Genomic DNA, 69902 nt, shown 5'->3' on the forward strand with positions numbered 1-69902 from the left:
AACTCGCACAACTCCTCGTAAAATTATGTTTACGGTTCGCTCTCAAAACATGCTCCGGCAATCTCAACGTGTATTTGTCATCGTCATTCTTTCCCTCGTCAACCCCCTCCCTTCTAATCATAACTATGGAGTGCCCGGTGGAATGAGACCGTACAAACATTTGTTCCTCGTGTGCATCAACAACCTCATGTTCCTGTCCTAAACCACGACTACGTCCAGGTTCAGTTTGTTCCTACTGTTGTTGTTGATCTTGATTGTTATCACAAACATGTTCACGACCACACTCAAGGCCATCTTCTTCTCTCACATCAACGCATATCTCGCCGCTGGCTGAGGAAACAATGACGTCACCGGGTTTGAGAGGTTGGTCGTCTGGGGGAGAGTCAAGGTCTCGGCGATAAACGGGGTAGGTTTTGTGAGAGCAGAGCCAGAGGTCGATGCAGTCCTGGTGGAAAACATGGGAAATCGATGAAAATAAAAAACAACTTTTTATGCCCTAAAATCATAGTCAATAGATGAAAATACCTATTTAACACAAAACAAATTAAACCTTTACCTCCAAATAAAACATCAACAACATCAATTAATTAGACTCAGATAATGACCCCATACCTCACCTCAGTACGAAGTTCCACCTGCACCTTCAAGGAATTAACAATACAATGAATAGAAACCACCACTTTCAAAACAGCGAAAACCTAGAAATTGGCGTAATTAGATAAGGGTAAGGGTTTTTTACTTTAACCTCTTTTATGTCATTTTTTAATTTTATCTTAAGTATTTACATATTTAAATGACATCACAGAGCCACGTAAGTTTCGTTTTAAACAACTCATCAACGTTTGGCCATGCTAGCATCTGTACCGTTATAATTTTAACGTCATCTGCCAAAAGAACGATATTGAAAATTTTTAATGAAATATGAAACCTTAATGAATTTTGTTTAAAAATAAGATTATTTTGAATCAAACCTCCAATAAAAAAGAACGAAATTATGTATTAAACCTATTTTAAAATAAGACAACCTTTTAAACCGGATTTTAATATTAGGTTTGCTTCTTGACAATTCAAAATGCAATCTAAATGAAAAAAACTTAAACAAACACATATACTCGATGTCAGACCTAGAAGATGAACCAACCACCTTACACCACCCCCAGAACTCAGCACAAAGGAATCGCGAATAAAACCAGAGGGACCAAAGGAGAAACAGAACTTGTGTAGAATGCAACGAATACATAACAATAAAATGAAATAACATTCATTGAGTAATAATTAAATTTTACCTATATTTTTTATTTTATTATTTACTAGAAAGATATACCCGTCTCCTTGAATTTGTCGGGAGAAACCCTTTCTGTGTAAATATAATTTCTTGAATGCGAAAATGTAGATTTCAAAGTCTACTTATTCATAATTACCTACCCATACTTGTATTTTTCTTTATAAATACATTTATTCTGAAAATTTTGTTTTTTACAAAATTACATCAAAATAGAAAAAAACTCAAGAAGACAGTTTAGGCACTAACAATGTAAAGTAAATTCATATAAATATTTGACCCACAAAATATTAAAATTTTGCTGGTAGTTACGATAATTACTTTGAAAGGAACGACAACCTTTTTTTACTAACTTTTTTTTATTAATTTATTCTAAAACATTTTCGTCAAGTACGCGTCATTAAGCTCTTAAATCAATGAAATTGTTGAACGGTTTAATATTATTTTAATACGTATACATGCCAGATTTTAGGCAAATAAGATACAAGTAATATGTTCTTATGTTTACCATTTTTCTGTATTAAAAAAATGTTAACAAAATTCAATATATGAAAAACATTAATGTTAACAAAATTTCAAACGAGCCAAACACAGTCTTCATATTTTTTTTTTTACATTTATTTTATTGAAAATCATAGGATTATAAGAAAAAAAGACATTAAACAAAAACTTCAAATCCTTCAATTGTAATGATTTTAAGAACTTCACTTAATGAAATAAAATGTGTCAAAAAGTGTGTTTAGTTAATTTAAAATATATAATTTCAGTTTGATTTACATTATTAATGAAGGGTATTTAATATAAGAAGTGTAGTAATTTATAAATTAATATTATCCATATTTATTTGAGATATTACTTATATTTAAATTAACTTGATTTATCTTAAGAAATGGTGAAATAAAGTAAAATAAAACTAGTTAAAATTTATTTATTATAATTTTATGACATCCATTATTTTATTACATTATATTTTTGGGCCTCTCATTCCACTCCAAGCCCACAATCGCAGCGAAGCAAGATCGAAGGCGAATAAACGAAACAGGCACTGAAATTAACAAAATTGTGGACACGCGCACAAGTTAGGGTTTCGGCCTGAAAATCAAACACAGTTACACTTCCCCGCGTGTTCACCGTTAGATTCAAACTTCGCCGGTAACAGCACTCGCCCAAGCTCGATGGAAATGGAGAACGAGCAGAAGGAATCACCGTCGTTGGGAAAGCGAAGAGAACCCGAACTACCAGTTACAGTCCCAGACACGGCATCGAAGCCGAAACGAGCTCGCAGCGCTGAGCGCACTTGCGTGCACGAGGTCGCCGTTCCGAGCGGTTATGTCTCAAGCAAGGACTCCGAGCTGCACGGAACTCTCTCGAATCCTCTCCACAAGGGTCCCATGGCGAAGTCGTATCCCTTCACACTCGACCCCTTCCAACAGGTCTCCATCGCGTGTTTGGAGCGCAACGAGTCCGTTCTCGTCTCCGCCCACACCTCTGCTGGCAAAACCGCCGTCGCCGAATACGCCATTGCCATGTCCTTCCGCGACCGGCAGCGTGTCATCTACACGTCTCCGCTCAAGGCCCTCAGCAACCAGAAGTATCGTGAGCTCAGCCAGGAGTTCACCGACGTCGGCCTCATGACTGGCGACGTCACGCTCTCACCGAACGCCACTTGTCTCGTCATGACCACCGAGATTCTCCGTGGTATGCTCTACCGAGGTTCCGAAGTCCTGAAAGAAGTGGCGTGGGTTATATTCGATGAAATTCACTACATGAAGGATCGAGAACGAGGCGTTGTATGGGAAGAGAGTATAATTTTTCTGCCTCCGGCGATTAAGATGGTGTTTCTTTCCGCAACCATGTCTAATGCAACCGAATTTGCGGAGTGGATTTGTAATATCCACAAGCAGCCTTGTCACGTTGTGTACACTGATTTTAGGCCTACGCCGTTGCAACACTATGCGTTTCCCATCGGAGGGAGTGGGCTGTACTTGGTTGTAGATGAAAATGAGCAGTTCAGGGAGGACAATTTTCTGAAGCTGCATGATACTTTCGGGAAGCAGAATTCAGCTGATGGGAGGAGAGGTGGGAAAAGCGGTGGAAGAGGTGGGAGAGGTGGCAATACTTCTGGTGGTTCTGACATTTACAAAATTGTTAAGGTTAGTTTGACACTATTGTTTGTTGTTGTTCTTGATCAAATGATATGTTGTTCACAGCATGACAATTTTATTAACCATAAATGAGTATATCTGCATGTTAAGTATTGGTATCCTCTATTTTGTTTTCATAGTTTTTTCTTTTTTTTAATTTTTTTTTATTTACGTCGACTTTGGAGTGGTCATTTACGACTTATTTGGGTTTGTTGAAAGTCCCATGACTAGAGATTAGACTTATTTATAATATATAAATAGATGTATGGTAGGGTTGAGTTAGGCTTAAAGTCTTTTTATCATAATATCAGAGTCCATCATTAGAGTTTATTGTAGCGATATGTATATAATTCCATTCGCTATCGGGTCACCCGTTAGTGTCTAATCTCACATTTGAGATGTATATACCTTGGCATGAACATGAACAGGTGTGGTGGAAGTCCTTTATCAACTATGGATAAAGTCAGTTTAGAGTATATAATTAGGTATAAACCTCACCTTACAAAGTAATTTCGTGTGGTTGAGTTAGACTAACGGAAGGGAGGAGAGGGATTTTGACCAGAAATTATGTTTGGTTGAGTGGAGGATAGGGATATTAAGTAGGCATTTGCTTGTTTGGTTCTCAAAACGAGGGTAGGAGATTTAAAAAATAATTTGCTTCTCTATATGTACAATTTTACATTGAAAACATAAGTAGGGATTTTTCTCCCATCCATTTCCCTCTCCTTTTACAAGTTGGACTTGTTACAAAAGTTTTAAAAAATCCTTTCCCTCCCTTCTATTTCCCTCCAATGAAACACTATGTAATTTAAATCAATTATATTAAAAATAAAATGTGAAAGCCTCTATAACGTGTTATGCATAAGCTTATTTAACCCGTGAGAAATATTGATTCGTTTTATCTTCTTATTTTCTTTTCTTGTGCTTATTTTCTTCATCAAAATAGGGCTAAAGTGTTTGGAAGAATTTAAAAAAATAACCAGCATATGTTTATGAACTTATTTTAATTCATTTCTGAGTTGTCATGTATAGTGTATGAAAACAACTAACGGGTCAGTTTAATTTGCAAAAATGTAAGGCACACCACAAAACTTGTTGTTAGCTGTTTGATTTCAGAACTGGTTATGGAACTGGACAAAGAAATGCTACAAGGCAGCAAAAATACTCAAACTAGCTACAAAAAATAATGAACAACTTTTTATCCCACGTACATTACGGTTGATAAAAAAAATATCCAATCCTTACCTAGTCACTGGATTTGAATTGAAAATACACAGATCAGATGGTTAGTTTATCAAGTTAGATAAAAAAAAATCAGTTTCTTACAGATAAATTTGCCTATTTTTCTTGTCTCAATAAACTACTCAATTAAAGGAACTAGTGCTTGGTCTTTATTTGAGCTAGTGTGTTTCTTTATTTTCCAGATGATAATGGAACGGAAATTCCAACCTGTTATCATCTTTAGCTTCAGTAGAAGAGAGTGTGAACAGCATGCAATGTCTATGTCCAAGCTTGACTTCAACACCCCAGAAGAAAAGGAAACAGTGGAGCAAGTTTTTCGAAATGCAATGCTATGTTTGAATGAGGAAGACAGGTGCTTACCTGCTATTGAGCTGATGTTGCCTCTTCTTCAGCGAGGGATTGCTGTCCATCATTCTGGACTTCTTCCTGTTATCAAAGAATTGGTTGAGCTTCTTTTCCAGGAAGGTCTTGTAAAAGCCCTATTTGCTACTGAAACTGTAAGATTTTATCCAGCTTCTGATTTCTTTCTTTCTTTTTCTGTTACTACTAGAATGAGCCTCTTGCATTTTTTTTTCAGTTTGCCATGGGTTTGAATATGCCAGCAAAAACAGTAGTATTCACTGCTGTTAAGAAGTGGGACGGTGATAGTCACCGATATATTGGATCTGGTGAATATATACAGGTGAGAGATGATATATTTTTGAGTGATGGTTGTTGTTAATATATTCATTCTGGTGCCCACGTTATTATTATTAGTGATTTGTTCCTTCAGATGAGTGGAAGGGCTGGGCGTCGAGGCAAAGATGAGCGGGGAATCTGTATCATAATGATTGATGAACAGGTGAGTATTTTGGTGGTCAAATTTGTTTTCTGTTACCTAAATTGGAGAGCTTTTGCATGAGATTCCACTATTAGATCTCTTTCTTTTTGTTGCTGTTTTGAATCCTTCCTTCTTTTTCTTAGCCTTGTGGTGTGGTGTTCTATCACCTAGTTTGGGATAAGGCTTGTGTTGTTGGTTTCCTAACAAAAAAAAAATAAAATAGTGTAGTTCCTACTCCACCAACATCTGAAATCATACACATCTATCCTCTTATGTCCAACACAAGTTGGCTTATTTCAAGTCTATTCTTGAAAGCCATCGTCCTTTCTTTTGTTGTCTAGGAGAAGGTTTAGAAAATAATGATGTTATGTAATAGGAAAAGGTTTAGAAAATAATGACATTGTGTAGGATTACGTTGATTGACTCACCTCTCAACTAGGTAATGTGTCCAGTCAATGTTTTAAAACCCAGATAGCCACCTCCTCACATATTCGAGCTATATCTTCTCTCAAAAGCCTCCTGCAATCCTAGACATAGTACTGCAGAGTGGTTGTGTGCCACCAAAGATGGCCACAAACTCACCACCATAGGTGTCCGGAAGAGATTAGTTTGAGAGATGCATCAAATGAGTCAATGGGTGACACATTTTCAGGATAAGGTGCTCTCTTGGCTGCTACAACTGGCCACTACAGTTGCAACCGTGGGACTGCTACGGAAGCTCTCATCACAATGAGTGCGGGCATCTCTCTGCCATGGTGCATCGTCAACCTGGTACTAGTTCTTGGTGTGTTCTTGTAGCAGTTTGTTTTTGCATATGAATTGTGAAACTCTGGAACTGGACGCACATTTAGATAATTGGATTCATGACTTGGAGAGGAAGATACCGCATCTATGCAGCTGTTGCCTTGGTCATAAAATCTGGTGAAAAAAGATAAGACTTAATCTGAATTAAAACCCTAGCAATATGGCTTATAGTTCTTATTGAGTTTTGGGTAGTGGGAGCAGTTTGAGGGTAGTTTCTGTTTTTGGTCCAATTAAATTCATTCCCAAGTATATGTAAGTTACAACTGGTTTGTATATTACTGAGTGCAATAGCCAATAGTTTCGAACTGCTGTAACAGTAAAGTAAATTAAAAGCCGAGGGAAACTACACCCTAATAGCTCTTAACAAAAGTTTCTCTTGTAATGGGAGGCGACAAAAAATCCGTTAGATTCATTTTGTTCCATTACTGGACTGATCCAATCCATCATTACAAGAGCAAATAATTGGATTGGAATTTAATCCAAATGCATATTTTCTAAAATAAATCAATTTTGAATTTTTTTAGATCTAACTTCAAACAAATAAATGGACCGGAATCCACATCCATATTTTCTAAAAGAAATTATTTGAAAACTCTTACTTTTCCAAATTTTATCCAAAATAATTTAAAATAAAAGATAAGTAAATATTAAGTATATTACACATCAAATATGGGAAAACGCGCAGAAAGTTTAGTGGACTCCAAATTCTATTTAACATAAGAATAGGTAATATGATATAATAAAAGAAAGTAATGGTATTCAGTGTGGAACATCTTTAAATGAAACTCATGTATAGGTGAATAAAAGTCATTTGTTTAAATGAAGATTAGTTAAAAATTTATGAAGACATTGGCAGAATATGCTCTCTATGTAGATTTCATATAATTCAATTTCATTATTATTAGCACTTTGAAGTAGATACCAATAATAGTATGTGTGTCTATACATTTATATGTCGTTTAAGTATTGTACGCACTTTTTTACATAATATTACGTTTTGTATGTCTTTTGAGAATAAAGAAAATAAAATGAAATTATGCACACCATTGAATGTCTTTCTTGCCACTAGAATAGGATTTTTTATAATTGGGAACATGGTAAAAAATAAGATTTGTTTAAACATTATCGCAAAATTAATGCAATTTTTTTTTTATATTCAAAATGAGAATGTGAGTTTGACTAAGTATCTTCTAGTGGTTTTATATATTCATTATTCATTACATTTAAATCCGGAATTAAGTTAACTTTTTTTTTTTTAATTTGTATTAAGTATTAAGACTTTACAATAGTACACTGTGTCTACCCCTACATATAGCACATCGGACAGAGTAATGTACTGTGTACCCATAGCTGTATAAAAAAAAATTGCACACCGGGCAAACTATTAAATGACCCAATGCATTTCATTTAGAAAATACCCTTTTTATTACAAATGCATATGCAGGAAGGTAAAAAATTCTATCTATTAAGTTGGTCTGGTGTAGATTCAATGCATAAGCTTGAATTCGTTTTGAACCAGCTTTCAATTGATTGTTTAAAGCAAAAATGCGATTAAATTGTTAAATGTGAAAGAGTTCTTCACAGAAACTAATTAGCTAGTAAAGTATTTTGAATACATCAAGCCATTGGTTTTGTTTTGTTTTTTTTTTTTTTTTGTTTTTTTAAGGAAGTCATTTAATCTAATTTAAGTCAAGTAGTTTATTTAATGTTATTCTTTTGAGATAGAACATGGTACTATTTAGTTGTGTTATTTGTCACCTTATGAACGAGGAAGTTACTGGGTTGGTTAGTTGTGACATGTATATATTTGCTTCTGTTCTATTTTCCCTTCATACATTTATGAAAACAGAATCTGTTTATTTTTGGTGTGAAAATCGATTAGTGTAATTTGTGTTCTGTTTTGTTTATAACTCACTCACGTGGCATGCCAATGAGACTCTAAGTTTGTTGCTGTATATCTTGTTCAGTTTTTTAATATCTGTTATCTATACAACAGTTCCTTATTTGATAACTAATTAGTTTTACGTTGACAACTTACATTTTTATATGATTATTTTATGTAGATGGAAATGAATAACCTCAAAGACATGGTTTTGGGTAAACCTGCTCCTTTAGTTAGTACTTTCAGGCTTAGCTATTACTCAATTTTAAATTTGATGAGCCGTGCTGAGGGTCAGTTCACTGCTGAACACGTAATACGAAATTCATTTCACCAATTTCAGTATGAAAAGGTTTATACTGAACCATTTCCTTCAAAATCTTATTAGTATTTATTGCACTGAGATCTATATCTTACTAGCATATTCTTATTCTTGTTCAGGCCTTACCAGATATAAAGAAAAGGGTGTCAAAGCTGGAGCAGGAGGTAAACTTGCTTGATGCTTCAGGGGAGGTAATTTCTGTTCCTTGGCATTTAGTTTAGTTTTCTTAATTATGTGTGGTTTTCTATTGATATTGGTATTTTGTTTTATTATGATTTGTGTAGGCTGAAGTGTCTGAGTATCATAAGCTAAAATTGGAAATAGCACAGTTGGAGAAGAAGATGATGGCAAAAATAATTAGGCCAGAAATAATCCTTTATTTTCTGGTCCCTGGTCGATTGGTATGTCATATTGTATTATAATGCATCAGCATGGAAATATTTTGAATTATTTTATGCTTCTACAGTTTTTCTTTAGCAACAGTGTAAATATTGGTTTGTAGATATATTATATATTATATATCTGTTTTATTTTATTTTTTTGCACCCCTTTACTGTCTTTGCCTACAATTTGTCATTTTTTATGTTCTTGTTTACTTTGTCTTGTAATCCTTTTCCTTATCTTATGCTTTACTGAGTTAGAATGCACTTTTTAACCTTTTAGGTCAAAATCAGAGAAGGTGGAACTGATTGGGGTTGGGGTGTTGTAGTCAATGTTGTTAAAAAACCTTCCGGTGGTGGTTATATAGTCGATACTTTACTTCATTGTTCACCTTGTTCAACTGAAAACAATTCACGGCCAAAACCATGTCCACCTCGCCCTGGAGAGAAAGGTGAAATGCATGTGGTAAGTTGCTATTTCAAACTGTTACATGATTTTTTAGTGTCTTATCTAACTTTTCTTTTATCTGAAAAACTTGTTATTTTTTTCTTGGCTGCTCCTTTTGTAATAGGTCCCTGTTCAATTACCATTAATATCCACTCTTGGTAAACTGAGGGTATCTATACCTTCTGATCTTCGACCCTTGGAAGCAAGGCAGAGTGTACTGCTTGCTGTACAGGAGCTTGTCAATCGTTTTCCAGGAGGTCTTCCAAAGCTTAACCCTGTAAAGGTATTTATTTTCCACACACAGACGTTGCTAGTTGATTGTATGTTATTTTGTTTTTTTAATAAGAGTTAGAATGGTTAAGTTATTCAGCAATGATCTTCAAAATTGTTCACTTGGTACTAGAATCATGCTATTTGCGTGAACTATGTCAGAGAAGCTTTTATTAATGTCAACTATAGGGAAGAGAGAGACATTAAGCTGAAACAATATGTTTATGAGACAATAGAAATGCTTGATTTGTATTGGGAAAAAGAATCAATATAATAAATAGAGAGTTTGATATCCTAAAATAGCAAAGATATGATACTGAAATAAATAAAAAAGTGTGCTTAATAATAATACATATATATTTTAGATAATCGTGATTATATGGGATTTGCTATTTTTTTCCTATAATTATAACAATCCCCATCTGGCTGGAGTCTAGTAGAATGAACTTAGCTTGATGCAAATATGATTGATCCTTGGTCTCTTGGAGACTTGATGAACACGATAGCCAATTTTTCACAAGCTTTGACAAATCTAATGGTGATGTCTCTAGACTTCAGCTTTTTTCTTATGAAATGACAAGCTATCTCAATATGTTGTTTGGTCATCTTATGGAAGAAATAATTGGAGGCAATGTGAGCTTGTTTTTGTAGTTGATCTTGCCACAGAATAGCTAAGTACATGCTCTAAGAGTCTCCTTTATTGCATTTACCTTGTAACCTCTCTATTTCATTCTCCTTCTGAGTGGTTAAAATTCTTTAACCTCATGATTACTACTAAAATAAAATATAATCTTTTTTTAATATCTAGTCAAAGGTTTGATGGGTGCATCATTTTCCAATTATTATAGAGAGCAAGTCAGAGCCGTTAAGCTTCAGTGGTCTTTAACTCTACTGAATCAAATATTATTTATGTTGTTTCTTTAAAATAATATTTTTAGGACATGGACGTACGTGACTCGGAGATAGTTGAACTAGTTAATCAAATAGAGGAAATTGAGAAGAAAATGTTTGCTCATCCTATGCATAAGGTTTGCTAATGAACTCCATTTTCACTATCCTTTTTGTTATAAATATGATTTGCCTTTCCTTTGATTTTAATGTTACCTTAATGCTGTTACGAGTAGCGCCAAGATGTGGATCAAATTAAATGCTTTGAGAGGAAAGCAGAAGTGAATCATGAAATTCAGCAACTGAGGACAAAAATGCGGGATTCTCAGGTATGACTTTGCGAAAGTGTCTTTCTTTGCTAGATTTACTTATTAATCCAGAACACATATTAGAAGTTTGGAACCGAATGTGAATTTACTCGATTGTGTCTGCCATCCATTTTTGTGCGTCCAGTATCCATGAAGCTTCATGCAGATTAACAACTTATCAGTTGGTGGATTGTTAATGAGGAGATTTTATTGATGACAAATTGAGTGGACTATTACTGATAACTACAGTCCATTTAATTTTTTGAATAACCGTTTGCATGATTTAGTTGTTGTTTTGATCGGTTCAATGTTTATAGAAATAAAATTGCTAAAATTTTCAGCTACAAAAATTTCGTGAAGAATTAAAGAATCGCTCCCGAGTCTTAAAGAAGCTTGGTCATATTGATGGTGATGGTGTAGTTCAGTTGAAGGGACGGGCAGCCTGCTTGGTTGACACGGGGGATGAACTCCTTGTTACTGAATTGATGTTTAATGGTGAATTAATAGTTGTTTCCTCATTCTGCTTTCTGTATAATTTGTAGTTCATTATGTTTGTAATGCGTTTTTCTTCTTTTCCCCCATTAGGTACTTTTAATGACCTTGACCACCATCAAGTTGCTGCTCTTGCAAGTTGTTTCATCCCGGGAGATAAATCAAATGAGCAGATACAACTAAGAACAGAGCTTGCAAGGCCCTTGCAACAACTTCAAGATAGTGCAAGAAGGATAGCAGAAGTAGGTGTTTAGTCACTTAAATCTTTCGGGAGTTCTGAATTAAAATATAAATGAGATTACCATTTGTCACAGATTCAACATGAATGCAAATTGGATATAAATGTGGATGAGTATGTTGAATCAACAGTAAGGCCATACTTGATGGATGTAATATACTCGTGGTCAAAGGTTAGTTATAACATTTTTTTTGGCTTGAATGTTTGCCTACTTTTAAGTCATTTACTTGGCACCAAAGCCTCTTATGGTTTAAGTGGAAGTTTGATCCTGGATGCCCCCTTCCTCTAGTGAAAAATAGTTTAATTTCAACACCAAATTGGTGGTTGTGTGCATTTTCCGTGTTTCAAAACCAAAGGTTTCCTGCATTTGGATCATTGGTCTACTACTAGTCACCTTAGTGAAATACTTAGTATCTACAACATGAGCTGATCTGCATATATTGTGGCTCTAAAGTTCATTTATACAGCACGACATGCATACACATCTCAGCTTAGTAAAAATAATGGTGGGTATGTGCTCTCTTGTATTAGTGGGAGAAACAAAAATGAAAGATTCACTTGTTTTGGGCATATTAATAATAATTTCGCTGGTATTTCCTTTCAAAATTTTCTCCCAGGGAGTAAATTTTGCCGATATTATACAAATGACTGACATCTTTGAGGGAAGTATCATTCGGAGTGCTAGAAGACTTGATGAGTTTTTGAACCAGGTAAACAAATGTCCAGCTAGAAATTACCTCTTGAATATTTAGCAGTCTTTTTAAATTCTTTCACTATTTATAGCCTGGGACACTATTATGTATGTATTTGGGACAGAGGAAGTCATAGTGCCCTGACGCACTTCTTTAACTGTTTCAAAATATTCAAATTTTATCTTCATGGGCTTATAGAATATATAATTGGTATGCTGGATTATTCTCTAAGGTATCTGAACATATTTTTAGTCATTCATCAAATTTGGAAATTAAAGATAATACAGTTGCCTGACGAATTATGAGTTCTGATTGTCTTGCTTCTTTCCAGTTGCGTGCTGCTGCAAATGCAGTTGGAGAGGCTGACTTGGAGAAGAAATTTGCTGCTGCAAGTGAAAGCCTTCGAAGAGGCATTATGTTTGCAAATTCTCTGTATTTATGACGTCGTTTTCCTTTAGGCCATTCGTTCTATTCATCGTTATTCCAGCTGGCAGAAGGTTTACTTTCAAATTCAACCTTTGGGGGTGTATCCACTTTCTCTTGTAAGCCTTTTTGTGTAAATATTTCATTCAACTTTTAGGGCATGTTGTAAGGTTAGATTGTGACCAATAGTGAAGGTAGTCAATAGGTTTGCTATGGTATGACAAAAATTTGGTCCATTTTTTTCATAGTATTGCCTTCAGAACCCCTTGCCTGCCTTTGGGCTTGGGGAGTGAGGTGCTGAAGATATTTACCTGTAATTGCGGATTTTTTTCAATATAAATTTTGATCGACAGTTCATTATTTTACGTTTACTCAAGCTTCTCAGACGAGTGAATGTGTAGTAATTTCTTTTACGGAAACGCACCCCTGGTCCTTGTGACTGTTCTGTTCGAGCACAGTGTGTTTTAGTATATAAATGAGTCTGTCAAGAGATTAAAAGGAATTTGATAACTTAATTGCATTTGAGGTATTTCTAGCTTGGATGGTCAGAATTCGTGACTCTCTTTTAGCTGGATCAGTCTCAACTTTTGCACTTCAACTGGGGATTGACATGTGAAATTATTTTAAAATATAATAAATGAAAATGTATTTTAAATTAGGTTAAATGTTTTTTTTATATTTAAACTATTGACTAAAATTGTATTTTGTACTTATATTTTATGAAAGGAAAATGTCTTCAAGATAGTAAATGTAAAATAGAGAGTTTTCATTTAAAGGAAATATGTAAATATTTACATATCCATATCCGTTTTCGTATATAATTTTAAAAGTTAAATATTATTCTAATATTCACACTCAATCAATACACAATTTTTCTATCAACATAAAATTAAATTCAATCAATAACGAAATTCATAAACATACCATTCCTTATCATACAAAATACATAAACATACCATTCCTTAACATATCACAAATCCTTAAATACAGGAAAATACTTACGTTATTAGGAAATAATGATTTGTAGACAGTTTGACTATTGATTAGATGTTGGATAAAGGGTGCAGATTAAAAATAGCAGGGAAATTGGCTTTTCTTAAGGGAACATTATTAAATCTATTGCTTAATTTTCGTGTTTGGTGGGGAAATTTGTTGTGCTGGAATTGCACTGATACAAGATATCAATAAGAAAAAAAGTACAAATAACAATAATATAAATATTTGTATACGACTGTAATGTTATATGACTACATTTTTTTTTAATTAACTTATCTTTCCATTTTAATGATTTTTTTTATTACGGTATGTGAGAGTAATTCATTACTAACTTCTAATACAAGTAATGAAGATATAAATATTTTATATAACTATACACTTATTTATTTTTTAGTTTAAATAACTCAAACTCTAGTTTTGTGTCATGATAAGTTAAACTCATTTCTATAATACAGAAACTAATTTTTACTCTAACAAATTGAACATAAACAGGCTTGAAGGCAGAAAGAGACCCAATTATTGTGGGCCACGTAGCAGTCCATTTTTGTAGAATGATAAAAGTTGAATGAAGGGTTGAGATGCAAGAAGTTGAACACTCTTACCTTCCAACTGCCAAAGTCCAACTAAACCAGCTTTTGCATTTAGATTTAGATTTAGGCGGAGCTTTCAATTTGGCACCTCCCTCGTTTCCATCGCCATCGGCATCAAAATTCACTCCCATCACAACACAACACAAATAACACATTCTCTCTTACACTCTCACCATTGCTATCATCTCAAATAGGTAAACCATTACTCGCTCCATTCACCACCTCTTCACAACCATTGTGTATAAATATTTCACTCACACGGACATTCGCCACTGCCTTTCTCTGTTTCTTTTTACAGGAAATGGAAGTCACACTCTCCGCATGCAAGTCCGTTAGCTCGCCTTCTCTTCCCATCTCAGTAAGCACTCTCTCGTTTTCTTCCATTTCCCTCGCAAAATTACAATTCCTAATCTCGCAGTAACAATGTCCGTTGATTAATTTGTTCCTTTAATATTGTTCCGTTGCTCTAAATCTGAATTTCAATCTGATCTGAATGGAAAACAACGAACCTAGGGTTTATCTGGGAGGAAGGGAGGGATTAAGAGTTCGCAATGCAGTTTCATATCAGGAACGAACGGAGTGAGGTTTCCTAGACAAGTAAGTCAGGTTACTCACCTTCGCAAACAGCGCCAAACGCGTCACTGTGGTGCTCTCCACGCGACTTGTAGCGGTGAGAAGATCCTGATCGCGAACAGAGGCGAGATTGCGGTTCGAGTGATTCGAACCGCTCGTGAAATGGGGATTCCTTGCGTAGCTGTGTACTCCATCATTGATAAGGACGCGCTTCATGTCAAATTGGCTGATGAAGCTGTTTGCATTGGCGAAGCGCCGAGTAACCAATCGTATGTTAGGCAGCTTTTTTATTTTTTTAGTTTCGGTTGCTTGTTTTGTGTTTTCCTATCTGCGTGTGGTTAATGTAATTTTTGTTGTTCTTTCTGTTCAGGTACTTGCTGATTCCGAATGTTCTGTCTGCTGCTATTAGCCGCAAATGCACGATGTTGCATCCCGGCTATGGTTTTCTTGCGGAGAATGCCGTGTTTGTTGAAATGTGCTGGGAACATGGAATCAACTTTATTGGGCCTAAAGTGAGTAGACCATGCAGCGTGTAGAAGCGTGTAGAATACATGTTTGTATGCTTTTTGTCTTGAGATTTTCCTAATTTAGAGTTTTACGATTGACTCACCTGGTTTGAATGAGGCCTATACGATCTATCCTATAAATCTTAAAACTTGCTTCTGTTTAAACTATCTTGAAGCCTGTAATTTGATTTCTAATTACTATAAATACACTGAGTCATAAAAATATTTGAAGTATTAGAATATATAGAAACAGTGAACTAGTGAGCTATGCTTGCTGAAAGCATTACATGGCTAAAATAATAGTAGTTTTAACCTGTATGCAAAATGTGCTTGCAGAGTGTGCTTGAAGAGTTCAGATTTTAAGCATTTTAATAGTTTAGGCCAAGCCAAGGGTGGCTTGCAAGTTATATATTGTCCCAAATTTTATTTTATTTGAATGGATTGATCTTAATTTTTAATGTTTTCTCTGTTGAGTATATTTAGATAATTTATTTCATACTGCTGTAAAACAAAAAATGATTTTATTATTTCCCTTTCAAGTTATATGGTAATGCTGAATATTTAGTTTAAACTTTCAGCCTGATAGTATTCGGGTTATGGGTGACAAATCAACTGCCAGAGAAACAATGAAGAAAGCAGGTGTTCCCACTGTTCCAGGAAGCGAGGGTCTTTTACAGGTATATTATTAGAGGCTTGTTAATAAGTAGCTTCAATGTTAAATTTGGAGGCCAATACCAGATTCTGTGACATCAATTTGATGAATTAAATTTATGGAACAGAGCACAGAAGAAGCTATCAGGCTGGCAAATGAGATTGGTTACCCTGTGATGATCAAGGTAGATTGCTTTATTATTTTGTATTTATAGTTTCGTGCCTATTTGAATAATTCGAATGTTTTGGATTGACGTAGATCATTGAACACTTGCATTATGCATCAAAATAATCTCATGTGTGAATCATAAAAGTAATATGTCTGAGTTAGAGGTATCTACTATGTTGGCACACTTTCATTTGTGTTTGAGTTTCTTGTATTTTTCCAACAGTGACAATGAGAAAAGTTATTTTCATCTCCAAGTATAACCCTCCATTTCTAGGCCTTAATTTAAGTGGTTATGGTTATGAGAGGTTAGGCAAAAGTGAACATGTCTGAGTTTCCTTTTCTTTACTCTGCCTTCCTTAAAATAATTTCGAATTTGAAAAGTTATAACCATAATAGGGTGAGACTATATTGTAAAAATGGAAAAAAAAAAGACTTTCTTCTGCAGACTTTTGTAATTACAGCCTACAGGCTGAAATAACATATTGCATCCGTTTTGGAACTCTACTACTTTTCTTGAAGTTCTTCTATATAGGGTTTCATGTACATATATTCAACTTTTTAGGCATATACTTGTGTACATATCCCATTTTCAGGGAAGTTTAAATAGGAGAGTTTATGATTCAGGAATATTTCTTTCAAAGTAATGATTGCCAATTTCAGTTGCTTAACTGTGTTATTTACTCCTTGCAGTGTCTCTAAAAGTAAGTTGACCATTGTTATGGTCGAGTCTTTCTTTGTCAAGTATACACTTGGTGTTGGGTTATAGTTGACTCAATTAGACTGGCAAAAAATGGAAAGGGTAGTAACACATTGATCTTGATAAAAGTAGTAATAATCATACTCATTTGTATAAATCAGCTTTTTTTACATGATTCTGCTTTCCTTTATATATTGCTGTAGAACCCTAACGATTGAACTCTATGCTCACTTGTTGCTTAGGACCAAAATGTGTTCTTGTGGTTGGTTATGTTGTAATTGTTTGTGGCCATGGATAGAGCTACAGTGATGGTCAATTTTGAATTTTTTTTTTGGTTGGAAATCTCACATCGACTAGAAATGTGATCAAATTTTAATATATAAATGGATAAAAATCTTACCTTGGAAGTTGGTTTTTTATGGTTGAATTTGGTTTAAATCTACTTTCTAAAATAGTATGCCTATCCTTGCAAGGTTTGTTGAGTCTATTGGACCACCCTTAAATATTTAGTTTGATGCTTGAGATGACCAATCGTTAGTGTGATAGTACGTGAGAGATCTGGTATATTCTAGTTTGTGGTGCATTGAAAAGAAAAATTTTAGTCTCTACAGGTTTCGACATGATTCATTTCATTTCTGATTAAAAGAGAATTGTGAAGTTTTTCTTTAGAGTGTTTAACAACTTCTTGTAAACTGGCAACATTGGTGTTTCTTAGGCAACAGCTGGTGGTGGAGGACGTGGCATGCGTCTTGCTAAAGAACCTGATGAATTTGTGAAGTTGTTGCAGGTATTTCTTTTTATGTTGTCTGCACTACGGAACTAGTTACAATCTTTAGTTTCTTATTTTTTGTAATAGCTATAGTATGGAAACTTTGATGATCAAGAGTTTGATTTTTTCAGATATTTTAGTGTGTTTAGTTTTGAAATCATAACACTTTAAAATTTCTTAGTGTGTTTAGTTTCTTTTTTCCTCTTAAAAAAGTCAAAATCTTAATCAAATTTCTGATTATTTTGAGAAGCAGCTTTGCATATCTCCTAAAAACCCTTCAAATCACCTTATATTTGTAACCAGCCTTTTTCAAAAATCTGGTTAAGGAAAAAAAACTGAAGCGAGAGTGCTTGCACCTTGAGGACAGTTATTTACCACATCTATTTTCTAGTTATGTAATGAATTAAGATTTCTTAGTAATGTGCTTGGGGCCAATTGGTAGAACAAGGTTTTGTGGAGTTTCTTTCTTGCAGCAATTGTTCTGAAATGAAAACTGCTGTTTTATTGCTAGACCATCTAATGGATTCTGATGGAAGGGAGATGATTTTTTTAATTGTAAATAGTTGTAGGCTAGTAGAGCTTATCCCGTTGATGTGGAGTAGACATGCATATTTGGTGATTTTCTTTTTTCAATTTGATTTATTTGCAGCAAGCTAAGAGTGAAGCCGCTGCTGCATTTGGCAATGATGGGGTTTATTTGGAGAAGTACATTCAAAACCCAAGGCACATTGAGTTCCAGGTAATGCTATCTTTAAGGGAATATGTGGAAAACACCCGAATTAGGATTTACTTAAGAACTTGAACTTTTGCATTTGAGAAATGTAATAACTGATTGTTTTTTGTTTACATCAAAATACAAAGGTCCTGGTTATCTTGGAGGCTCAGAAGTAGATACTATTAATGTCATTATTCAATTTGATTTACTAAATTCAGTCAATAATGAAAGTCTGAAGCCTAAAAAATTTCATAATTTATACTGTTGTTAACCTTTTAAATTCCTTATTTTATGTTTGTTAGTGTTAGTATACTACAGTTAAATAGTTGATATGTAATATACTATGGAATTTTCTCTGTATTTTGTACAAGTGTTTTCTGTGTATTTGTACAACTGTCAACATTAGGCAGCTGTCAGTAAATGACTCCTTTATAAGTCAGTGTACTTGTGATTGATTAAGTAATTGAATAATACACAGATTCATTCATCGTTATTTTCTCTCTTCTCTGTTTCATTTATCTCAGATGTTATCATGAACTATTTTTCTTGATGACACTGGTTCTGCGCATCTCTTGGTCTTGCTCTCCTTCACGACTCTGGTTTCACAATTGTGATTGACGTGTTCATTGTTTGGTGTCACACTTGTGATTGACGTGTTTGTTGGTTGGTTTCACAATCGGTGCTGGTTCTTCAGCCAATTCTTGTCTTTGTTCTTGTTCGCGTCTTTGATTCTTGTTTGTGACTGTGATTGACGTGTTCGCTTTGATTCATTCTTGTGTTTTGTTCTCGTGGCAATTTCATGGATAATACAATTAATTATTTAACCACATATTCTGGCTATATGTTAAAGCAGGTTGGAAAAAGCTGTGATGGTCATTGACTAAGCAGTTAGTCTTATAATTGATTTGACAAATTCCTTGTATGATTTGAGTTACAGATTACAAAATTAATTTATTATTGTTAAGTGTTTAAGTCCTGTTGAATTACTTAAAGATTAATACTTTCTGATTGTTGGTGATTGTTTGGAGTTGTAATCCTCCCGTGTGCTTCATGGATGACAGGTTCTTGCAGATAAATATGGTAATGTTGTTCACTTTGGAGAACGTGATTGCAGCATCCAGGTACTGCAAACTGAACTTCATTTCTATCTGTCTGCTTAGTTTTCCAAAATTATGTAAAATGATATTGAACATAAAATAATAACTGTATTTTCAAACTTGTAATTTCTGACATAGGTGAACTAATGATAAAAAACTGAACATAAAGTAATTAAAATATGTATGGTTTGCATTTCTGACTAGAGTATTTTATTTTGTTTTTATAACTCTGCATTGTGAGAAACTAAAGTAATGTTATAGGCAATAATTGAAGCAACTGCCATCACTGTCACAATGATTCTTTTATGGTTTTTTCAATTATATTTTTGTTCACTATGGAGTTTCCTATGTATATCTCATATTGCTTGATAACAAATTGCAGATACGTGTGACAAATTGTTATGATTTAGTTTCTGTTTTCTGTTTATGTTGTACCCATAATGAATTCTGTTAATGGTGTTTTTTTTTTCCATGCAGAGGCGTAATCAGAAACTGCTGGAAGAAGCACCGTCTCCTGCCCTGACCCCTGAGTTGCGAAAGGCAATGGGAGATGCAGCGGTTGCAGCTGCTGCATCTATTGGTTACATAGGTGTTGGAACAGTGGAGTTCCTTTTGGATGAAAGGGGTTCCTTTTACTTCATGGAGATGAACACTCGTATCCAGGTTCAAACTAATTTATGTCATTACTTGTTTTATATGAAATGAAACCTAGGAAATTTTCAATATTTTTGTGAATAATTTCCATTATTTTATTCTTGAGTCAGGTTGAGCATCCCGTGACAGAGATGATTTCCTCAACAGATTTGATAGAAGAGCAAATTCGTGTTGCAATGGGAGAAAAACTTAGAGTCAAACAGGTAATACATGTATATTTTACTTTTGATTCTTTAGAATCTTACTCTTATTTTAAATTTTTTTTCCGCAGGAGGATATTGTGCTCAGAGGACATTCTATTGAATGTCGTATCAATGCAGAAGATGCTTTTAAGGGATTTAGACCAGGGCCAGGTATCCCAGCCTTGATGTATTTATGCAAGTTTATGTCAGAAGTAAACAAAATCACAGCTTAATGCTTACTTATAGCGCAACAGATTTCATACATATTTTAGATCATTTGGTCAATTAGCTTTTCCATCATTTGAATTATGTTGTGCCAAGTGCTTGCATTTTATGGTTTTTTCAATCTTTTATTTAGAAAGTTTATTGATCGAAGGAAACTTCTTCCTCGAATAACAGGTAGAATTACAGCATACTTGCCATCTGGAGGCCCATTTGTCAGAATGGATAGCCATGTTTATCCTGATTATGTTGTTCCTCCAAGCTATGACTCCCTTCTTGGAAAGGTGAGCCTATTTGTTCTCTTTTATAGCTTTGATTTGTCATCCTACCCTGGATTGTTATACTAGATAATTTATGTTTGATCCCTATGACATCAAATATGTGTAACCTCTTTCTGTCCTGTGTATATAAATTTCTTAGCTATACTTTTCAATGTAATCAATGACAACTTCAATATATAATACAAAAATATATTTGTCATGCTCTTTTCCTTGGAAACCCAACTGCATTTTATGTTGGCTTCTTTTCTTGATGTCTGGGCTTTTGGATTGAAGAAATGACAGGTTATAATAAATATAAATTAAATTCACTGAATTTGTTAAAAGGAGAATGTATTACCTATTGGTATGTGATTTGTAATTGGTCATTTTTCCCCACGGAAGTGGAGAGTGTTATAATGGGTTACAAAAATAGAAGAGGTTCAAAATATCAAATGAACAGGATGTAATACATTCTAAATGCCAGTTTTAATTTATATTCAATTTATGTTGTGAGGAAGCTTAGATGTGATACTACCCGGAACTATGAGTAAAGTGTGCTATTTGTTTAAAACTCACACTCTTGTCTTGACTTTGTGAACTTTTTGTAGCTGATTGTATGGGCTCCAAATAGAGAAAAAGCCATTGAACGCATGAAAAGGGCTCTTGATGACACAGTTATCACAGGTAAGTTAATTTGATTTTTATGATCGTGATTATTCTGTCAAATATCTATACTTAGTGTCAGTTGCATGCCTGAATCCGAAAAAGACCCAAAACAATTAAATACTTTTCCTTTGCATCATTAAAGAACTAGGTCCTCACCCTCTGTGGTTTGAAACAAATTGAAGGAGGTGCAGTTGACTAACCCAAAGGATATCATTTGAACTTTGTCACAGAGATTGCCAAGTTAAAACACTTCAGTTTTAAAAAGAATCTGAAGATGATCTTGATTCTATTTTAAACCAAGTTCAATTTTGTTTTAAATAAATGTGCTTGCTGTAGGTCCATTGCATGATTGAAGCCTGAATAGGCTGAAACAATCTAATACTTGTCATTTTCTCCCTGGTCAATATGCTTGCACAAAGATAAAGAACCAAATCCTCGTTTTCTGTTGCTTGAAACAGATTCATGAGTTGTAGTTTTCTGGTCCAAGAAATCATATCCATTGAACTTACTCCGTTTCAAAGATCTCCAATTTTAAACCCTTGATTTTTAAAACGATGCTGCAGTTCTGGCAATACTTAGTTTTTTGGCTAGCAGAATCTGGGTTTAGATGGAAATATATTGTTACAGTCTAGATCCTTTTACACACACCAGATGCTAGTCAGTTTGGTGTGGTAGGTTATGGCTCAGAGCAGAGGCTCGTGTGCTTGTGATGTAGGATTTATAACTAACCTGATTTTCTAGATCTATTTTTTAAGTTCGATTAAATTAATAATTTGTGTCTTGATACAGGAGTCCCTACCACAATTGATTATCATAAACTTATCCTCGACATAGAGGTTAGTGTGCCTTTTATGTACTTTTGGTAGCATGTATCCTTTAGCAATATTTTCTGTTGGTCAGAAGTCAGAGTTTAAACGACTAAATTTAATATATGTGATATATTCATCGTATTGCAGGATTTCAGAAACGGAAAAGTTGATACTGCATTTATTCCAAAACATGAGGAAGAGTTGGCAATGGTAAGAATTTATTAATCTTGAAAATATTAATGTCCCTATCAATGGGCTTAAAAATTATATTTCCTTGTTGGTTGGAGTTGCTTCAGAACAATTTTGGTACGAAATACTTTTTGAATCATACGCTGAATCCTTTAAGATTATCTATCATGATATAGAAGTTGAAATATCTACAAATTTTGGCTCGTAGAATCAGGGTTTGGATCACATACAGAAATGTAGTGTCTAGTTCCTTGCGCTTAAGTTGTTAGTAAGTTTGGTATGATAGGTCATCAGATGCTCATGTGTGTGTGATGTAGGATTTATAATTAAGCCAATTTTTGGGATATAGTGCACAATACTCGCATGATCACGAAATGATTGGTATAAAACTAATGTTTTCCCACTGCTCATGAGTACGGTGACACTGTCATGGAAGACTTCTTATTAGACTGTAGTTAACTAAATCATTAGGTGTTTGCGTTATGTCAAAATGCCGTGTAGAAGATGTAGGGCTGCTGGCAAGTCTGTGAACAGAAGGCGTTCTTCAGTAATCTTGTAGAATGCATAAAAATAAGAGTAGTCCTATTGCTGATAGCACGGGGCATCCTTGCTAATGTATTATTGGAGTTTCTAAACCCACACGTTAAGAAAATATTCTTAATTTTCCTGTGATAATAGTTTCTTTTGACATTTTTGTTTGATTTTGTAAGTTATTTGATTTGCTGTCCTCTTCAAATGCAGCCTCCGCAGAAGTTGGTACTGAGCTAACAGGTTGAATGAACTAGTTGGCTCAACTGCCTGAAGGATATGATTTTGTGGTGCTGCTTAGTTGTAATCACCTTATCGTCAGTGCTTGGAAGTTAAAAGTTTGAATGAAATTTTGATAATTAGTCTCGTACATTCCTATTTCTTCACATAATTTTATCGTAAAATCAGTTTATCTCATTTGATTTCATCCCAAATATTAGTGCAAGAAATTGGGAGTAGCTCCTTGCTTTTAGTCGTAGTTGCTACATTGGTTATTAGTTGTAATTCTTGTATTAAGAGCTCGTGTTAGATACAGTAATAAAAACTTGACATGATTCTAACCGGCTTGAATTGTTATATGGATCAATTGGTGTCGCTAGCTAGATTATCTTTTTCCCACGGTTATTTTATTACTAGTATTCAAGGTGAATGAGATGATTTAATACTGTCTGTCCTATTCGACTGTTCGTGCCCTTTATGCATTAGCCACTGAATATGAGCTATGATTTTAGTAAGGCGCAATTTGAGGAATAAAGTAGAGGCAACCTTCACCCAAAAAAAGAAGTTAAACGTGACGTGTGTTTATTCTGATTAAAACCCTAACAAAATTCTTTTTAAGTGTTTTGTCCTTTAGTACATTTAACGAGGTTAATACTTAAAGAACTGTAGTTTTGCATTCAGTTGAATCAAATTGTAAGCTACATATTTTATATATTCACAAAAATCGGCTGTGACAGACATGGTGGATACACTTGTAAGTTTCTCTAGGATAAACTAAGGTAGGCGTTGAAGTGCATTTTGCATATTAATCATGTGAGCTTGACTGGGTTTCATATCCGGACATTCCTGACGTTGACCCGTCACTCATGGAGTTCTACGAGATAAAAATATGATGTTAGTGGCCATAATATAAGCTAAAGAAACAAAAAGTAACTAATGACAGTGACTCACTTGAGCTGAGGAAATGGGGTAGTTTGAGTAGTTGTAGTTGCTCCTTGTGGGAGCACCGAACATCATCATCATGGGCATGTTATCTTCAGCAAAGTCTCTGAGTTTATTGAGCTCGGGCAATACAACCTTTGCAAGATCAGGTCTATCTTTTCTTTTCATTTCTGCACACGCCAAGGCAAGCTGGGCAAAACGCAAGGCATGTTCAATTGGCCAGTCCTCAACGGCTGGGTCAAGCATCTCCGCAAAAGTTCCCTTCTCAATAGCTCTTTCAACATGGTGAGTCAGACCCATTGGTGGCTTTGCTGTTATTATCTGTAAAAGCATGATCCCCAATGAATAAATGTCAGATTTGGTTCCCAGCATGCCCGTTTGCTGATACTCAGGGTCAATGTAACAGAAAGTTCCCGCAGTTGATGTCATTCGATACTGTGTGACACTGTCTTCAACTGAAGCCGGAACAAGCCTGGCCAATCCCACATCACTGATCTTGCTCACGAAGTTACGGTCAAGCAAAATATTCCCAGGTTTCAAGTCACGGTGCACAAGTGGTTCTGGCTTTGTCTGGTGTAGGAAAAGGAGCCCAGTTGCAATCTCTGCAGCAATTCGGAATCTCAGCTGCCAGGGAAGAGCTCTTTTGTTGCCCCTCCGAAAGAGGCAATCATCCAAACTTCCATTAGCCATATATTCGTATACCAAGCAGCCAAACTCTGGGCATGCTCCAAGGAGAAGAACCATATTTGGATGCCTTATGCTACTTAGCACTTCAATCTGCACGCACCAAATTCAAAAGCCATTCATTCAGCCATAGTCCATTGATTACCTCAAATGACAATGAATAGAAATACGATAATAAAGGTTCTATTGGACATAAATCATGTACAAGTTTCTGTTCTCGTTTTCCATACCTCCTGCTGAAACTGTGCTTGTCCCTGAGCTGCATCTGGTTTCAATATCTTCACTGCAACTGGTGTGTGATCTAGTTCACATCTGTAGACTGGCCCGTAACCACCTTCACCGACCTTGAGAGAGTTCGAAAATAAATTCGTTGCTTCTTCTATTTCCTCTATAGTGTACTTTCTGTACCTGGCGGAACAGTGTGAAAACATATCTGTAGTCTTCTTCTTATGCCCAGATTCTACAGTCATTCTCTTTCGTGCTTCCAACTCTGCAATTTTTCGAGATGTTTCTGCTGCTTCCATGGCAGCTACACATTTTGCTTTCTCCTTCTCATCCATTGACAATGCTATTTCTTCAGTTGATCGTGCCTCTTCCATTTTCCTTTGTTCTTCCACTTTCCAACGCTGAAGTTCTAGTGCCTTTTGGAGAATAGTGCCAATAAGTCAGTACATATTTAATAGGTTACATTTATCAATTCCATGACCTGGCAGTCGTATTCTTAGAATTTGCATGTTTCGACTAAATAAAAATTTGTAAGGTACCTTTTGCTTAGCTGTCATAGCCTCTTTGCATGCAGTACTGTACATTTCCATCTGCTTCAGTTCTAGCTTCAGTCTCCTCATTTCAGCTTCCACTTCATCCTATGGTTTAGTGAAGATATTTGTCAAATCTTGGTCTTGAAACATTTAGAAAATCAATCGTGATTGTTTTGGCGTATTAATTATAATATATATATTTATAGTTCTTACTGAGGCTGAAAATATGGACGATGACATTGATGTCCCACTGTCTTGTGAACTGAATGAGAAGTCACCACGATCAATTGATTTGGCTCCTGAGAATGAAGAGCCATAGCTTCTCATATCAAAATCTGAGCCTGTTGAAAGCCGGGGATTTATACAAGAGTCCATTTCATCATACATTGAAGGGAACATCCTATCAACACTAGGCCTTCCACTGCTCACGAATGAAATATCAGAGTCAGCGATGGAGGACTCGTACGATCTGTAACTTCCTCCTCTACCAGGTCTTGTGAAGGGTGATCTGTCAACAGAATATCAAGTTAGTCCTCTCAGTAAGCCCTGAAATCTTTCTGAAGCTTAATAATCATCAATCTCTAACTCTCATGTACATCTCCATTGTAGAACACATTGAAGTTGCTAATTAGCATTCTTGTGCTCCTTAAATGGAAATGATGTCATTGCAGCTTATTTGATTTTGAAATTTGAACATGCAAGGTTTCTACTCCATTCTCATCAAGAATGATTTCTGGTTTTCTTTTGTACTGTGAAAGAAATTTCCTAATATGGATGGGGTGCTTGTGTATCTATATATTTGTTATGAAATTGAAGTGTGCTATGTTTTTTTCATAATAACTTTATGTCACTCCAACTACGGATTCACGTGGTACTTACATTATGTCGTCTTCATCTGCTGGTTGTTGGTGGACAATGTAGGGTACCTTCTCCATTGATGCTGTCATATATACATATGAATCCAGTGTTTTATGAACAATGTTACCAAAAATTAGAAAAAGTTAGACAAAAATATACAGGCCAAAGATTAAAAGAGAAATTGGCATACGTCGTGCTAGGGCAGGATTGCGTGTTAGGTGTGGATCCATTCTCCCAGGAGTTTGAAGAGATTGCTGCGGTTGCAGTGTATTGTTACGAGGTGGAGGTTTAGCAGTAGCAGTTTTCACCGATGCGATTTTTCCTTTGGAAATTATGTACACAGTACAGAATGGTGGTGCCCCTTTCGACACAAGACTTGGAACATCCGATGTTCTAAATCTTCTGTCATAAATAAAATTTCAAAATATTAGAATTCTGCATTATTATCATAGTTGTACCTAATCTTCTTACGCCAAAGTCTCTCAATATGATCTTAAAACAAAGTTAAATTCATACAATGTGTTTTTCCTCTTTAGCCAATTAACCATTGTTGTAATTGCAATATTGTTTTTGCTAATGTTTGTTAGATTGGTCGAGATCAAGCAAACTCGTTTGAATTAGTGTTTGCTGAATAGGGAATTCTTACCTTACAAGACCACTCCTTGAAGGTGCCCCAAGTACCAGAAGCTCGATGGCGTATTTAGAAATACCTTCTATTAATCCCTTGCTTATATCTACGTCATCCAGTAAGACCTCTTTGCATTGTATCTGTTTTGAATCGAGAAGAAAAACATTTGAAAACGAAACGAATTTAGAGTAAAAAAGTCAGATTCCGAACAACAACAAAACTGAATCTCATTTCACTGAAAGCAAGCCCTCTTAATGGCATGAACACAAGAAATGAAAGGAGCAATTATATGTCAGAACTAACACTTTTTCTATTGCAGAAGACCCGAAACGAAGCGAAAAGTTCTTTAGATTCGTTGTCCATCTGTTGCATGTATGCTCTAGCCACATCGTCGTTGCCATCAAGAGGTACAAGATTTCCCGCTGTATTCATAATCATTCAAGTCACCAATGTATGTCACAAAATATCTCTTGCAAAAAGAGCAATTCATGGTGCACATAACAATAAATTGGAATTATATTAAACACCACCAATGCATTGTGCAGATATTGTCACAAAATTGGCCTTCCATATTTCAGACAAATACATATAGGCATAGAGCAATCAATTATATGAAATGTAGGTTCGACGATTACTTGGTGTAGGAATGGAAGATGCTCTCTGTCTAACATGGAGCAGTAAGAGCGCTTGATCTTTGGGAAGAAGATTATCAACAGCCCATTTTGCTGCATATTGGCTTGTTTTGTTATTTTCAATTGCCACTGCTACCACGCGTCCTGCACCTATCTTCTTCTCCTGAACCAACCTTGACATCCTTTTTTTTTTCCTTGTGAACACTTCAAAGTATTCACCAGCTCAGAAAAAAATTGATGTTCAAGATAAATTCAATCCAACTTCTTGTATTGGCCCCCAAGTTTTCTGTTTATATAGTTAGTTTTGATTCTTTCCAAGAGACAATTTAGCAAACGTAAGTGTACAAATAACTATAACGAGTTGTGACTATTGTCAGCGCCATTTTAAGCATTGTTCGAAACTCTAATAGAAATTTTGTCTGCTGTTGCAGAGTGTCAAACCCTTTATTAGTTTGTGTTTGTTATTACCTTCCAAAATTAGTGAATTTTGACGACTACAACATCTTGTACATGTGCCATCACAAGTCACACCACGTACCGATAATCTTAGGTTGACACTAAAAAAACCATAATTAGTTTTAGGAAGTTAGACATGACTTTCATAAAACAAAAAATAGTTTACACAGACTAAATTACAATTAAAACATATACTACATATAGGATTAAAAATACAAGTTATTATTTATTTAGTTTTATAATGTTATGTTGCTTATTTATTACTCAAAAATATGTGGATTTTTTTTCTTGTTTAGACATTAATTGTATGTGTGATGTTTTATGTGAAGAAAAAATATATTATGTTTTGCATTATTATTCCATCAAGAACCACCTATATATAGTAAATAACTATTTTTAAAATTATTATTTTTTATTAGTTAACATTGTTAATTTTCATTACCCTTGTATGAGATTATATGTATTTTTTACATAAACTAACCCAATCCCAGTATGAGCAATAAGACTGATAAAATTGTCCTTCTGAGTTGCATACCCAGAATTCGAGCTTGAGACCGATGATTAAGCTAGAATCATTTTTATACAGGTGATTCAAATGATTGGTGGTAATGAGTGAGTTTTATTAAATTAAATTTTAAAAAAAAATGAATTAAAAAAATTGATATAACGCTAAAAAAATGTTTTTATTAGAGGTTTATTTCTTTTAGTTATATATTAAACCGTTAACACTCGTGCATTTTATCAAGTGGACTATCCCAGCTATATATATATATATATAAGAGGCTACAATTGCAGCTGCATGTGTAAAACAATAAAAAAAAAAAAGTCTAAATGTATAAGAAAGTCGAGCCAAAATGCCAACTTTTAAAACTAATCTAGTGCAGCTTCATGGCGGAGGATCTAGTTGCAAAATATTGCATAAAATGCAGCTTCATGGCGGAGGATCTAATTGCAAAATATTGCATAAAATGCAGCTTCATGGCGGGGGATCTAATTGCAAAATATTGCATTAAAATGCAGCTTGGATTAAAAGCTGAAAGTGTGACTGACACTGTAAATGGAATGGGAAATAGAAGGCACAAGGCTTTACTCTATCAGAATGAAACACTTTTGAGGGTCAAATTCAGTATACCCAACATCAACTAGACATAAACCATCAGGGGGTGCTGGAGGAGCAGTAGCACGCCTACACGTGGCATCCATGAGCTTTATCAAGGCATCATCTTCTGCACCAGCAGCAGCTTCTCTAATTGAGGTTGCCACAAGCACCCTAACCATCTATAAAAATATGATTAGCTCCAACCAAGCCAGCAATTGAAAATAAATAAATAAAAACACATCACACAAAAGTAGCTAGTTTTAGCTCAAATCTAGCACGCCAATTATTCTAATGAAAGGAACTAAAACTATTATTTTTACAGGACAACACCAGAGAATGATACTTAGCAAGCACTATGAGGCATAACAGGATTATTGAAGACAAGCTATGTGCCGGAAAGCAGACCCTTGACATTTTCCACTATTAGGGAATTAAAACACTTTTATAGGCAATGCTATAAATCGAAAGCAAAATTTGCACATCAGTTACCTTTCTTAGAAAGCGATTAGCTACCAGCTCAACACACATAGCCTTTGTTTCTTCACCACAGTCCTAAAAATGCAACGAGTGAAATCAAGCATAAATACAGCTCTGTTCTCAACAACCAAAGTACACAGTAAAACTTAGGAGTCTGGGTAAAATCATAGCTAGACGTGATTGTTGAATTACATTTTTGACACTAAGGGGGACAAATGATTTGAAAGAGGTCTCAGAAGATGCAATATGGACAGATGTAAAAATCACAGGAACTCAGCCAAAAAGCATACAACTCTACTCATTGATACTTTTTGGCATGTTTAATATATTTATGGGAAAACCACTGGAAACCCATATTTGCTAAAACTACATACATGCTTGAAAAGAAAGTGAAGAGAAAGTCAAGGGCATATTAATCATGCGAGTAACTAAATATATTCTGAACAAATGAAATCTGTTAATATTGAAAGCCATAGATAAAATTGCATAACTTGCATGTTACAGTAAATCCAACAAACGGATATCCTAGGAAATATTAGCACATTTAGTAGGAGGCTGATTGACCAAATTAACATTATTTTAGTTGATTTCACTTAAATTCAGAATGAGCTAAATGGCCAAGACTTCTAACGGAAGTAATATGATACAGTCTTCAGCTGATTAACAAAGATTCCATTATATATTTCATAGTGTGTATTTGAAGGAAACATTATAGAACCATTGAGAACCTAATGAATGAACAAAAGGTTCTCAAGTCCTTTTCTAACATTTCTAGAAGATATAAATCTGATTAAAACAGATAACATCTCAGAACATTCCCGTATTATATAAAATATTATAAAAGGATTTAATGATGCATATGTCAAATATAGTTAAAACCCAGCTCGGCAATCGCCCTTATTTCCCATACACTTAGAAAAAAATTTCCTGGCTATTCTGAGGAATAATATAATGAATAATTGATTTTTCATGACATGGTTAATGAATATGATTTGAATTAAACTCTTTGTTTCTCAGACATGTTTCTGCCGAAATCACTTTAAAGAATAAATCCAAAGCTAAGCTAGAAACAAAATGAATTCACCCCTCCTCTACTCTATTGGAGCAAGCTTTAAGCCAAGCAATATTGCCAATCAGGAGCAAGACACATCCACAAGCTTAACCACACATAACCAACAGCCACATGAGCTGAAATATTTCACTTAAGTATAACAATTCTAGGCAACAAAAGAAAGAGATAAAGGAAAGACAAAAAAAAAGGTAACATGGCACTCACAGCTGTTGGCAGTTTGACTTCCATAGCTCGAGCATGGTAAACAAAACACTCAGTCGGTGGACCACTGAAATGGAATGATAGTCATCAGCAAATTCAATGAATGGCAATTCCCCTCTTATAATTCATGGTAACCCCAGGCAAATATGTAAGTCGTCTCATGAAACAACAATCACAAAAGCTAAAACTTTTGAGTGAAGACACGTGAATGCTTTTTATATTATATTTCTAACAGGCTCCCTCTTGCAAGAGCCCTTTCAACCTTGGTACATGGACAATACATAGACCCATACTTAGTGCTGAAATGAGACTTATTTTATAAGAATGAGAAAAGCAAGAATTGAATGCTAGAGATCTTGGCTATAAAGGCTTTGATGTTAGATTGAAAAGTTCTCAGACTAAAAGCTACAACTTAAGTATGATTCATCCGAAACAATAGAAATCATTTAAGACTCAATTCCAAATAATAGTTACACAACCATTAAGTTTTGCTACCCTCCCCAAAATATTATGTGGAAGTTTCTATAATGTGCACTGAAGACGAATGAGAGTGTTGGAAATTCAAGGATTAAGCTCTTACTCATTTCTTGAAGCTTTTGTATCACGAGCAAACATCTTGTAGGATAGCAATTTTCCTTCTAACTTTTGCAAAAGCCGGTTTACCTTGCTTACGCTGAACACATAAGATTTCTCTTGATTTTCTATTTCGTCCTTGCTGGAAGAATCATGAATTTCATTATATCTAGAAATGTCACATGACTCCCCATTGTCATTACCTTGGTCCCTGTACCCATCAGTGAGTGGAAATATATAAAGGTAACGCCTCCATTTGGCAGAGAAATTCGGATGAAATACACGTGATACCTACAATAAGTCATATCTTATAAGAATAACTATTCCATCAAGTATGAATGTCAAAGAACTCAATTCTGCAAGCCATGTTTTCGCTTGGTTTCTTTTTCATTTGGATTCAAGGCATGTGATATCAAATATTAGCTTCACATTGCAGATTTCCCAAAAAGGATATTACCTCAGAAACTGATACGACTCTAAGTTTTCCTACAGCTGCTTGATTGATAGCATCTTCAATATCTCTAGGCTTAACATCCTTCTTCCAAGTATCTGTGTATAATGAACACTAGATCACGGGCAAAAAAGCTTAACCAAAGCCAAAGAATGCTAGAAAAGAACCCACTCACCCACTACCCTGCATTCCTACAATACTTTAAATTGTGCCAATGCAAGAATGTTTCAGTGTTCTTCTTACTTCTATACATAAAGAACATGGGAACATATCACTGAAAATTTAAGAAAGGATTTCTTTGGTCCTTTCAAAATCCGATATCAGGCATTAGTTGTATTTATGTTATAAATGATTTCAATCATGGTTCTTATAGTCCCTGTCTACCTTATGACTTGATGCCGGTGATAACTTCTTTCTTTCTTCCTTTATGGTTTCACTTAAGCTTCTGGTGCACTTGGACTTGCGTCCAAGCTTGGTATTCATTAAAAGAACCAAATTAATAGATCTCGCATAACCTATAAAGAACTATCCATACTGTAGACAACAGGCTTACAAGAACCATATCAAGCAGAAGAACTTTCCACAAAAATTTAAATCTTCACCAGAAAATAGTAAAAAAGAGTGTATCTAGTTTCAAATATGATTTATTTTTCCTCTAGAAAACAAAGTAACCTAACCATCCAAGTTCACACAGCCTACAAAGAGTTTCCCATATCACTGGAACCCACTGTGAGGAAACAAGCAATCCAATAAAATTCTGCCAGACCAAGGCAGAAAGTACCCAATCAGATTGGACGAAGAACAGAATCACACTCAGTAGTCATTTTGGTGGTCCCAAATGTCAAAGATATTACTGTATGTGGATATAAGAAGCCATAGGCATTTCAGATGCCGCTTGTTCAGCAACAACACGTTTTGGTAAGGACATGTGAATGTTAAATTTAACCAACCAAAGACATCATACACATCTAGGCATCGAAGAGACAGTATCAAATGAAGTCAGATATTAACATATTTGATGTAAGAAATTTCCAAATCAAAATGCCTACTGCTATTTGTACAACTATAAGTGCATAAACATGAGGTCAAATAGTACCAAACAATCTTAGACACAAATACTGCACTTATAAGAAATCCTTTGGGCCTCCAGATTTCTTAGTTCTTGCATACTGAAATGAGAGTGTGTGACAGTTCATGTTTACAAAGTCTTGGACACGGGAAAATAATTGCTAATAACAGGGAATTTACTTACAGAAAGAACAGACTTGTTGAAGGCCTGTCACACCTTTGTCTGTACGACCAGCAACAACAGCACAACCTTCAATAGGCAAACCTTTATCCTTGAGCAGTTGTGTTTTCTTTTCATCAACAAATTTACCAAGTGACACTTCTACAATGCTGTGTGAACAGATGAGTACAAGAGCAAGAAGCAGAATTATCATCAAATAAAAAGATAAACTGATGGCGAGCACGAAGCAGTAAAGGAGAAGACAAGGAAACACTTTTACCATGTTCAAATGTGTCACATACCTGTCTCAATATGCATTCTAAAGATCAACTAATATTCATAGATATTTTATATACACAGGCAACAAAATACAAAAAGAGAAAGCTAGTTGTTAAAGGCATCTTATATGTGACAAAAGCCGCAAATGCTTACTTCATAAATCTGTAATAACAAAAGGTACTCCATCCAACTAATGGTAAGACGTTCCATTTGCAATAAGCACAAAACTTCAGAAGCTGTAAATGTAAGAAGAGCAACTTGCCTTTGGACAGTGTTCAGGCCTGGTTGTTTTTGCCACCCATCAAATGAGCCCCCGTGATACGAAAGAATAATTTTGAACGTCGTCCTCGCCCATCTCCCAGAGCGATCCTCAGATGCAACACTTTCCAACTCAGTCTGATCAGAAAGTGCTGCAATTCCAGTATCATTGTGGTCAAGAATTGTCTGATAAAAAGCCGTGAATTAACATACAAATAGTTAAAGACAGTACTCACACATACACCCCACCCCTGACCATTCATAAGATTGCAAACATTCCATTTTACACTGAACCTATCAGAATCGGAAATTAGGGTTCAGATACTACAAGTGGTAAATTTTCAAAATTGCCTACCTGGGGTCCGAAGAGAAGTGACAGAGACAAGTTGGCACGGACAATGTCCAAGTAAAAATCATTGACTATTTGCCAAGGCCTTGCATACATAAATTGGAAACTTTCCCTGAAACCCAGATAACATCACAACACACCAATTGCAGCTAAATTACAGAAATGTAAAACAGAGAATGGAATTACAGAGAAGAAAGTTGCATACCTTGCAGTCCATCTTGCGTATTTGGAGGGATCGGTATGGTTGTAATGCACGTGACTTTCAGTTTCACTTTGAACTTCCCTTTGATTATTCATGGACATGCAAAGAAAGAGTGACTTCTTCAAGCGATTTTGATGGTTTCTGGGGAAACTGATGAATATATGCTTGGCAACACCAACCGTGTAAACACTGAGCATGGAAATACGAAGTAGCAGTGAAAACGAAAGAGAATGCTAATATTCAAAAGGAATTTCAATCCTGAATCAATTTCCCTATTTTCTTCATCCACTTTGATTTTGAAATAATTTTAAGGAGGAAAATATTAAGAATAAATTAAAGGATAATCATCTCTTAACACGGATTTTCTGTATAACATTTTAACATTAAGTGTGTTATTTTTTTATTAGATTTAAAATATTTTAGTAAAATAATAAATTAATGAAAAAATAATATGTATTATGTTAAAATAGTATTAAAAAATTTATAAAATATTTTTTTCTCAAATTAAATTAGCACATGTTATTCTTGATAACTCGTCGTATTATTTCACACTGGAACATATTTTTATAAAATTGTTTAAACATATCAATGCAATGTACAAAAGTAAAATATTTATTAAATAATTAAAAAAAGTAGAGTGCATATACAAAAAGGAGAGTTATTAATGTGTAAACTGAAAAGTTCCATGAGTGTTGATGTAATTCTAGAAGAAGTATATAAAAAAAATTAAATATTAAGCATAAATATTTATGTAACATCCATATTTCACAATAACATAATATAGTATCTTCCTTATACACTAATAAATATTTTAAAGCGATTTAGATGTTACATACATATATGACTTTTTTTAATGGGATACTATTTATATATATATATATATATATATATATATATATATATATATATATTACGTTAAAACTTTTAGATTGCCATGTTTTCTTATTACAACAGTTTGGGGAATGCACCATTATCTATTAGTAATAAAAGGACATGATGAATATCATCAATGAAACTGCTATCTTAACAAAAAATCATATCCTTAATAGGTAATTTAAGGAAATTAATGAAAAAGACACAAAAACAATCAGATATAAACTCAAATAATATAAATAATTAACATAATTTTCAATTAAAAATGTTAGGATAGTTTACTTTGTTATATATTATTTAATATCTTCATTATGTAATATGATAGTTAATATTTTTGTTATATACTATTTCCCTCTTTATATATTGTATCCTAAAAGCTTGAGTTACTTTATATCAATGTCTTCCTTTTAAAATTTGAAATCACTTGGATAAAATTCGAACTTAATCACACTATTTTGGAAAAAAATATTCCTTTATTCTTTTATTTTTTGAGTAAAGAAAAGGAAATAATTACGATTTGATTAATTAAAAAGAGTTTATTTCGAAGAGGAAGGTTGAAAGGGAAAGGAAGCGTTACTGAGCAAAACAGAACTGAACAGTGTCAAATAAATTAGAGGGAGGAACCCTCGATCCGTGCTTTCGCTCTATCTTTTACCATTTTTCCCTTTTTCTTGCTGTGTTGAGTTCAGTAATTCGAGAAGCATTACGCAATTTTCTAGCCGAACCCTAGTATCAACTAAGCACTTGTAAGTTCGTTTGTCTTCGTCTAGGGTTTTGGTTCTTTTTTCCTCTCAAAATAATCACCAGAACTGATATTCGCTACTGATTAGTAACGGATACTATTCATTGCTTAGAATGCGTGTTTGCATGCTATTTTGGTTTTGTTTTTGAAATTCGTTTGGAATTGATTCATGTTGTGTAGCTCCGTTTACAATCTGGAGGTATGAGTTCGTCTTCGGCAGATGTTTTTCCTGCAATTCAGGTAATAATGCTCCTTTGTCTTCTAATCTGGATTGAATTTTTTTTCTTCAGTAGATGTTTCCCTCCCTTTTATTCGGTCACAAAATCTTCTCTACGTTGAGCGAAACATAATCTGGATTGTTGTGAGAAAGCTTAGGGTAGTGCTGTGCTGGGATGCTTATTTCGTTAAGGATTCAGAGTACTTTAAATGTAGACGATGGTGTGTTTGTTTTAGTTGCAGTGTACTGTTTACCATTTCATATGACGTTAATTATAATTTTGTTTTGAATAAAGTAGGTTTGGTGTCAAATTCTCAAGTGTTTTGCTTTGTATTTTTCCCTCTGTTTTTCATTGGATAAAATATATATTACAGGAGGTTATGCTGGAGTTCCGTGCTGGTAAAATGTTTCTCGAGGGAAAAAGGGTTGTTCCTGATACACGAAAAGGGCTTGTTCGAATTGTTAGGGTATGGTATAGTTGAATATTGAATAATAGTCAATATTTTTCCTGGTATTTTAAACGCTTGTCGGTCACTACATTTCTTAAAGTACTTGCTTTTGTATCAGGCTGAGGAGGGATTAGTCCATTTCCAATGGCTTGATCGCACACAAAATATTGTTGAAGATGTATCCTTTGTTTTCTGTTTTGTTATTCACTTCAAGGGAGTATCTTTTGGTTTCTCCGTGATTCAAGTATTTATAATGATATATAAAGTTGGGAACAGAAGGAACCGAATTCTTATTGGGACAATGACACATTTTTTAACCACATGTTAACATTGTGAATATTTAAATAGTGGAACACCAACAGTCTGCTAGAAGCAAATTAATAGTAACTGAAGTCTGGAGATTGAGCTGTGAACTTGTTAATATTTTACATTGTGCTAAAAATGAAATAAGTTGGCCTCTTTCAACCATTATAGGAAGTATCTTACTAGTCATGTTCTGGGAGTTCATTTTTTTTAACATCAGTAATTTGAAGTTCATTTTGATTGCGAGCCTCAAATTTGATGTCTTCTGAGTTGTTTTTCCTGTTCCTTGCTGACCATTATTCTGTTGATTATTATCATTCTCTTTTTTACGGTATCACTGTGAGTCTATAATATTATGTTGCTTTTCATGGGATTTTTCTTGACCCAAGCTAACACAGGATCAGATTATATTTCCCAATGAGGCTGTTTTTGAGAAGGTTCCATTGCTTTACTGTCAATAATTTTGGTTTTACTATTTTTTGATGATTATAATGACTCCAATTCTTGGTTGCATAGATTAATCAAACATCTGGAAGGGTTTACATATTGAAGTTTAATAGCGATGACAGGAAATTCTTCTTCTGGATGCAGGTAGTTCTACTACTTAATTTCCTCTTATTCAGTAAGTGTTGCCTGTATTACTAGTTCTTACATTTCTGTATGATCCTTCATTGTATCCAGGAGTCAAATGCAGACGGTGACTTGCAACTCTGTAGCTCAGTGAATGATTACATCAATAGACCATTGGGTAAGTTGCTCTGTTTTTACTTGAAGATAGAAAATGTCATACTTCCTTTTTGTTAGCTTAAGCAGTCCTTCTGTCATCAGACTGCTTAAATGCCATTTGTGAAATTAGTCATGGCAAATATTTTCCAAGTCAATTTGTAAGTAGTTTTGGAAAATATTAAAGTTTACTTTCATTTTGAATTATTGATTTTTGGCTTTGAGAAATTTAGTAAATTGGAAATCACTTCCAAGAAGTATACACAGTCCATTGTAATCCAACTCTATTATTGACAATTATTGTCAGAATACAAGAAAACCACTGATCATGTTTCAAGTGGCTCTTAATCATCATCTAAGTTGTGTGATATGGGTATGGGTGCTTTTAAATGTTCAGGTATGGGTTTGAAATAATATAAACTTGCACATGTGGGGGGATCAGTTACTACAGGATGTTATATAAAAGATACAAAACCATAAAGTATGGAGGGTTAGTTAAATGCAGTATTCTCAACATTTTAACCCATGCTAGCAAAAATATCAGAGGAAAAACACACATTTGGAAAGTATCCATATGGTTCATTGAAAGAAAATCGAACAACTTAACTACAAAACTCGGTGCTTTCTGTGGACCTTTGTACTCAAGTGATTAGTGAGTATTGGTTACATACTGATATGTGACAAGTAGTGGTAACATATATATACCTGGCGTGGCTGGCTACAAATAATATTTAGAAGAAGTATCCATGTCTCACAGATTTTCATTGGTAGCTCAAGGACCGTAATTGACTGAACCTACGGGCATAACTTCAAATATCTGATGTTTTGTTTAGTTTGGTTATTGTTTTATGGGAAGATATAAGTATATAACTAAAGCATTTTGTAGTTGTTTATTTTTTTGGTTATTTGATCCTTTTGATTAAGGTGGCTCATATTTTCTTGTAATTGGAGCTATATTATCACAAGAATAAGTAGTCTTAGTTGGCTCATTATTATCTTACATATGTGAATATCAAATTTCATCAGTCCACTGCCTAATAGGTGAGGTGATCCCAGGCACTATGATTTTTAATTATATATGCAGATGTGTTTCTAGCTGTGTAACAACACTACTGAAAAAATTTGTAGTTGGAAACCTTCTGTTTTGTTTTGGCTCTTGGATATTGTTTTGAATAAGGTCTACAGTTATTTCATAGTGGCATAGGCAAATAGATAAATTTATAACATGGAAATAAATAGGGAATTATATACTATTTACAGAGTTAGGTGAAGAGGAGCCTGAGGGATCTCTTCCACTTCAAGTGTCTGAAGACATGGCTGAGGATGATATCACATCTAGGTATTGATGTATTTTGGATATTTAAATGTATCTGATGCTATGGATCACAATTAATGATTTCTTCTTCTTGGTTTTGTTTTTCTCTTTTAATTGATGAAAGTAATTTTCACTTCTTGGTACAAAGTACTTTATTTCTAGATCAGGTGAATTCTGGTGAAGTTCCAATAAAAGTGGGAAATTATCCATGCTTATGCGTTTTCTGTTTCAGATCGTCTCACTATCTACTGTCTACTTTATTTACTTCCCATTTTTTACCCATTTGCTAGATACCCGCATCTGTTAGACTATTTTAAGACACTGGCAACCCACTTTGACTAGGGGTCCTTAATGTGGCTTTCCAGCATTCATTATAAGTCTGATGCTTCGAATAAAAAATAGATCTGGTTTGGATGTAGTATATGCTGTTTTTATGACAAATAGTTCTTTAATGAAGAGTCTTAGAGAGTGGAGTTAGATCAGATCTTACTCAACTTTACAAAGTTAGCTTATAAGGTAATATTTACACCCAATCACTTGTGTGATTTAGTCATATTTTATGTATATGTGAAATCTTTGAGAACCCCTCATGAGAAGGACTCATATTTTGAGTGAGACTAGATATTTGTAGGTAGTTTGACAACAAATGTCATGATATACCAAAGAAACCTTGTTAAGATAGACTCTGAAATTATTATAAAATGTAGTTTCATGTCTAACTATCAATCTTACAAATTTGACTTGCAAGGTGAGGTTTGTAACCATTTATATATTATAATTTGATTATATTTCTAGTTGATGTATGATTGCCAATAAAGAGAAAGAAAGTATTATTTTGTTTAACAAATTCTCTCATCTCAGCCAGCCAATGGTCTCTGTTCTAAATGACGCATGGCTTCATTATTCATCTCCTGCTAAATATCTTCAATTTTTTTTTCCAAGCATGAGGTTATGTATTTGAGGTCGTAGTGAGTCATGACCATTCTTCTTTTGAGATTTGGTTATTCTAAAACTAAGGGTACATTTTATAGGGCAAACTGTTTAGTTATGCTTTTGATTGGAAAATCAATAGTTGGATAGGATTATGATGGAACATAGATACATGTGACAAACTATGAAGTTGTTAAAATCTCAATTTGTTATTTTAATTGCTTACTCTTATATATAACCAACCGGACACTAAATGTATTGGGTTTTTTTGGTTGAAAAGAGCTGCAAACTTAGGTATCCCAAACTTGCGCGTGGAAGCAACTAATGATGTACCCTCTTCTGGTCGGGTTAGATTGGAAGATCTCCAGAGAATATTGAGTGACATTGGGCCTGCAGGTAACAAATTCACTTGAAAGAAATATGTATTTTATGTATTTTAAAATTATTGAGACCTAACACGTTATATTTTTTCTGATGAGATGTTTGCAGATAGTATTGTTGATCCTGATGGAGGTAATCTTTCCATACTATATTCCATTCCTTTTTAATACAAGGATGAATATGTCTTCGACATATAATATTGCATGCTATTTTTTACATTCGAAGTTCAAAACTAGAGACTGTATGGCTCTTACTGAAATGCATTTCTCAGCGCGATGATGAGAGAGGAATAAGTATGAACTAACCAGGATACACTATTTTATCTGCTTAGTTATGGGTAACAATCTTTGGTTCACCACTTGAGTGATATTAATTTTGGGGAGGCTCCAAGGGTGCTTAATATGCATGCGTAATATTATAATGTCCAAAGTTTCATGTTTAATGCCAGTTACCATTGCTGGTACCATCCTTTTTGATTTGGAACTTCTGATTGCCAATTTACAATGTGGTGGATTTTTAGGAATGAGTTAGGCTCTTTATTTTCTTTTTTTGGGGCAAAATGTTGGTAAAATGAATCTACTTTTGACAATTTTCCTGTATGTCTATATAGGCTTGGGACTTGGCGATATATTGAAGCCTGATCTAATAATGCCATTGATGGAGACATTACCTTTGGAGCAGCGTTTAGCTCCCTACTTACCTGAGGTAGATGTCAATATGGTAATTGAGTTTTGTATTCCTTAAGTTACAGATTCATGCGATATTATTTGATGCAGGGTAAGTGGTCTCCAGAAGAGATATTGGAGTTGTTACAGAGCCCACCTTTCCGTCAGCAAGTAGATTCATTTACTTATGTGAGAACAAAAGTGCCTCACTTATCTTATTTTACATTTATTTTCAAAATATACTCAATAAATGTGTTTATTTATTTATTGCTATAGGTACTTCGTACGGGGCAGATAGACTTGTCTCAGTTTGGAATTGATCCAAGTAAATGTGAGTAGTACTTAGTCTTTTAGCCTGGGTATTATTTAGTTCTATTCACATTTGTATTTTCTTCTCTAATCTAGCTTCTGGTGAGGACCTGTTATAATGGTTGCTGATGGAATCGTCATGTTGTTCCCTTTTTCCCTTTGGTATGGTAGGGGTTTTAGAATAAACATTTTTTCATCGAGTTTGAAGTGAGTTGTGGGAAAAGGGACTTGTCATTGAACACCAGCCTTTTTTAGGGTTAAAACGTGTTGCATGGTTGTCTTGTACGAAATTGGGAGTTTACTATTTTATGCGTTTTTGAGAAAGGACACAAATGAGAAAAAGAAAGGCTAGAAACTAGTATCGAATTATCGGTTTCATAATTTAATATTGATGGTAATTTTTTTCATTCATGGCAGACAAGTTCACAGTTTTGTCTTTTCTTGAGGCACTTGAGGATTCTGTTTCCGAGTCGTTAGAGTCTGAAGAAGCTAGGCAAGATGATCAGGATTTAAGATCTCAATCTTGTAATCGTCATGACGCAATGGATGAATCTCAGTAGAGTGGCTTATTCAGCATCGTTTTTTTTCTTCTATAAATACAAAAACCATCTCATGTTTTTATATTTTTGGACATTTTCTGCTTAAAAGAAATTTAAAATGCAGTAAGTAGTTGCAAATGTCGTTTGAGAATCTTTAAAGGTTATATATAGTGAAGTATTGATCAATAAAGTCTAAGCAATCTGCTTCCCGTTTCTTCAAAAAACTTTCACAAGTTATACTAACATGTATAATAAATCAAATTTTAAATATTTTTTCAGTCTTCTACGCTTGAGTTTCTTTTTATGGGTTTTTAGTTCTCTAAATTAAGATGTTCTCTAACCCGAGATTTTCGAAAATTGTTTTTTAATCCCGCAAATGCTATTGGTCTCTGTCAAATAGATGAGCATGAATTTATTATTTATGGTAGTGAAATAGGCATCAATTCAGTCAGTCCTGTATCAACCTTGTGTAGCTTCCCTGGAGCTGCTTCTACGTGGGCAGTGCCACCTTTGTGCAGGCTCTAAACCTGACAGATCTTGTATTGCTCTTGTAAAGATTTTAAAGTAGTGTTGAGTACTGATTGATTTTGGAAAGGTTGATAGAGAAGTGTTGAAAAGCGGCTCTTGGTAAGAAAAACTTCATTGTTCAAACTGTAAGCAAACGACCCAACTTTGACTGGTTGGATTTGGTTATCGGCATTTGAGAATTTTGATGATAACTAATGTGAATGCAAATTAGTTTTAGGCAATAAAAATATGCTTGAAATTGTTGTCCTTAATGATTTTTCACTTTTCAGAGAGATCATGGATAGAATAATTTTCAACTATTGACTTTTAATAATGATGTTTGACTACCAATATGAAAAATTAACCCCAAAAATTTATTTAGTTCCTACAGTGTTAACTCTACAGGTTTACACCAAATAAATATTCTCACTTTTAGATCACCATTTTTACTTTAAAACTTTTTAAATCCAGTTTTCATCTAAATATTAGTCAGTTCTAATTGGTCAGTTTTCAATTCTTATCCCAAAATCAACCATACTGCAAACTCGCAACTAATACAAACGGCCATTAATTTTAAAACAAATATTTCTGAATAATTTAATCTTTAATAAATAAGTGTAACCCAAGTATGTGTGTAACGCTGATAGACCGACCTATTCACATACATCCTCACCTATAGGATTTGACGCACAACATATGCTTGAACGGAATGCATTTTGAGTGCACAGATGTTAAAAAATGTTTTACAACTACTCTGTAAAATATTCCAATAAACAGCGTCCTGATCACTAGAAATTGGAATAAAGACAACAGAGGATGCTTAAGCCACATAATTGCCTTCGTCAATTTTGCTCAAAGCAAACATCTCATCTGGAAACACCAACCGGACCCACCTGCTCAACATTTTGTAGAAATTTTAATTGCCATCCACGTCGGTGAAATTTCAACTTCTGGAAGAGAAGACAACTTTTCGCGAGCACAAACTTTGGTGAAGAAACTAGATGAATTAGAGTCATACAAGGCTGGTGCGGCTTTTTCTTCCAGTCATGCTTCACATGTGCAAACCCCATTGATTTTAGTTTCGTTTTGCCTTAAGTTGGAGTGTCATTGCTGCTGCCCTTGGGAACCTCATAAAGGGTTATACTACTGCTACCACCAGTTTGAAGAATTTGATCTTCCTCATTTTCCTCCCTTGACTGAAAGTTATCGAGAATTTCAACAACCTGGCTCATTAGAGGTCTTCCTTTCGGGTTTTGGCTAAGACATTGGTATGCTAAATGGGCTACCTTTAATGCAGTTTTACTTGAATATTGTCCCTCTAATTTTGGGTCTAAAATTTTCAGAAGTTTCTTATTATGATTCAGAAGCGGGCGGGCCCACTCGACCAAGTTGTGTTCTCGGCTAGGCCTGCTCTTGTCCAATGCCCTTCTACCAATAAGCATTTCAAGTAGTACCACCCCAAATCCATATACATCACTTCGAGCGGTCAAATGACCTGTTCACGATGACAAACAGGTTGGTTAACAGATGTAATCTCACAATTTAAGGTTTAAGGAACTGTTGTAAACAAGAAAAGAAAGCGTTGTTTTTTTTCTCTACAGCATAAATAGTTACTTAAATTCAAAAATACCAAAAGGACAGTCCAGATCCAGTGCACAAGGTCTCACCTATTAGGGGCTGAGAAGGGTAAATGTTCCCATTCATAACCCCGCAAAAAGAGAGCCAGCGTACAGGTTTTGAACCCGTGATCTTATATGTGATCACATGGCAGTAACCTTATTGGCTAAGGCTCACCCTCGTAGACTAATATTAGAAATAAAGCACTAAAATTTGACTCGTAAAATATGTTTCAAGTAATTACACGTCTTCGTAAATGAGACCAAAAGAAGTTGATTTATGTTTTCGAGACTAAAACCAACTGACAAAAACATATTTAACCCCTAAAATTTAACCACGTCTGGTGCAAAGTTACTTCCACCTTTTCATTTATCATTAAAAATATTTACCCAGACAGAACAAGGGAATAAAAAAGAAGTTATGACAAATTATGACCTAATTCAAAAAAAAGTTCAAATATGATATAACATAAAATGCAATACCAATTCCAAATTTCCAACGTCACAAAACTCCAACAACGGACAGAAATCTAGAATCTAAGAAATGACATACTTGTTTCTTTGTCTAGTCTTGAGGTCGAACAAATTTAGAGAATCCAATTTAACACCTATCGAATATGTCTAATGCAATGCATGCAGGCTTTCATTTCCAACAATGAGTTCAGACATCTCCAATAAGAGTTGTTTATGACAATTGTTTAAATCGCATAAAAAATGAATATTTGCACTTTACTTTTGTCGTTTTTTGAATTCTTAAAATTTTGGAGAATTCAGGAAAAGGAAAATATTCACCATCACCAGCTTCTAGTAACTCACCAGTCATGACATACTCGGGAGCAGCATATCCATATGTGCCCATTACTCGTGTTGAAACATGGGTTTGGTCCCCCATCGGGCCATCCTTTGCAAGACCAAAGTCTGAAAGCTTCGCATTGAAATCCTGCAAGTTTATACATAGCTCTATTTATTACCAGAAACCTAGATAAACTTTACTGGTTTCACAGTGGCTCACAAATAAACATTTTGAAAAAGTTATAGACTGTTTCTCTACATTACTTTTTCCGAATTTGTTTATTAAGAAAGGAAATAATTTGGTGGAAGATCAGTGAGATCGAGTAGGACGGTCTTCTATTTATCAAACCAACAAAATAATAATTTGCTAGAAAAGGGAATCGTGTAATAAGCAACTTAGGATAAAAATCCTCTAAAAGAATCAAGAAAATAGAGACCACACATTAGAACAAAGACATATCGATAAGCAATGCTCATCAATAGCTCTGCATTTTAGCCATTGAAAGCCCCAAAAAGAAACCATTACCAGAGCACCACAAAGATGCTAAAATAAAATTTTATCCCGGCTAGTTATGGAAGACCAAAACATGGTTCTTTTGTCCCTTTCACAATTTGCTGACGCTAAGAATATCTATTGATGTTAAACAAAAGAAATTGGTTTTGAGAAAACTACAAATCCCAGTTTCTAGCAAAAAGTTGGGAACAAAAATTTAATTTTCAAATTAGAATAGAAGACAAACCTCGTCTAGCAAGATATTTGAAGTCTTGAAGTCACGATATATAATAGGTCTTTCTGCACCATGAAGAAAGGCCAGCCCCCTCGCGGCATGTAAAGCAATCTTCATTCTTTTTGACCAAGTCAATGTTGAGCCCACTCCTAGCATCAATAAACAGTATGATGGTTAGGATGGTAAAGTAGAGGCAATTTCTTTGCCAGTTTTGTCTTTTATAGTTAGTTACGACATAAATAGAGGTAATGCACTTATGGAATAGAATGGTAAGAATTATAAGTCTTCCGTGTCAAAATGGAGCTTTGACAAAAGATGGAAAACTAATTACTACATGAATTGCTGCCAAAACTGGGGGCCTTATTAGGTTATTAACAGGTGAAATTTCAAAGAAAGCATTTACAGACAAATGGATCAATTTTTCCAACATCTTGTTTGACCGTGCAATTAACTCATCATGCTACAAGCCATCTAAAAGATAGAAGGCCAAGCACTCCAGAATCATGCAGAAGGTTAAAAATATTGAAGGTCATTACAACTTTGGAACCTTTGCTCCCCTAAAGCAAACTACATTCGAAAAACAGCCACTACAAAAAGGGGATAAGCGGGCAGCGAGGGAGGACAGTAAGGTGGCGTACACTGTACACCAATTCGAAGCCCAAGGAAGGCTTCGCACGTCAAATCCACAAGATGGGTGTTAACATAATTGAACTACTCTTTTAGATAAAGAGATAATTATGTAGCCTTCGTCAACATGAAAAAGTAAAAGCACAACCTCCTCCGGGTACAAACCCAATTACAAATAACATGTTAGTTAAGAAAATAGTCTGATCTCAGTACATAAATAACCTTAGTCCAATTTGAAATTTAATTACATTAGCAAATTTCACGCAAAACTTACTGCGAAAAAGATGTTTCTCCAAGCTCCCACTTGCCATGTATTCATAGACCAATAACCGGTGTTCGTCCTCACAGCAATATCCAATGAGCTTCACCAGATTAGGGTGACTGAATTGACCTAAATAGTTAACTTCGGTCTGCAAAGTAAAGAAAGGCATGAAGCTAAGTTCAGTCCTGTACACTCTTTACTTCTATAAACTCCTTTCCACTCTAACCATCAATTCTCATCATCCAAACACCAAATCAAATTCAACTAACAGAATGCACAACAATAAATGGTCCATTATTTCCTCTTTTCAACTTCCTCAACTCCTAACGATGGCAGAAAAACAACCAATTGCAAAATGCACCTCACATAACACGTTGGGATTATTTAGCTAGCATATGTTAACAGAAACAATTAAAATAGAAAAACGGTAATCGTAAATGTACTGCTGAGATTCTATACCTAGCGTTCACCCGTCATACTAGGCTAACCATGTGTGTAGATATAGTTAGTAAGTGCTTAATAGAAAATGGATGTAATTGTATACAATTATTAATGTCTACCAGTGGCACTAATGGTTAAATATATATTACAAGTAGTTAATGTCATAAGATTACTAAATTATCTAATATTTTTCAATTTTGTCTTCCAGGTAGTTGAGTAAATGATGCTTGTATTATACAATTACCAATAAGTACTTGCTGCGCTAAATGTTAAATATGTCCCACAAGACCACTATAGAGCTGCATAATTAGTTGAAAATTTTGTTTGTTAAACATGTGGTCAGGGAATGGATCGCAAGTTCAGCATAAGAAAAAAATAATAATAACTGTTTAGAGATGAGATTAGTCCTTAGATTGATTTCAATAGCCCAAATACACACACACACAAAAAGTCTCACAGGTGTTTAATACTTTCATAAAATTATTGAAATATGTAACGGTCAGGTTTATAATAAATGAATATTTCTGTGCAAATATGAATGTGTAACGGTCAAGACAATAGTAATAGATTAATATGCCTCTCTCAAGTGGTTAATATGTCACGACCTTATTGAAAAGGTGTGATGGTGGTTGGCTGATCATTAAATTCATTTAACATAGCGGGTGAACACTGAACGCACGTTTTTCAGCGGGAACATTACACTTTTTATTCAGATAAAAGGAGTTCAATGTTAAATGGCAAGAGTAGGAAAAGTAAGTTACGTACGAGCCATTCCCTGTCTCCTTGAAATCCTTCGCGATTAAGTTCCTTGATTGCGACCTCAGTGGTCTTGTAACCCGACCTCACACCGTGGTCTATGACGCCTTTATATACAACTCCGAAGCCTCCTTCTCCCAAGATGAAATCGGGACGAAAATGCTTCGTAGCGAGCCTCAGTTCCTCGTACGTGAAACTATCGACATTGCTGTATCCAACACCTTCGCGGAGATCTTTGATGTTTATGGAAACAATTGGAGCGGCAGATTCATGACCTACTGATCCTGTTTCAGACGCTAATCAACGTCAATCGATGAATACGACGAAAATTGGATCGGATGGAATCGTAAATCAGAGTTACCTTGAGGCTTTGGCTTAGCGTTGGAATCGGAGACGGAGAGGTTGCTCTTGTCTTCAATGCTAAAGCAAATCCCCATGAATCTGGATCTGGATCGAAATCGCAGAAAACTGCATTCACGTTCCTTTTCGCTTTGTAGTACCCCTACATTATTTCATGGATTTGAGATGGTTCGAAGGAAAATGGAACCAACTACCAAGAAATTGGAACTGCAAATTGAATTTGAAGAGAAAGAAAGAGAGAGAGAGAGAGAGGTTTGACTGAGAGGAGTGAAGAATGATTGAAGGTTCAATGGCGTTGAGTTCACCAATGAGCGTAGATAGCGCCAAAACCAAGGGCTTCTCTTCTTCTTTCGTTTTGGTCCCGTCTATGTTACCCAAAATACCCTCTAATCCCATACTATTTACACCTTTACCATTTCCGTTAGCAACACTTTTTCTTTTTATTATGCAAGAACAATCTTATTTCAAATTAGGGAACTTAAAAAATGAAAATTTAAAATAATGGAAATCAATAATTTCGTAGTGTAGTTAAGAATAACAGTGGTTTTAGAAAAATGTAATAATTGTTTAAAAAGTGTACTCACATTATTAATGGTAAAAGTGCATGTGCAGTAAAAACACTTACATAAAATTTAAGAATAAACTTCACACAAAAATAAATAAATAAATAAAAATATAATATCAAAATTCAATTTCACTATATTATTAAATATATATCAATTCATTTACACAAGTTTTAATGATATACTCGAAACATCAAAACAATAAATGGTTTGATAAATGATTGAGTAATAGAAGAATATGTTTCATTAATAATATTGATATGATAATTCTTTTTTGGAAAATATTGAGCACTTTAAAGTCTTGAAAAGAAATATTCACTAATAATTAGATTTGATTACTAAATTTTATTTTATCTTATCCAACATAATTTATAAATTTTAAATGAATATCACAAGGTATAATAGTTATAATAGTAATATAATATAAACAAGACTTAAATATTAGTCTTTATTTTCGTTTAGTTTTTTCTTCTAGTTTTCATTTTCAATCAAATTTTAATTTTTTTAATTTTATTCAATTTAATTTTTTTATATAACATATTTTTAAATAATTAATATATGTGAATAATGACATACATTATTCATAAGTAGTAAATTATTTAAATAATATTTATAAAAAAAAAAAACATCTTTTTATTTGACTAACTGTATATCCAATAGCCCAAGGACACCATTACCATATTTCATTGTTTATTACGGTAATCATATTACGTTTGTGAAGTCCATAACGAGTATTTAGAATAATGTATATTAGATATAAGGTCAAGAGGTTGAGTTAGATTTAAATCTAACGAGTGAGTAAAAATTTGATAGAAAAGAGAAAGAATATATACATAACATTGTATATGTTATAAATTTAACTCTCATTATATCTGGAAGTATGTAGGTTGGTTGTGTAACCTGAAAATTTGCTTACAAACTCATCTGATAAATACATTATAATTTGCGTATTAAGCCTATGCTAATGAAGATAATCCATGATGACACTGACATATACAATGGATGCATTGAAAGCACTAAAGCATTTGATTTTTTTGTGTAAATGCACGACGACGATACTCTCCCAGAACCCATATGGGAAAAATGTTTCTGTACGAAGAGTAGTTTAGAGTACAATTCCTCATAAATACACCAGTGATCTCCTGTACATGGATAAGGGAAAAACACATTCATCACAAAGAAAACACGTAAATCGTTCATTTCACTTTGCATGAGATCAGACTATTTTTCACCTGTTGGGGGAAGTCTCCATCTTCCATCTGTGAATTGATCAATAACCTTATTCCACGCTCTACTGCTGTTGGATCTATCTCAACCTTTTTCCCAGCAAAAAAAATCACTTTTAGCACAATAGCACGCTACGAAATTGAACTCTATAGCACTAGCATAGCTAGAGATTTGTCTACTAACCTGTCCTGCATCAATAAGGGACATCAAAGCCCATGATGTTTGAACCAGGTTTGCTCTGTTGCCTTCTAGATTTGTATATACCTGTTTGGAAAAGAAAACATCTCTCATAGTCTTATCTACTTTATACTTTTGTTCGAACCATTCTTGTGTGATGTGCAAAAAGTAATTTTTATACCTTGTTTTGGCTTGACAGGTAACTCTCACCCCATCCTCCGTTAGGAAGCTGCTTTGACAGCAAAAAATCGCAAGCTTTGCGTAAGGCATGACTGTTACGGTAGTTTTTTCCACAGTCTGTTAACCCTTTTACAGAAAACCAGGTGCCATATGTGTAGCAAATTCCCCAACAACCAAACCTGAAAAGTGTAAGGATTTGTTTGGCTATGGTAAATGAGCTAAACCTTGTACCTTTTCAACCAAATATAGCTCAAGGAAATAAAAACACAATCTTATTTATTGGAAACAACAGTTGAAACAAACATTTACTAAATAAGTAAGTAAACATAAAACTACTGATACGAGAAAGGAAAGAAAAATACCATGATCCATCAGGATTTTGTGCTTTTTCAATGTAATGGATTGCTTTAGAAATGCAATAATCGATTTCCTTTCTTCTGTGTTTTGGATATAACTTTCTAAACAGAGCCAGTCCCTGCATTGCCGATGATGTGCATTCAACATACCTATTTCACAAACATTTCACACAGTAAGCAGAGAGAATTGGAGAAAAAAATACTGCATGAACAACAATGACAGTGTAATCTTACTCCATCTCAATGAGAGTGTCTTCAAAGATTTCAGTAGGATTGAATTTCTGCAGCAGTAGACACGAGTATATCCCTCAGCTATAACAATGTGGTGAAATATATATAACTCAGTTTCACAAATCAGAAAAACTCATTTTCTTACCTCTAACCAACGGTAGGCTCTTTGAGGCTCCCAAGCAGGGAATCCTCCATTGCTGCTCTGTAGTGTTAAATGTAGTTAGTAACAAAATAAAAAATTACAGTTAAAAATTTCACGGTGCATTCTAATTAGAGAAAACCACAACTGAAGAGATAGGATCACATTCACAGCATCGTAGAATCTATCATCTTCCATTTTCTCACCAACTAGTTCAACAGGCATTTGTGACAACAGAAGTGCAGCCTGCAGAGAATGTTTTTGCACCACTTCAAATTCTACTAAAAGTTGATAGATGAAGTGCACTTTAAGCATGGATTAATTCAAAGAACTCATGAAAAATAAGCAGTTATATCTTCTTAATAAGTTGGACTCAACGTGCATTAAATTAATCGATTGAATTTATATGAACCTTTAATCCTTCTGCTGTGCAATCAGAGACTTGCCAACCCTGATCCTGCATTGAGAACGTCCATGCTCCTTTGGATATGTGTCTATGCATTGCTTCGAAGTCACCTGATGGATTTTCGCGTACCTTCAATCAAGAAAATAAATAGTATCAAATTTCTCATTATGGTTCTGATTCTTAGAATTCTTCACGTTTATGCAACCAAAATGCTTATTCATGTAATGTAACCTGGGAAGCCTTCACGAATTGATGTGCTTTCTGAAGTGTAGGTCCATAATCTTCACTCAAATCACATGAAAGGATTGCTTGTATGGCTAATGCTGCATCCCACAGTTGAGACCCAAAACTCTGCAATTTTATTCAGTGTATTAGCAGAAAAAGAAATGAAAAAGTGAAATAAGTTTCTCAGCAAGCTGAAATTAACTTATACAAGAAGCACTTTGTAGAAGTTCTTTTACATAACTTTCTAAATTCCAATTCTTAACTTATCTTTCCTAAAATGAAAAGGTTTTGTCCAAACAAATCCATATAATTGGTACTGATGCTAACCTGAATTTTCAAGCCATCTTCTGCAAGCCAGAAGTAATCAGGGATTCTGGCTAAATGAAGTTTGTATGCCTCTGAGTTGGGATTTTCGACCCAACGTGCAATCAAACATAGCACCTGACATGTAGAAAATTCCATTCAGTAACCAACTTCAATGTTCTAATTACCAATAACACTGTAATTTAATGCATTAAGCAAGTTTGTTATTAACTTTACCTTCTCTACACTACCAATGCAAAGGTATCTACTGTTTTCATCCTCGTAACGTATGTGATCAATTGCAACTTCTAGTGCCTTCTCTCTCAGCATGGAAAAGGGCCAGCAGTTCAGAAGAGGCTCTGCCACGTGATGAAGAGATGCCCATAACATATCTTGAATCAGAGGATGAGGGTAGTAGAGATCCTCCTGAAATTTCGTATTTATTACAGTTTAATTCCTACCAACATCAAACAGTTTCCTTAACAAAGATACGCATTGAAGATTACCATAAATTATCAAAATAAAGACAGAACATCACTAAAAGTAACTAAAAAATTGCATATAAATTTGTTTTATCAGAGAAGGAGATGTTTTGGTATGGAAACAAAACCTTGGCAACCCTGCTACGGCATTTATTCCAATCGATTTGACCATAATTCTGGTTGTACATTTCTTCTCTTAGTGATATGATTAACTTGGTAATAGGACCTACGAACTTCTTCCCATACAAATATGACATGGGCATGTAAACTAAGCGACAGTAGCATAACATTTTTCCTGTATAACATATGCAAAGAACTTCAATAAGCAAATAATTGTAGATATAAAAGAAGCATCTTTCATCACCCTTTTCCCTTCCCTGATTAAATTATATGATTATGAGGCAACGTAGTAAACCTGGATGAATTGGGGTGTATTTGGGCAAAAGCCATATTTCTGGTGGGAGAGGGTTACACCCTGACCACTCATAAACTCCAAGGACCTGCATAATTCAAAATATACATTTGTTCAAGATCTTGTATCAACAAGAAATAAGGTATACTATCTCTCTATACTCCATAACATGTTCTACAATTGTATGACTATGTTTACCACTAGGAGAGAATTAGTTAAATTGGCTCACAACCAAAGAGAAATGGTAAATGATATATATTTGCTACCGTGACCCAGAACTTTCCCCATGATGGAATAGCTTCTAAACCACCATGGTCAAGGATCCATTTTCTGGCTCTAGCCATTGCCCTATCTTCACCATCTTCAGGTCCTTCTCCAAGAATTCTCAAGGCAATGTAGCTCAACGCTGATCCAAACATTGTGCTGTGACCCTCTATGTGGAATCCCCAACCTCCATCTTTGTTCTGTCACATGTGACAAGACCCGTAGGTAATTAACTCAGTTGGAACCAAATTGCAGCAGAAATCTTACTTTAATGGTTTATTTTCAATTCCAGTCTAGCTTATTGTATATGCAAAACTTCAGAGACATGATAAACATATACCTGGTGATTATACAAATAACGAATAATTTCCTTCTGATGTTCTGTTCCTAAAACAGCATTCAGGGACCCTGTAATATAGAGTGCCATAACCTGAAAATATATATAGTTGAGCACATGTGACATAAGCTACAAGAAAGAAACGTCTAAATTTTATAAATAGAATATGCACAATTAATTTATAGAGAACTATAAAACTATATGCTAAAAAATATGGCAACAAACGAATGCATAATATTACTTCAAATGAAACCCTTTTTATAATTTAAAAGTAATAAATAAAGCTTAAGAGATGGTCATTTGTAAACATAAATGTATCAAGAAATTACTCAGTCTAATTAATTTACGAATATAAATTAAAAATTAGTTATTTAAAAGATAAAATATAAAATCTAATAATATTTAAAGAAAATGTAAAATTTTAAAATAAAAAAGAAAAAGTAAACGTTTTTAATAATTACCTTTCAACATTAATAAAAACCACATGATAGAAAAATGACACTATATAGATCTCTTTTAAAAAACTAATAAAAGAGTCCTAATATAGGATCTTAACTTCTTTTTTTATGGATGTTGATATTTTAACAACTGCATATTATCATTTTATTTATCTGTTTGAATTTATGTTTAAAAAAATATTTGAAATAAATCAATCACGAATTCACACATATAGTTTGTCAAAAAGTGTTGTTAAAAGAATTTTTTTTTATATACCACGTCATTTTTAAGATCTCATATTTAATTTTGTTTTATTTTAATGTAAAAAGTTTATAAAACTTTGTTTATTGATATTAATATGTTATTTTACATTTCAACCTAAAAATTGTGAAATATTTCTATAAAACTATATATAAAAAAAAACTTTTATATTTATGTCCTAAAATTATTTAAAATGGAGAGTTTTAAATCTATTATCATAGCAACATGAGTCATGAAGTAAAAATACAACATGAGCAAAATCTATAGATATGGAGAAGTGCTGACCAGAGGTTGAATGAAAAACAAAGGACCAGCAGATTCTGCAGGCCAGTGGCCATCATGGGCTTGAATTGAGGAATAAAAACCGATTCCCCTTCTCATTGTTTTAATCAAACCTTCTTCTGTAACTTCCTCTCTGTCTGTCACCTTCACTCTTTCTGGAATCCAACCACACGTGTGCTCCTTCCTCAGCTGACACATTTCAAAGTCAACATAGTTCTTTGTCTCAAATTTCACGACCACATGCATTTAAAATTCAAGAATAATGGACTTTCGAAAAGTCAAACAATCACGGGGAATATTGTTGCAGAAAAATGATACCTGCATTCTGAGTAGAAGATCAGCACTTTGCTTATTGGAAAATCGATTTTTTCTGTATTCCTCTCTCACTCTTTCAATCTCAGCACGTTCTTCTGGAGTTCCGGCATTCGGATCAAACTCCCAATGTTGTCGCCCGATGAAGTTGTTCACGGAAATTAGCCCTTCTCCTCTTTCTGCAATCTTCAACTTCCACATCCTAAGACAAAATCTAGTTACTAAGGGAAGATAATTAATGAAGCTTGGTTTCAAACTTCCAACCCCGACAACGTCTGACAGATGTTTGATTCAAGTGTTTTTGATCTGTGACAAAGTGCGTGCATATATATTGCCGAATGAAGCTCGGCGTGCCACGAGTTCAATTTTGAGTCCAATCTCGACAACTTATACAGGAAAAAGTATCTAGTTTGATAAGCAATTAATTTCCAAACAACAACCCACTGTACTTCTTACCAACCCATGAAGACTCTAAATAATTCAAGCACGATTTTTTCGTTTATTATATCAAACAGTTTCAATCTTCGAAAGTCTCTTTTAAATACGCATCTTCTAACAAATGGTGGAAGAAACTCAAGCACCAAACGAAACAAAAGCTATGCTTTATAACGAACCCACGACACGTCTTTGAAATAATGTATTCTGGCACTTTTCAAATCTAACGTAAAGAATCATCATAGTAGTATTTGATTAAACGATTAAAACGTTTTGTATCTCGATGACCAATAGCTTTTATAGGATAGAATAATCTCATTTGACTAGCTAATCATTCATCCTTATTTATGTATGTCTTGTTCCTTAAATAGATTTAAAGAAGAATAATTGAGAGGGTTTGATAATATTTGATGATAAATTTTTTGTTGTTTATTTGAATAAATTTAGAGGTAAATGAGAATAAATTTGGAAGTAAATCTTTTTTAATCTGTCACAAAATCCTACACTAATTCTCACAAATTTTATTTTCAAATCTACTCTCACTTACTTCCAAATCTATTCAAATAAACAGCAAAATAAAATAAAATTACCTTCAAATCCTCTCAATCTTCTCAATTACTCCCTCCAAATCCACTCAAGTATACAAAACGATGTTAGATTTTGAATGTGCTAAACCCTATACCTAATTAAAGATCAAAAGTTCTTGTTCTATTGTGTCATTATTAATAACAGAGAAAAGATGAATTGACTTAAAATCCGTCAATTTTAGATGAATCAAAAGCAAAACAAGAAAAAAATTATAAATAAAATAGTAATATATAAAACATGATTTGTATTCATAATAAATTATGATTAACATGTGCTCTAATATTAGTAAGTTGTGTTTTTTTTTTTTTTTTTCAGAAAGAGGGTTTTTTCAAACCTAACAAGTTTTGTAAGGGACTAGACTGAATTTTAAAGCTTCAAACGCGCTTTCTCTTTTTAAAACTTGAATTTATGTTACATATATATCTAATGGACTGGGAAATAGAGAGTGTTAAAGTTGTCTATTTTAATAATACAGCAGACTAATATTTATAGAGATGGCTTAGGTATAGTTGCTTACACACACAGATTAAAGTTTAAATATAATTAAATCGTAAGGGTTATTACTGTATTTTTTAATATTATGTGTTCTTATAAATCAGAATATATGTTGTTATTATTTTATTTTATGCAAGTACTTACTTATTATTATTATTATTATTATTATTATTATTATAGAAATTTATATTTAAATCGAAATTAACTAAATTTATCAATTTAAATTATTTTGGTGAAGTGAAAAATTTAAATTTCTTTCCTAACTTTCTAATGAATCGACCCTGATTATTTTTAGTTACTGAAAGCATGTAACATCCTCTATATTTTAGGCTAACTATATTTAAGTTTTTTACTTTATAACTAAATTGATAAATTATGAAAAAAATGACTATGTAAAAATTAAAGGATAATTTTGAGATATCAATTAGTCTATTTCTGAATTGTGATCATGATTTTATAAACATTGGATTAGGATGTAAATTTTACAAAATATTATTAAAATATAATTCAACATTATGACGATGGGATTTAAATTAAGGTTCATACTAAGATGAATAATTTTAGTATAAAAGTTAAGTTTTCACGTATTAGTTCTCAATTAGTAAAATTTATTCAAGAATCAAAGGAGGTTCCTACTTTGTGGGATTAATATGAAATAGTACTATGACTTAAAAGATGAAAGGGAACTAAACATGTCATACTGGTTTTTGTGATAAGGATGGTGGTTTTGAGATATGGGAAAATATTGTTGTTGATGTTGAATATATTGTATTAAAAATTTATGAAATGTGCAAAACTTTACAAGAACATTGACACCATACTATATAGGTCTCTGAAACTAAGTCTTATAGATTTATTTGTGTCTAATATCAAAGGATGAGTTGAATGATTAATATCTTATTGTAACTTGATTTATATAATATAAAATTTTCTGTGGTGACTTTTTATGACTTAATAAGAATGAATTGTATGAGAATTCTTGAAGTGAGAGTATACGTGACAATGAATAAATTTTAGGCTTGAATATCAAAAACTTATGAGATAATGTGATTCAAATATATTATGATTGTGAGAATTATATTAATATGGTCATTCATAAGGAGAAGTGTCATATTCAATAAGGTATTGCATTGAGTTTGAATCCAAAGAGGGAGGTCACCTTGATCTACTAAACTCTCATACTCATGTAATAAAATGTGGTTAGGTGATGAGAGTCAAAGGAGATTCTCAGTACGTGGAATTAATATTAAATAATATCGTGACTTAAAATGATGCAAAAAAGTAAACATGTCATGGTAGCTTAAAATATAAATGGTGAGTGTATACTATTGTTGATGTTGAATTTAATATGAATAAAACTCATTCTAAGTGCATAACTAACATGAGTATTCAATTCAATATACGAGTTAAAGTTTTCATAAATAATTATAACTGTATGACTAATATGATATGGTATATAGACTCATGAAACACAATTATCCTTAATATTACTAAAAAGAAAGTTAAGTATAAAAATTAATAATATAAGTTTTAAAAATAAATAAGTTTACTTATGTAGTGTTTTGATTTCCAAACTTACACTGATAATATATATGTTCAAATTATATATTTCTAATTTGATCCTTATAACCATATTATTATTTTTTATCTAACTTGATTAATATAAATACAACGTAAGTTCAATTTTTTTAGAAAATATATATTTTCATATTTATATTTATATATATATATTTTTGTGTCGGTACAAGGCATTGGTTTAGGATATGAACCCAACCATTCCTAACTGCATTAGTATGAGACAATATAAACATTATAAAACGGGGAATAATATTCGATTTTCGTGAAGACAAGGATCATAATTAAAATTTATTTTTTAGATTAAAATTAAGTTATATTAGCTTTATGTTTTATTTTATACTATAATTATTGGGTTGCTAGAGATGGAAATAGCCCAAACAGATTTTCCTGGTATAGGTTTAGCTTTTTAGAACAAAAAACTTTAAGAAAAAAGTTTGTTAAGCATCGAAGATTGTCTGTTTATATAATAATAATAATAATAATAATAATAATAATAATATTCAATATTTTTTCTTTTAATTTAAACAATCTTATTTTTCATTTTTTAAAATTTTCTCTGTTTTTTCACTTCCTCAAAATCACTAAATAATCGAAATACATCCTTAGTAAAGCGAGATAGAAAAAGAAAAGTGAGATCAAATCATTCTCCAAAATACAAAGAATCACGTGGAGTTAAAAAGGAAAAAAAAAAAGATTTTACTGTTTCTATGACTGTGTTTGTGTTCAGCAAACAGAAAAAGCTTGTAAAGGGTAGCGGCTGTGACGTTAAAGTCGACTATAGATTCTGTTAGGTTAACAGTGTTACGGTTTTATTTAATTTAGACTTTATGTAGATTCAACTACAAAGGAATTAATTAGTTTGAATGTCGATTGCGAAAGTTTATCAATACAAAATTAATTGGTTATATTACTTCCTTTTTAAAGTAATGTTCTTAAACATATTCTATGTTGAAACCTGGTAAAAAAATAGATTAAGAATACAATTTTAACTAATTAATTGGTATAATGAAATGTGTTTGAAACAATAAAGTTAAAAAAAAGTTGGTAAAAAAGACTAAAACCAGAGTTTTCTAAAATTGAAGGACTAAATTGTACCAATTTGAAAATAAACTAAAATCAAAATCGCTCTAAAATATAAGGACTAAAAACATATTTAACCCTAAATTTAAAAAATGAATTTTAATTCAATGACATGTTTTTTATATACAATTTTTTCTTTCAATATAAAAAAAATATATATAATTAGCTCAAAAAGAAATATATTAATTATGAGGAACATAATATATCAAGTTTAAAACACATACAAATTAAACTTTCATATCTATATATATATATATATATATATATATATATATATATATATATTTAAGGATTAAAATCATATTTCACTCAATAATAAAATAAACATATTTTGAATTCTTATGTTTAATTCAATAAAAAAAAATCCACGTAAAATATCTCTAATTTCTTTATTATATTTTTTAAATTGACTATTTACGGTTCGAAGTTTTATAACAATGTATCCTATATAATGGTTCAATGGACCACATATGACATTTTGAACTAGAAATGTTAATAATAATACTGATAAAGAAATTTTAGAGTGACATTAAAGTTTGAATATCAATTTTCTCCTTTCAGCATCTAACTTTGGTAAACGTATAGAGCATTATATATTATAAATTTACTATCAACTATATATATATATATATGAGATTAATTTCAATATATAATAAGGTGTAAAAAAATTATTTTAAAAATCAATTTTGTAAGTTTAAATTATATTTAAAAATAATTTTTTAATATAACATTAAAGTCCCTCTAAAGTTTATTATGATGGATGAATTACAATTCACATAATAAAGTCGTTATGAAAACTTATTTTTACACTTTATTGAATTTATCACATTATTTACTATTAAATTATTATTAAATCATTAATGTATAGTTTTTGTATATATATATATGGATCCTTAACCAGTCTGTTAGAACTAAAAGGTTACGAGGATGTTTTATTTTTGCAGGATGAGTTTCAGTGGTAACAAGCAGATGAATACACGCAAATGAAGACGTGGACGTAATAGTTAATTAATTTTATAATGCATCTAAGTTTCCAAGTTATTTATGTCTTTATTCTAACTAGCTAGTAACTATCAATTTCATACAAAGGTTTCTAGCATGTTAATGGAGTAGTTTGTTTCTTGTGTATATGGATAAATGAAAACCTCGAAAGTCGTTCATTGTTATTGTCTTCTTTTTTGACAAATTAAAAAATTTCTAACTTTGTTATGAATTAATTAAAATTGGATTAAAACAAGTTATTTTGAAGCTGAATAAAGCATTTTTTTTCCAGCAAAAAATATGAGACCTAGATTTAGATTATCTAGCTAGCTTTTTTTTTAATTATATATATATATATATATATATATATATATATATATATATATATATTCTTGGAGTTATAGTAATACACACTTTCATTATTATTATTATTAATTTTATTATATTTATACTCTATTATTATTATTATTATTTTAAAATAACTTACACAAGTATTTATTGTGTTGTTGCAGAGGAAAAATGAGTAAATCAGAAAACTCTATGACCATTTTATTACAACCAGTGAAAAATACATCTGCAGTTACATCTCTATTATATTAAAATATATATAATTTTATTACTTTTATAATTAAATAATTAATAAAAATAGAAAAATAATATAATTTAAAGTATATAAATTTGTAAAAGTAGTATTAAAAAAGTTATGTAATTGTTATTTTAAAAAAAAATATTAGTTTTTTAAAATAAATAAAACTTATTGAATCATTTATTTTGTCAAATATAAACAAATAAATTATTTTTTATTTATTAAAAGAGTAAATATGTATCTTCTTGCATAGTGGTATATTATAATATAATTTTTTAATTTAGTGTACAAAGAATTTGTTGGAAATTCTATATTGATTAATAAAATCTTTGTAATATATAAATGGATATAAATATTACTTTATAATAAGTTATTTTATTAAAATTGAGTTAATTTTAAAATTTACCTCTTAATATAACGTGAGTTACATATTAGAAGCTATTATAACAAAATTTGTTAGTTATTATATTTATAATTATAATCAATTAATATTTAGTTTCACACAGTATGTATATATATTAGGTGTGAGAGAAGTATTTGAAGTATCACATCACTTCTGTAAATAAAACAAATTCGTAATATATAATTAGTTTAAATCTTATTTTAAAAACTAGTTTTTTTATATGATTGAGTTAGATTTAAATTTCAATTCTTAATTTTTCTTATTACAAATAACAAAGTTTTAGATGCTAAAAAATTACTCAAAAGACTAGTGATAAAAAATTATACTAAATATAATATAATGATATAAATTATATATGGTTATAAATATAATACAAAAGTAACAATACATATATTTTATTATGTTTAATATATGTAAAACACATACCCTATTTCTTTTTCTTTTTCTTATTCTTATTATTATTATTATTATTATTATTATTATTATTATTATATGTCCATGTTTTGAGCAATATTTAATAATCCTCTCACACGTAAACGCAATGCAATTCAATTTGCCACTAACATGTTTTGCCCCTTGTTTGCTTCCAACATTCGTGTCAAACGCAAACTATATATTAACTGCTCCACCACAAGGTCACATGCATGCTTCACTGTTTACACATTTATACGTAAATGGTTTTTAAATACTGTACAGTATTTTAAATACGTAAATGGTTAAAAATATATCTTATTCAAGATATATAATCATTAAGAATATATTTTTACAGATATTTAGCAAATAACTAGATTTTCAGGTAAGTCTGTTTATATTATATTTTGTTTATATTTTATTTTGTTGGATTTATATCAATTCAAGGTCCATGAGACAAATTATAAATAGAAAACCAAAACCGCAAGCAAGGTATCTTTGAATCAACTTCCAACCATCTTCCAATTATACTTCATTCACATTCAAAAATAGAAAATCCTTCCCTAAAGCACGTAAATGGTTTTTAAATACTGCATTAATAATAATAAATAAAAGACTTAAATTTAATATTTTTTTCTCTAAAAAAAAGGGTATTTCTTAAGAAATAAATTCCATAAACATAACATCACGATGTTTTAAAAATAGAATATAAAAAGTTATTTTTATTTTGTTGCGTTTTCTTCTTTTCTACCCATTGATTAAAAAAAATGATATGCATGCTTCTTCTTTTTTATAATTTTTTATTGATAATAAGAATGGTATTTTATTTATTTATTTTGTCGTAGAGTAAAGTTGTGGTGCGCGAGTGCGTAGGAAAAATAATAAAAATGATTAACAGGGATAGTGGGTGACACGTAAAGAGGAATGTGGTACGCGAGAGTTGAATTAATTAGGGTTGCATTAATCGTGAAAAAAGGGTAAAGAAAATAAAAATGCTTGGTTGCTTTAGTCATTGACTTTCTCTATCAAAGAATATTCAATGCTTCATATAAATATCGAATTCAACTTACAGCTATACTTTTATTTTTCCAAAATCCACAAGTCTTTTCTGCCTCTAATTTTTTATTTTATATATATATATATATATATATATATATATATATATGAAATTTGTTATCTTAATTTTTTTATAATATAGATTTTAAGTTTTAAAGTTAAAAGTGTCTGAATAATTTTTTATTTTTTATTTTAAATTTTGAAAACAGTTATTAAAATATTCTTGTATTTAAAATATATTTTTTATATAAATAGGAATTTTTTCTTAACTAAAATTTAATACACTTTAAATATTAGGTAAATTAGCAAACTCTATCCATATATAATAATAATTATGCTTAACTGCTGTTTATGTGTGATAACTCATTCGACCAAACTTTAGTTTTGAAACCCTACATGATAATACTATTATTAGAATTAAAAGTAAACAAACTGGCATACTTGTTTTATAAAGGCAAAGGAAAAAAACTTCAATTAAATCGAATTTATAGCAAAAGGAAATGCCAAATGACCAAGGTGATAGACTAACATAGGAAAAAGATGTTAGTCAGTAAGGTGAAATATTTGAATACAAAATAAACTATATTTATCCATAAAATAAAGGGTTAAATATGTTTTTTGTCTTCCAACTACTGGTCGTTTTTGTGTTTAGTCACTCTTTCAAAGTATAGTACAATTTAGTCCTTCAACTTTAGAAAACTCTGGTATTAGTCCTTTTTACCAAATTTTTTTAACTTTATTTGTTGTTTCAAACGCGTTTCTCAGTTAACATTGAAGCAAAAATGTGTCAAAATGTGTAAACAATCCAAATGCTACACTGTAACGTGCTTGAAACAGCAAATAAAGTTTAAAAAATTTGGTAAAAAAGACTAAAACCATAGTTTTCTAAAATTGAAGGACTAAATTGTACTATACTTTGAAAGAGAGACTAAACACAAAAACGACCAATAGTTTGGAGACGAAAAAGATATTTAACTCTAAAATAAATTAAGAAAAGAACCAATATATTAGCTTTAAAGTGAAAAAACTTTGAAATTGATGCAAGACCTTTTAAACCTATTTCGCATAATCGTTATTCACGTATATAAAACACAACAGTGAAAAATATTATTTTTATAGTAAAAATAATTTTAACAGAAAGAAAAAAAAAACCACAGTGATAATAATACTATATTTGAATAATGAAGAACTTCCTAAACATACCATAATATTTTCTTTTTAAATAACTTTCATATGTAACGTATTTATGAATACGTTATTGTGTAAAATGGTTAACCACTATCAAATATAAAATACATTTTTTTATAATATATTTATAACTAGCTATTTTGGATTGTTATATTTTCTTTGTAATGTTGTATGTTAGACTTATAACGTCGATTTAGTATTTTTAATATGTAAGTCTGTTATAACTTACCAATTCACTTTTTTTAATTAAAAATAAAGTAAAAATAATTTAAAAAATTATATTTTAGTATTATATTATTTAAAAAATATAAACATATAATAACATTATAATTTAAGTTGTTAAATTAGAATTATAATCTGTAAAATATTTAAACCATTAAGTGTTTATATATATAATTAGTAAAAAAGAAAAGAAAGTATTCCAAAGTAATTACGTTGCTTAATTGAATAGGAGATCTGTTGTACGAAAAAAAAAAAGAGAGGGAATAACTGAAGAAGGTCTGAGAATTTGGAAGGAACACTGCCTCAGTAGTAAAGGCATATTTTTCAAGTATTTTCATAACATTTTTTTATAATAAGACACGTGTCATCATTTTATTAGTTTATTTAAATTTATATTTAAAAAATATTTAAAACAGACCAATCACAGACTGTCACGTATGCGTTGTCAAAAAATTATTAAAAAAAAGTTATTAAAATAAAAATTTCCTTTTTCAAGACATGCATGAATCTTTGTTCAACTTTGATATTACATATTCATGAATCAGTAAAGTAGCCATGTCAGCCATATGTCTTTTTTTGTACAAAAATTTCACTGATGCTATTCCACATTTTTATATTCATTTATATTTATTTAATACAGAATATAATAATAAAATAATTATTAAAATATTAATTTTTATACATATATATTTTTTTTAAATAAAAAAGTAAGTAAAATTAGTATTAAATGAATGTAAAATATTTTAAATATATAAAAAATATTTAAATAAAAATTGTGAAAAATGTTTTTCAGGAATCATTCTTTCTGGATTATTTTATCTCACTCCTTTTTCAGAGATACGTAAATAATTTTACAACACATGCATTCACTGTACTTTATCAGATTTTGCTTTAAAAGCAACAAAAAGGGATTGCAATTGTACTTAAACAGTCAAGATGCTTAATTAATCTTAAAAAGATGTCTATGCATTATGGGAATTACTTACAAAACTGACTTACTCATAAAATTAGATGTATGTGATATATTTAAAAGTAAATTAATTTCAATTTTAAATAATTATTCATATTAAAATAATATTTTTAAAAAATTATTTATAATTTGAATTCACACACAAACTTATGTCAACAAAAGTAAATTGTAATAGAAATTATATCTATACATAAAAACTCTATTCTTAAATATAAAATCACAAGTTATGATATCACTTTTATTCTTTAAGAAAAATAAACACCTAAGATAACTAACTATATATATTAAGTAAGAAAATATATAATAAATACGAAATCTTATAATATATACCTCGATCTATTAAGACATATACAATTTTTATGTAAAAGATTCTCAAAATAAACTATATATATATATATATATATATATATATATTTATATTTATATTTATGCATTATAAGATAATGTTATTCTTTTACTGGATTGTATCTCTGTATTGCTTTATATAAAATTATTCGTTTTCACATTAATTACTACTAAAAGAATCTATCTTTCTCACCCATGCATACATATACGTATACATACAAACACATATTAGCGTAATTATCATTTCAAGTTGACATAAATATATAATCATTTGATAAAAATATATTTACATCTTATAACAAATCTCACACATTTTTTGACGGCAGATAATAAATTACTAATAAATACCTTATACCCAACGTATGGAAATCATTTACGTATGAAGATATATTATCTATGAAAAAAATAAAAGATAAAATTAGTTCATGCATAAATTAATCTATAAAATTAAACTATTTATAGTTTATGAGTTTTTTAATATATACTTACAAGAAGCTTGTTAAAACAGGATGTGAAATTGAGTTGGATTTTGCCAAACGCGTATTTTTTGTGGCTAATAAATACAATAATTATTTAATAATAGAAAAAATAGAGTAGCATGAGCTTTCATTAGTTGACTCCGTCACGAACAGTAATTTGAATTATTATATCTTTCTTTTTCTTCTTCATTACTGTTTCAAAGATATTGCTAAGTGCTAAGCCGGATTCCGTTCATATTACATTTTCAAGAATACCAAATAATATTACTAAAATAAATAGTTTTTTAACAAAACAATGAATTTTTTTTGTAGGTAAGAAAAACAACCAAACAACTATATTTTCTTTTAATACAATAGAATGAATTACTAATTATTACTATAGTGATAAAATAGTTTATTAGATTAAAAAATATTATAAATAATTTATAAGTGAATTTAACTTATTTGTGATAGTACGATTTAAAGAAAATATTTTTATTTTATTTTATTTCCTTTTGTTTTGTGACTTCATAAATCTAAATATATTATTAAAAGATTTTGTAATGTAAAGAACAATCCTAAAAAAGATTTGTACGAAAGAAGAAAGATATTGAAATCTAAGAAATAGAGTATTCAAGAAATTTTCCTGAACACAATTATAATGCGTATGTACATTCCAATAGGGAAATATACCATTATACATAAAAATGATATAAACAAAGGACTTTCAACTCATTAGTAGTGTCACGATTTTACAAATAAGGGAATTTTGAATGAAATTAATTAATAAGATAAAAAAAAAATAATTAATTAGTGGGAATTATACATAGTTACGCAGTGTTAATTAAAGTTTGTCCATTTCACTGTTTTTGATAATTTTTATGGAACCTAAATCTTGGGAAAATTAAAAAGGAATTTAAAGGAGAAGATATAGTTGTGGGTTTTGGTTTCATTTGAAAATCTCGAACCATTTGAAAAGGATGTTTCTTTCAAGTTTTGGTAAAGATGACCTTAAAATCAATAATTTTGAATGATGAACCAAAATTTTAGTGGAAAAAGCTTTCAAGTCCTTAAAACAAGTTTTATATGTCTAAAAATAAGATTGTAAAAAGTGTTCTCATTTCCAAGCTTTTTGACCTTGAAATGAAGCACTTATACCTTTAAATGAACCTACATTGATCTATTAGAACATGTTATGGTAAGAATATCTACAAAAGTTTTATTAATTATTGACAAAATATTATCGATGACAATAAATTGTTGATAAATTTAAATTTATTGATAGATTTTTCAAATGAATTTCACATTTTAATATATCTATGAATAGGTTTATCTGTATGAAAATTGTTTGTAAATTTTATTAGAAAGATTCTTTAGTAAATATAAATTTATTATCATTGATAGATATATTTCACCACTTACTTATCATTGTAATTACTAACAAGAAAAGCCATTGAAATTGTTTGTCTTCTCATTAACGTTGATCGATACCTTATCATCACAATTATCGAAGGTCTCATTCTGTCAATAAATATGTCAGCACTCTGGTCACAAAATTTCCGTACAATTTGATGGGTGAGAAATATAAGAGAAGAAGAGAAGATAAAAAAAGGAGAGGAGACTTGTTAGTGAAGCGAACCGATGACGTTGATGATCACCAATGAAGATAGGTTGAGAATGTCTGTGTCTGTGCCCGTGATTATCGAAATTAGACAAAGAGTTAAGAAAAGGTGAAAAGAAAAAATAAATTCTAAAATTCTAAATCTTAGACCATAAACCTTAAACCCATTAACACTACAGCATACGTATATATTTACATGTCATAGTTTTTATATATATATATATATATATATATATATATATATATATATATATATATATATATATATATATATATATTTCCCTTTTCTAACAATAACTTGATCACTAAATTAAAATAAATAAATTAAGGTAATTGTCTTAAATTATACATTTTGTGATAGTTGTTGCGTATAATTATTGACAATTTAGTTTTTATCTTTATTTTGATTATTCTTCTTTTGATGTCTTGATTAAGTTTCATTTAATACCGTTATCTACTCTATTATTATTTTTTATTATATTTGTCTTTACATATCTTTTTTTTTTCACTTTTAGTATGCTAATATACTTAATGATTTAATTGATATTCAGTTCTTCAACAATATGTTTGAGTAATTAAATTACTTAACATTAAGGAATGTAAGTATGAACATCCATATGTGTTCAAAGCACATAACGAAATGAGTATTTATTTTATTCATATCAATACGAAAGAATCGGATAAAATTGTTGTTCATACAAGTATACTAAGCGTATTCGTTTTTATAATAATTATCTTAATACTTCTTTCATTTAATGTCTAACCCTAAGATTTTGTAAAAAATAAAAATGGCAATGCAAACAAATAGAGTGGTTGCAGCTGGGGCTACGTTGGCTCACAGTTTTCATATTCAACAAAAAAATTCCTAAATATTTTTAAGAGAAAAAATAAATAAAAATAAAAATCATAATCTATAAAATATACATGATTGATTGGTTGATAGAAGTAAGAGAAGAAATTAATAAAATTACTTTTTTTATAAATAAAAAAAAAGATAAAAATTTGTCTGCATATAAATTTCAAAACAATTAAGAAGCTTGTTATAATATAACAGAGATTTTATGACGAGTTGAATTTTGCCAAACGCGGATGATAGTTTTGTATTTCTTGCGGCTAATAATACCGACACAAACGATAACTGCATATGATTGCCAAAAGAGATCAGAATACCATTAAATGGAATCTATTATTCCTCTTTTCTTTCTTTCTTTATTTTCTTTTTTTCAACGTATGGGATAAGTACGTAACTCTGAACATTTTAACGAAGGATATCTATTCACTATTCATATTATTTAATAATAGATAACACTCTAAATATATTTTTCTTAAGACATCTTTTAAAAATAAATGGTAACAAAAATTTTCAAGTTCTAAAACAAACAATACATTAAATAAAATATTTAATCATAGTATATTTTTGTTAACGAACTTGAAGTTAAACCAATTTTTAACTCATTTTAAATAAAAATTAATATCATGTAAATGAGCATGTAATACTATAATAATTGAAATTCCAAATACTTATTGATTGTAATTTAATGTCCAAAAATCATATATATATATATATATATATATATATATATATATATATATATATATATATATATATATATATATATTTAAATTATATGATTAAAAATCGTAAATAATATGTGAAACTTTTATAAAATATTTATATATCTAAGTGTAATTTAAATAGTTATTTTTCAAAAAGTAAAATTAAAAAAAATAGAAAACTACAAAATAGGGAAATTTATTATCCGTCTTGTTCTTTAGTAAGACATTGAAACTTCCATCTCGATTTATTCTTGAGTAGACAGAATGTTAGGTGTTGGAAAGCAATTCCACTGTAATGGTTTAGTTTTTAAACTTATATATATATATATATATATATATATATATATATATATATATAATTAATGTTTTTTAAACATTAAATTACATAATTATAATTACAATTATAAGTATAATCAGTAATTAAAATTTAATTTATAAGTATATATGAATCAAGTTAAAACATTATTATGTCAATGAAAAATACTACACAAACATTTTAACTTTTAAATAATTTTTATTTGATTTAAGAAAATGACCACCAAATCAATCCACGTCACCTCGACTCTAACATGCCTGATTGGCATCCTTCGGAACTAAACACCAATTTGTTAATATATATATATATATATATATATATATACACACGCACTGGTAATAGACATTTTTTTTATGATTTTTGAAGTTACAATTTTTTCTGATAATTGTTATTATTATATACTTAACACTTGGGTATTAGTATATCCATGTTGTTTTATTTTTAAAAACTTGAGATGACATCTACAAATAGAAGTCATGAACTTCTATTTAAAGGAAATTTCGAGTTCATTGAAAAGAATATTTTGAAAAATATAAACTAAATATGAAAAAATATCTTAACTTCGAATTCTCGAAAATTAATTTCTTTATCTAATGATAAAACAATATTTATAAATAAAGGAATTGTTTTCTTTAAGTACAACTGTTTTTTTTTGGAGATTTTACTATGATAAAAAAAAGTCACAATACTCTAATTAAATCATTTAACATTATAAATATTGAAAATTTCACTGATTTAATCCGAATTACAATAAAGTCATTGAAATTTTCAGAAATTACGAAAGTGGTATATACTATCTATAATTTCTAATTAGTTTAGGAATTGACGATTTCAAATTAAAAAAATTAACTTTGGTTTTTCTCTTCCAAATATATCCCTGTCTCAATTTTTTTAATTTGAAATCGTCCAATTATATTTTGACACGTAGTATCAAAATGGTGTCAAAAAATGGTGTTAAAATATCATTTTCCTTAGTCAAACTCCATATTAAACGCTTGAATTACGGCAGCAATGTGTAATGAGTTAATAAGTAACGTACATTGATTTTTAGACATTATGAGGAGTTTTTCAAAGATTAGTCATTAGATACTGAAATGAATAATCATTTAGAAGAAGAAAAGTTAGAATGAAACACATATATATTACTGTGCAAGTTTTTTATTATCATGTTGAGTGGCATATACAGGACACAAATGTGATTCACTCACCAA

General features: G+C 31.9%; 7 protein-coding genes and 1 long non-coding RNA gene across 10 annotated transcripts; 4 read left to right on the forward strand and 4 right to left on the reverse strand.

Annotated features, from left to right (window-relative positions):
* The first annotated feature begins 2311 nt into the window (after positions 1-2311).
* On the forward strand, positions 2312-13003 carry LOC106768574 (DExH-box ATP-dependent RNA helicase DExH10). The gene is made up of 16 exons (XM_014653803.2): positions 2312-3435; positions 4851-5165; positions 5246-5350; positions 5441-5509; positions 8356-8523; positions 8613-8684; positions 8778-8894; positions 9157-9339; positions 9446-9604; positions 10530-10619; positions 10716-10808; positions 11129-11282; positions 11373-11521; positions 11594-11689; positions 12135-12227; positions 12541-13003. Exons 1-16 carry the CDS (start codon positions 2458-2460, stop codon positions 12649-12651), a joined length of 2952 nt encoding a protein of 983 aa, XP_014509289.1. The 5' UTR covers positions 2312-2457; the 3' UTR covers positions 12652-13003.
* Positions 13004-14204: 1201 nt separating this feature from the next.
* Positions 14205-23491, forward strand: LOC106769074 (biotin carboxylase 1, chloroplastic). The gene is made up of 17 exons (XM_014654537.2): positions 14205-14412; positions 14517-14576; positions 14732-15060; positions 15162-15303; positions 15876-15974; positions 16077-16133; positions 17530-17601; positions 18233-18322; positions 19360-19419; positions 19873-20058; positions 20160-20252; positions 20321-20402; positions 20631-20737; positions 21322-21397; positions 22169-22215; positions 22336-22398; positions 23119-23491. Exons 2-17 carry the CDS (start codon positions 14520-14522, stop codon positions 23143-23145), a joined length of 1587 nt encoding a protein of 528 aa, XP_014510023.1. The 5' UTR covers positions 14205-14412; positions 14517-14519; the 3' UTR covers positions 23146-23491.
* Positions 23492-23672: 181 nt separating this feature from the next.
* On the reverse strand, positions 23673-27807 carry LOC106766642 (U-box domain-containing protein 35). The gene is made up of 10 exons (XM_022784266.1): positions 27630-27807; positions 27298-27416; positions 27013-27134; positions 26557-26768; positions 26388-26448; positions 25722-26016; positions 25515-25613; positions 24981-25391; positions 24076-24843; positions 23673-23998 (listed from the first exon to the last, which is right to left on the reverse strand). The coding sequence occupies exons 1-10, from the start codon at positions 27805-27807 to the stop codon at positions 23930-23932; spliced, it is 2334 nt and encodes a 777-aa protein (XP_022639987.1). The 3' UTR covers positions 23673-23929.
* Positions 25908-27654, forward strand: LOC111242096. 3 transcript variants are annotated; one of them, XR_002668937.1, is made up of 4 exons: positions 25908-26034; positions 26954-27112; positions 27314-27401; positions 27540-27654. It is a non-coding gene; the product is annotated as an uncharacterized LOC111242096 (long non-coding RNA). The 3 variants fall into 3 exon arrangements; XR_002668936.1 differs by having other exon boundaries at positions 25918-26047; XR_002668938.1 differs by having other exon boundaries at positions 25918-26047; positions 27317-27401.
* A 1011-nt stretch (positions 27808-28818) lies between the features above and the next one.
* On the reverse strand, positions 28819-34533 carry LOC106765566 (tRNA pseudouridine synthase A). The gene is made up of 9 exons (XM_022784268.1): positions 34275-34533; positions 34076-34181; positions 33725-33906; positions 33208-33353; positions 31962-32053; positions 31512-31795; positions 30935-30998; positions 29671-29733; positions 28819-29360 (listed from the first exon to the last, which is right to left on the reverse strand). The coding sequence occupies exons 1-9, from the start codon at positions 34466-34468 to the stop codon at positions 29169-29171; spliced, it is 1323 nt and encodes a 440-aa protein (XP_022639989.1). The 5' UTR covers positions 34469-34533; the 3' UTR covers positions 28819-29168.
* A 1160-nt stretch (positions 34534-35693) lies between these two features.
* LOC106768168 (26S proteasome regulatory subunit RPN13) lies at positions 35694-41941 on the forward strand. Its single transcript, XM_014653154.2, has 14 exons — positions 35694-35890; positions 36067-36126; positions 36478-36570; positions 36671-36730; positions 37254-37292; positions 37372-37446; positions 37537-37603; positions 38839-38917; positions 40104-40219; positions 40313-40336; positions 40815-40909; positions 40981-41058; positions 41146-41200; positions 41596-41941. Exons 2-14 carry the CDS (start codon positions 36088-36090, stop codon positions 41736-41738), a joined length of 963 nt encoding a protein of 320 aa, XP_014508640.1. The 5' UTR covers positions 35694-35890; positions 36067-36087; the 3' UTR covers positions 41739-41941.
* An 868-nt stretch (positions 41942-42809) lies between these two features.
* On the reverse strand, positions 42810-48145 carry LOC111240526 (probable serine/threonine-protein kinase PBL17). Its single transcript, XM_022784270.1, has 6 exons — positions 47808-48145; positions 47456-47730; positions 46262-46397; positions 45373-45509; positions 44657-44780; positions 42810-43719 (listed from the first exon to the last, which is right to left on the reverse strand). The coding sequence occupies exons 1-6, from the start codon at positions 47881-47883 to the stop codon at positions 43316-43318; spliced, it is 1152 nt and encodes a 383-aa protein (XP_022639991.1). The 5' UTR covers positions 47884-48145; the 3' UTR covers positions 42810-43315.
* Positions 48146-49279: 1134 nt separating this feature from the next.
* Positions 49280-54934, reverse strand: LOC106766643 (lupeol synthase). The gene is made up of 18 exons (XM_022784269.1): positions 54408-54934; positions 54093-54278; positions 53112-53201; positions 52774-52971; positions 52511-52595; positions 52224-52390; positions 51851-52039; positions 51638-51751; positions 51317-51436; positions 51092-51214; positions 50845-50925; positions 50686-50742; positions 50544-50590; positions 50316-50459; positions 49955-50132; positions 49780-49860; positions 49602-49685; positions 49280-49511 (listed from the first exon to the last, which is right to left on the reverse strand). The coding sequence occupies exons 1-18, from the start codon at positions 54600-54602 to the stop codon at positions 49386-49388; spliced, it is 2265 nt and encodes a 754-aa protein (XP_022639990.1). The 5' UTR covers positions 54603-54934; the 3' UTR covers positions 49280-49385.
* Positions 54935-69902: the final 14968 nt, after the last annotated feature.

The sequence above is a fragment of the Vigna radiata genome, chromosome 7 (genome assembly GCF_000741045.1).
Source record: "Vigna radiata var. radiata cultivar VC1973A chromosome 7, Vradiata_ver6, whole genome shotgun sequence".
In the NCBI taxonomy this organism is placed as follows: domain Eukaryota; kingdom Viridiplantae; phylum Streptophyta; class Magnoliopsida; order Fabales; family Fabaceae; genus Vigna; species Vigna radiata.

Excerpts from the sequence above, each read along its gene's own strand:
- LOC106768574 (XM_014653803.2), top strand. The coding sequence starts at position 2,458 with ATGGAAATGGAGAACGAGCAGAAGGAATCACCGTCGTTGGGAAAGCGA. Across the intron at positions 5,166-5,245 it reads CCCTATTTGCTACTGAAACT|TTTGCCATGGGTTTGAATAT; the intron begins GTAAGATTTTAT and ends TTTTTTTTTCAG. Across the intron at positions 11,690-12,134 it reads TAATATACTCGTGGTCAAAG|GGAGTAAATTTTGCCGATAT; the intron begins GTTAGTTATAAC and ends ATTTTCTCCCAG.
- LOC106769074 (XM_014654537.2), top strand. The coding sequence starts at position 14,520 with ATGGAAGTCACACTCTCCGCATGCAAGTCCGTTAGCTCGCCTTCTCTT. Across the intron at positions 14,577-14,731 it reads CGCCTTCTCTTCCCATCTCA|GGTTTATCTGGGAGGAAGGG; the intron begins GTAAGCACTCTC and ends CAACGAACCTAG. Across the intron at positions 20,403-20,630 it reads GGGATTTAGACCAGGGCCAG|GTAGAATTACAGCATACTTG; the intron begins GTATCCCAGCCT and ends CTCGAATAACAG.
- LOC106766642 (XM_022784266.1), bottom strand. The coding sequence starts at position 27,807 with ATGTCAAGGTTGGTTCAGGAGAAGAAGATAGGTGCAGGACGCGTGGTA. Across the intron at positions 26,769-27,012 it reads TCAAGGAGTGGTCTTGTAAG|AAGATTTAGAACATCGGATG; the intron begins GTAAGAATTCCC and ends TATTTATGACAG. Across the intron at positions 23,999-24,075 it reads ACCCCATTTCCTCAGCTCAA|AACTCCATGAGTGACGGGTC; the intron begins GTGAGTCACTGT and ends TTTATCTCGTAG.
- LOC106765566 (XM_022784268.1), bottom strand. The coding sequence starts at position 34,468 with ATGCTCAGTGTTTACACGGTTGGTGTTGCCAAGCATATATTCATCAGT. Across the intron at positions 31,796-31,961 it reads GAGTCGTATCAGTTTCTGAG|GTATCACGTGTATTTCATCC; the intron begins GTAATATCCTTT and ends GACTTATTGTAG. Across the intron at positions 29,734-30,934 it reads AAGTCAAACTGCCAACAGCT|GACTGTGGTGAAGAAACAAA; the intron begins GTGAGTGCCATG and ends TTGCATTTTTAG.
- LOC106768168 (XM_014653154.2), top strand. The coding sequence starts at position 36,088 with ATGAGTTCGTCTTCGGCAGATGTTTTTCCTGCAATTCAG. Across the intron at positions 37,293-37,371 it reads ATGAGGCTGTTTTTGAGAAG|ATTAATCAAACATCTGGAAG; the intron begins GTTCCATTGCTT and ends TTGGTTGCATAG. Across the intron at positions 40,337-40,814 it reads TATTGTTGATCCTGATGGAG|GCTTGGGACTTGGCGATATA; the intron begins GTAATCTTTCCA and ends ATGTCTATATAG.
- LOC111240526 (XM_022784270.1), bottom strand. The coding sequence starts at position 47,883 with ATGGGGATTTGCTTTAGCATTGAAGACAAGAGCAACCTCTCCGTCTCC. Across the intron at positions 47,731-47,807 it reads CGCTAAGCCAAAGCCTCAAG|GATCAGTAGGTCATGAATCT; the intron begins GTAACTCTGATT and ends CGTCTGAAACAG. Across the intron at positions 46,398-47,455 it reads AAGGAGACAGGGAATGGCTC|ACCGAAGTTAACTATTTAGG; the intron begins GTACGTAACTTA and ends TTTACTTTGCAG.
- LOC106766643 (XM_022784269.1), bottom strand. The coding sequence starts at position 54,602 with ATGTGGAAGTTGAAGATTGCAGAAAGAGGAGAAGGGCTAATTTCCGTG. Across the intron at positions 50,133-50,315 it reads CAAAATCCTGATGGATCATG|GTTTGGTTGTTGGGGAATTT; the intron begins GTATTTTTCTTT and ends TACACTTTTCAG. Across the intron at positions 49,686-49,779 it reads CCCTTATTGATGCAGGACAG|GTTGAGATAGATCCAACAGC; the intron begins GTTAGTAGACAA and ends GCTGGGAAAAAG.